At 38.9% G+C, this 58,340-nt stretch overlaps 4 protein-coding genes across 6 annotated transcripts; 3 read left to right on the top strand and 1 right to left on the bottom strand.

Annotated features, from left to right (window-relative positions):
• Positions 1-25,920: 25,920 nt before the first annotated feature.
• On the bottom strand, positions 25,921-26,972 carry LOC143876752 (uncharacterized). The gene is made up of 4 exons (XM_077378449.1): positions 26,708-26,972; positions 26,539-26,614; positions 26,253-26,425; positions 25,921-26,092 (listed from the first exon to the last, which is right to left on the bottom strand). The coding sequence occupies exons 1-4, from the start codon at positions 26,815-26,817 to the stop codon at positions 26,020-26,022; spliced, it is 432 nt and encodes a 143-aa protein (XP_077234564.1). The 5' UTR covers positions 26,818-26,972; the 3' UTR covers positions 25,921-26,019.
• A 3,703-nt stretch (positions 26,973-30,675) lies between these two features.
• LOC143876751 (uncharacterized) lies at positions 30,676-44,367 on the top strand. 2 transcript variants are annotated; one of them, XM_077378447.1, is made up of 2 exons: positions 30,676-31,698; positions 32,873-32,990. In XM_077378447.1, exons 1-2 carry the CDS (start codon positions 30,842-30,844, stop codon positions 32,973-32,975), a joined length of 960 nt encoding a protein of 319 aa, XP_077234562.1. In that variant the 5' UTR covers positions 30,676-30,841; the 3' UTR covers positions 32,976-32,990. The 2 variants fall into 2 exon arrangements, with proteins under 2 accessions (XP_077234562.1, XP_077234563.1); XM_077378448.1 differs by lacking the exon at positions 32,873-32,990 and adding an exon at positions 43,832-44,367 and having other exon boundaries at positions 30,680-31,698.
• Positions 44,368-48,428: 4,061 nt separating this feature from the next.
• On the top strand, positions 48,429-49,433 carry LOC143876750 (gibberellin-regulated protein 5-like). The gene is made up of 3 exons (XM_077378446.1): positions 48,429-48,582; positions 48,688-48,718; positions 48,917-49,433. The coding sequence occupies exons 1-3, from the start codon at positions 48,511-48,513 to the stop codon at positions 49,096-49,098; spliced, it is 285 nt and encodes a 94-aa protein (XP_077234561.1). The 5' UTR covers positions 48,429-48,510; the 3' UTR covers positions 49,099-49,433.
• A 3,403-nt stretch (positions 49,434-52,836) lies between these two features.
• LOC143876748 (serine/threonine-protein kinase CTR1-like) lies at positions 52,837-57,606 on the top strand. Of its 2 annotated transcripts, none has more exons than XM_077378445.1 (5): positions 52,837-53,392; positions 55,097-55,137; positions 55,271-55,339; positions 55,923-56,023; positions 57,153-57,606. In XM_077378445.1, the coding sequence occupies exons 1-5, from the start codon at positions 53,386-53,388 to the stop codon at positions 57,175-57,177; spliced, it is 243 nt and encodes an 80-aa protein (XP_077234560.1). In that variant the 5' UTR covers positions 52,837-53,385; the 3' UTR covers positions 57,178-57,606. The 2 variants fall into 2 exon arrangements, with proteins under 2 accessions (XP_077234560.1, XP_077234559.1); XM_077378444.1 differs by having other exon boundaries at positions 57,148-57,606.
• The last annotated feature ends 734 nt before the right edge of the window (positions 57,607-58,340 follow it).

Here is a 58,340-nt window from a genome sequence, read left to right as displayed (position 1 = left end):
CTTCTAGACTACTAAACCCTAGATCTACCGCCTAGAATTTTAGATTTTCACTCCAAACCTTCGATCAAACCCTAGCACTTTGTCTTCTCCGATCATCCTTGCAGGAACTCCGATCAGAACTCCAGCCGAGAAATTTTCTTTGCTTTCTTCCTTTATAAGCTACAGATCCTTATTGTTACTTCAGATTAGTTCGAAGAAGCCTTGGAATCTTTGTTTTATCCTTTCTAAACTCTAGATCCATCTTAGCTTGTGAAGTAGCTTTCTCATTGAGATGATTTTTGTTAAGATTTGTTTAAAAGAGGTTAAAGCAAAAGGGAGTTGAGGAGAATAAAATTACAGAAAAAAAGGAAGTGATTTTTTTTCGAAGCTCTAAGCAATTGGCAAGAGAAGAAGGATTTAAAAGGAGATCTCAAGTAATTCTTGCAACTTGCAGTGCTAGGTCGAGTACGAAGACAAGGTAAGTCATTTCATTCCTTTTTTTTAGTTTCTTCATTTTGTTCCTCTCATTGCTTACACTCTAGATGTCTCGTTATTTCCTGAAATTTCATATTTTATTTTATTTTTTGTCATTGATTACCTTGAGCTTTTCATGATTTCTTATGTTTATCTTAATTCCTAATGTTGATATCCTCACTCTTATTTTGTTTGATTTCATTTTTCTTCGATTTGTTTTTCTAAAAAAAAAAGAAAGAAAGAAGCTCTGTGTGATGAACTCTGTTATTTATAAACGAGTGTATGATTATTATGTTCACAAAATTTGTACTACTCCACATCATGGAAAAATTTCCTTCGGATTTGATTTTCATAAATGAAAAAGTGTTGATCTGCAATATATATGATGAAAATATTTGAATAATTTATTTTATTGATTGAACACACGTTAGAATTTAGAACATATTTTTTTTTTACTGATAACATCATGAACTGTGCTATGTGTTTGCGATTGTGTGTGAATCTAAGAGTGTGTATGTATGTGACAATGTTTATGTGAATATTCAAAGTAAAGAAGAGTGATTAGTTGAAAAAGTCACTAAAATATAGTTTTGATTAATCTTTACTATTTAATTTCAATTAGTGTAACAGGTTATGTCAGGTTCAGTTTGCCTTTTCTATATATATATATATATATTTTTTTTTTTATAAATTATTTTACAGTAGCCTTGTTTGAAAATTGCATAAAATCATTTTGTTTGATTCATTTCAACAGATTTTGTTTTTTTTTTATTACTTTAGTTTTGACTTCATGGTAGTATAAGAGTATCTTATTAATCCCTTTTAACCATAACAGTTCCAAGCTTCATATAGTAGTGTGTGAATGGAAATTAGTTCATGTATGGGTTGAAAATTTCAGCCCCTGTTTTTCAACGGTCACATTAAACTATCTAATTGTTTTCACTTTAATAAGTTATTTAAATTTCTTCCCATTCTAAAAATTGTAGTAGACCTGAGCTGTTGGCTGCTTTTGATCAGATATATTCAAATGTGTATTTTACATTGTGTTGGTTTATGAAGAATATTACTTGTTCATTTGCTTATTTTAGCTTAATAGAGGCTTTTATTCAGGCTTAATTAGTTACACTAGTTTAACTTGTCTTTTCTTTTGGCCTATATATATTTCACAAGGATTATTTAAATTTTGGCAATTTGTAAAACACTAAAGGATAAAATATGCCATGAAATGATTTTTCATGAAATCTCCTAGCAAATCTCATTTCCATCTTTGTACTGGAATTCTTTTACTATTCGGTATTCATCATAGTGAATTTTTCTTTATCCTTTAAAACTCAAATTGTTTTCTTCTAAGTCGAAGTTTGCGAACAAGTAAAAGTAAAAATATGATAAATGAGAGCCTGTCTTTACATTTGGTAGAGAATTCTAGCAAAATCATGATAATTGCACATTTTGATTGAAAATCCTTGAACTGTCAGGTTTTGATATCATAGAAACTGAATTTGTTTGGATGTCTTTATTTGAGGCATATGATTGCCCATATGGATTTTCATTTGGTTATGAGATGTAATTTAGAAAATGATCTTACATAATTTGTTTCTTTTTCTTATTCTTTCATATATTTTTTGTTGTTTCTAGGAGCTTATTTAGTCTCATCAATTTTTCTTATTTATACTTGTTAAAGATTAACTTGGGTCTTTTAGAAAATTGCCTCTATCATTGCGGGCGATGAAGGCGATAGCCCAAGCCTCTTATTTTGCATAAACTGCTGCCCTTTGATCTTTTTCACTAGCACATAATTGCTGTCCACTGATTAGTTTACTACTTGCTGCCTTATTTTATTTAAATAAATTGTTTAATAGGAAGAAGGAGATCAGATGACTACTCTATTCGATATTATCGACATGAGTACTGTCTGATCTCAAGGCGGGATTAGAAATATTATCATGTGTATATGATATCAGATGATTACTTTGGCATCATCTGATTTCATTGGAGTCCCCGTATTGGGGTTTGTGGTTGGTTTAGAAGTGTTTGATATTGTTTTATTTTACTTTATTAGGCTATCCAGCGGCTGGTCTGGACTAATTAATGATGTTTGCTTTAGATTGTGTATTGTTTTCTTATTGAAAATTCTTCTTTGCTTAGCACTTGATTTATTTTTATAAAAATAGAGTGAAATTTGCAATTATCTGGCAGTTTTTTTCTTCTATCTTTGATAGACTAACACAGTCTTATGGATTGCTGTTAATTCTCTTTAGATATTAGAATCCCCTTTTTTTTGTAGGGCGATGAAGGCACTAGCCTAAGCCCATCCTTAGGGGACTCTCTTAGTCCGAGTAGCCCTTCCCTCGTTTGTTTTTAAGACATGCCCAGTCTTTTGAGGTACCCTTAAATTTTGTCATTTAAAGCCTCAATTTAGGGAGACAGGCTATGTCTCAGACAGAGAAAGTTGTATCCTTTAGAGACAAGCTTTGTCTCATTAGTGAGTCCATCCTTAGGGGACTTGCTCAGTCCAAGTTGCATACCTCTCCTTTGTATATAGGAGACTCGCCTAGTCTCATTCTCTTACTAACCCTCCTCTTTGTGCGTCGTTTGGTTTTGGGAGAACACCCTACTCGGCTTGGCTTCATACCCCTATCCTATATGGGTATCTGGTTGCACATTTGTTGCACCCTAGGGCTAGGTAGCTGTCCGGCCCGGCTGGGTGTTTTACTTAAACCAAATATGCACAAGGTCCTTTTTTCCTTGTTCGCATTTTTTTTTCTCTATCCTACCTATATGTCTAGGAGACTTGCCCAGTCTCATTCTATTAGCATCCTCCTCTTTGTGTATCATTTGGTTTTGGGAGAACATCCTACTCGGCTTGGCTTCATACCCCTATCCTATATGGGTATCTGGTTGCACATTTGTTGCACCCTAAGGCTAGGTAGCTGTCCGGCCCGGCTGGATGTTTTACCTTTGCTAAATATGCACAAGGTCTTTCCTTATTACTTGTTGAGCTTTATCTTAGTTTGATTAGTCCATTAGCATAAGAATCCGTCTTTAATCTAGAGAGTCAATCCTCTTGTTCAGGAATCAAATTCTATCATCATAGGGGTTAGGATTCTATTCTACCTCTTATCAAATCATGTGTTTTTCTATCCACTCTCGCAAGGTATAGGATGCTGTCCAACCCTTGCAGAGTTGTGTTTCTGTTCTTTTCCCCCGCAAAGTATAAGATGCTGTCCAACCTTTGCGGGATATTCGGGAGTCTGTCCTCCCCTTATGATGATAGGATTTGTTCCCTTTGAGTCAAAAATACTTAATAACAATAAAAACATCTAAAAAACCAAAAATCTCAAAAATCTTGAGTCATTAGGAGTAGTTAGGAAATCTATTTCGAACTACGTTGGCTTGATCCTCTTCCACGAGGTACGTAGTGCAGCTTGAGATTCTTATCTCAGGTCCAGCCAAACCTTTGTAAATAAATCATTTACCCATTTTAAGAAAAAATACCAAAAATCTTCAAAACCTTGTTTTCAACAAGATCTTCCTCTAGAGTTAGGAGTTTGTCCTAGATAAAGAGTTTTAGAGTTTTGAGTTTGTCTTTGATGTGTTGTGTGGTTTGTTTGTGTTTGTGTTAGAGTTAGGAGTTTGTCCTAGAGTTATAGGAGCGCCTCCGTCTAGTCAGTTGGCGATTCATATCGCCGACTGATGATTAAGTCTTGGATACGCTAGTGATCCCATTGTTTCCCTTAGGGCGTACAGCCTAGCTACACTTAGATTATATGAATCACCTGCATTAGCTTAGGACTAACCTGCATTTAGTTAGGGCATATAGGGTGTCCTAAAATCTACAATCCATTGGAATTTAAATAATCACACAAGAAGCTTTAAGAACTAGTCCGGTCTTTTAGATCGAGTCTAGGATAGAGGTCTAGATGTCTTAGGCATCATAGCTTAGAATAGGTGCGAAGAACTACGTTGCCTTGATTCTCGTGGAGGCGGGGATACGTAGGCTTCTTTGGATGAACATCAGATCATCTAAAGACTCGGGCCTAGGTATAGATTAGAGTCTTAGGGTTGTATAGTATCGAGTCATTTTTCTATGTTTTGCAGTGTTTTCTTACTTTATTGCGCAGACCTTATACTTTTTGGTGTGTCGTGCATGTGTTTGTTCATCAGAACTTAGACACCCATTAGGCATGTCACTTATAACCTAGCTATGCTTAGGTGACACATGTTTCTTTTATTTTATCTTGTATGCCTTTGATTTCATCTCCGAGACATGCATGATTAGATAGACGTCTTCTCGGAGATATTCATTCCCATGTCATATGATTTTCCCCCAAAGCTCTTCAAAATTATTAAGTAAATGGCATAAGAGACCAGGTGTTTGCACTTGGGCGGATGAGGTGCTCTTTAGACCTTCCGAATTCGTAACCAGGCACGAACCTTATTTTATATCTCTGGTTATCCGTTGCAACAGAGCATAGCATGGGATCCAAGGCCCATTTGCCTTTTTCCTTGGATGGCGACTCTTCTTTGTTTAAGGTACGCCTCGAATCTGGGCTAGTCCCCGAATCGAGAGGTATCTCACCTTTTGTATCGCCACTCATGCTGTGAGGGGCACTTCTTTCGAGAGTTCCTTGGTAGAGCTCTCCATTCACGTGGATGATCCTGAGACTTAGTGTGGGGCCCGTTCCCCGCCTCTCTCTCGGATCGGGGTCCACAGGCTGGCGACTCTGCTGGGGATATTCTCTTTCGAGATATTGCCTAACTCTGTTAAAATGCCATTTGTTACTAATTTTGAAGAATTTTGGGCTAAAATCATTATAAATGGGAATTCAATCGTTTAGAATCCAGGGGCACCAGATGGGTGTTTAAAACAAGGGATTCACACACTACACAACATACATCATTTTTTATTTTTCTTTTATTGATTTTTGTTATTATGGGCTCCACGGGATAGATACAATGCGTGCCAGATGGGATGTCATTACCCTACTAGTACTATTGTATCTATTTCCAAGCTATGCGCCAGAGCTGCAGCCGTAGACACTGGGTGTGCTGGTGTTCTACAGCAGCCGATGAGCGATGAACATACTCTGTATAATGCTGGGTGTGCTGGCATTATACATCAAGGGTATGGTCATAAGCATAGTACCCTGCAGAAATGCCTGGGCCTTACTTTTATTTCATTATATTATGTATATATATTAGCTGCTCCCTTTAGAACCAAAATTAGGGAACCCTTGCTAGGACATTATATATATGTACTCATATAGGACGAACATGTGCGACCAGCATATGTGAGCCTAGGATAGAAGTTAGCCTACCCATGTAGTGTAGAAGGGCAAGTCACGCCGTGATTGCCCGCCGCATTATCTAGTACACTCACAGACACTTTTGAGTCAAGATTTTCTTGGCTCTGCTAGATCAGGTTAGGGCTGGTGCCCCTGGTTAGGGTATGTGTGTATATATGTACGTGCATGTATTATATCTATTTGTAGATTAGGACCTGTATCCTAGATTAGGTTTCCGTATCTATCTCAAATCGTGTATTCCTTCGGACCTGATCGATGACATTGCTTTTACTTGGTCGTCACCTGGGTCGTGATCTATCCTGTGATTTTTTATCATATGATTATTCCAGTATCTTAGGTTTATGTCCAGAAGATTTCTTAATCTATTATCATCAGTTAGAGCTTTCTTGTTCTTTCAGTTGTGGGTTTAGCCGATGACTTTCTTTTATCACCTTTTATGGCCATGATCTAATCCCTGATTCCTCGTTGTCCTGATCGGCCTTTCTGCTAACCTGTTAGACCAGGGTCTGTCTGTCAATAGAATTTTCTGGTCTAACTGTCAGCTACATAGCTTCATTCTTCAGTCTTCCAAAATGGTTAATCGTTTTCCCCGGTCTTTATCCTGATCATGGTCTATGTTTTGTCTCCTGAGTGCATGGTAGTGTTCCTTCGTACATGTACTACTCATTGAGTCGATGTACAGTTTTGCTATCTTCTTGTACATACCCTATTTGTCGAATCAGTCGTTCAGATTAGGTCCTTTTTGCAGTAGATGTTCCAGATCTGATTCATCCTATTTGCAATCTTTTGATGCATTTGATAATGTTTCCTCTACTTTTGTTGGGACTATATCTGTCATTTTGTCTTTAGATTAGGCGAATCTCTCCTATATATTCAGTTTTGTTGGTTGGTTAGATTAGAACCCTCTTTTTCAGTGAGGGATTCCTGGTTTAATCAATAATATGTATATTCTTTCAGAATCACCTAATTAGTGGTTTGTACTTGTCGCTTCCGTGGCCATGATCTTCATTTCCCTCTGATCGTGAGTTCATTCATGTTGTGTACACAGATCCATGTCATGTATGTATATTATACTTCGATTGTGTACCTTTTCTTTTGATGTGTCATAGATCCATGTTGTATATGGATATTACTTATTGGGTTGAATTTTGTTATCTACATGCTCTGTCTTAGATATGGTTGATAGCCTGTTCGCTATCTCTGTGACCATGATCTATCATTATCGATCCTCTTGATCATATAGTTGTCAGTGTTCATCATCAGATTTGAGATCCAGTCTATGACCTACTTCTGTCATTTTGTGGCCGTGGTCTACCTTTCTGATCTATTCGAAAGTCTATGATTATGGATGAACAAAATCAGTGTCACCAGTTGTATCCTTCCCATATGATCGGTCAAATTTATCCCTATCATTTTGTTATTCAGGATCATCTTCACTTTTTCCTGATCTTATCCTATCTGTGATTAGGTATAATCATGTCGAACAAAGTGATGAGGAGCTGGATAAGTGAGTCAATTCAAGCTCTTCCGCGCGAGCGTGCAGAGTGGAGTATGGCCGACAAGTTCATCAGCACGTTTAATCATTTGAGCGCATCCGGTGTGAACTGGCAATTTCTTCAAGCAGCTGCAAAACTTTGGGATCCTATTCTTCATGTTTTTCAATTAGGTCCCTTTGAAATCTGTCCTATATTCGAAGATTGGTGCGCCCTGTTAGAACTCCCACCTGAGGGACTCTGGATCCAACCTTCGAGTATAGCGTCTCCTCGTTCCCTTTTTTGTAAGCTTTTCGAGAACAAAACTGTTGATGCTATACCCTATTTCAAGGAAACGTACGTGCAATTCGATGACCTCATTGAGCGTTTTTCTAAAAGCATTGACCCTACCGATTCCCGTTTTCAAAATTGTCGGCGCAATGCTTTAATCTTTGGTGTCCTTGCACGTCACGTTATTCGTGAAGACTCCAGTATTGCCCCAGTGACTTTACTGAGTGTAGTCGACCAAATTAGCGAAGGAAGGAATCCTGTCCCAATCATGCTAGCGGAAACCTTCTCTGGGCTGGATCTTATTGCTCGGCAAGAGGTTAAAGATAACTTCCATGGGTGTGTCAAACTGCTTTATCTGTGGCTTTGTGAAAAACTCACCATCCTTCGGCCGCGGAGCTCCCTTCAGTACACCCTCAAAGATCACCTTTCGTGGCAACCAATGGCCAATAAACCCAAATCCATTGATGAGTGGCATAATTGGTTGCAGCACGTGGAGAAGGATCAATTCCACTGGGTGAGTCATTCATGTTTATACGTTATCACTAGTACTTACCCACACCCATTTGTGTATCTTATGGGTTTGGAGAAGTCAACCTTTTATGCACCCACTCGTTTACTTTACCAGATCACGGGAAATCCATGTCCTCCCGGATTTGTAAATCCTCCTCCTTGCGAAAAGCTTACTCCCGATCTCATAAAGTCTATTGTAGCTGCTTGGGGAAACAAGGTTACATATAAAAGATTTGCTTTATCATCTAAGGTCCATCGGAAAGAGTTACCAGAAGAGCCCGTGAGCAAGAAAGCTCGGATTGAGGAACCTTGAAAATCTATATCATGTTTTGTTTTTGTTTTATTTCTGCATTTCACATCATTGTCAGTCTGCTTATCCAGCTGTGATCAGAGAACAATAGTTTTTATCCTTTGTAATCACAATTTGAATTTTGTTAATGAAAGTGTGTTTTTGTTTCTTTTGTCATTGTTTGATCAAAATAGTTTATCTCGATTATCAAAATTTTAATCTAGTGCTTATATTTCCATAACAGGATTCTTGATTGAGCAGCCATTGCTCCTAAAAAAATCCTCGTTTCAAAATCAACCTGGTCCCGTCAGTCCGCTGATTCCAGGCTGAGTCGTTTTTCTTCCTCACCAATTTCTTTTACCTCCCCTGCATTACCTTTCTCCAATATCCAGGAAATCCCTTCGCCTGTCCAATTTCCTATTGCACCGATGGCTGACTCTGGAAACGCTATAGCTGAGATGAGTGAGATGATGAAGGCTATGCTTCAACAGATGAATAATATGAATGAAGAGATAGCCCGTCTGAAAAATGACAGAGAGTCTACTTCCAGAGAGCATGTAGCTCAGCACCCATCAGTTATACCTCCTCCCCCTCCTGCAATGGCCGGGCCTGCTGTCTTGAACGTCGAAGACGATCTTGATAATGAGCAGTATGAAGAAGAAAATCGTCATCCTAATCTGAATAGAGCCAATGAGGACAGAGCGATGGCGGACAGAATGGATAGGCTGGCCCAAGAGATGGAAAACATAAAATTTCAAGGCCCGAAAAAGTTGAACATGGCCGATTTTATGTTGTATCCGGGAGTCACATTGCCTCCTAGATTCAAAGTTCCGGACATGGATAAATACGATGGGACCGGGTGTCCTCGAAGCCATCTAATGTCAGTTCTTCCGCTTTTACAACAGCATGGTCTATCTCCGGAGCAAGTTGCTCTATTATTTCCTAGATCCCTTGTTGGAACAGCTAAGAAGTGGTTCCTGAGTTTGAAAACAGAGGAGATCCGAACTCTGGAGAGTATTGCAAACAGGTTCGTCGAACAATTCTCTATGGAAGAGGGGATCGATGTAACTAAGAGAGATTTGAAGGCTTTGAAACAGGGCCATAATGAAACTTTTACTTCCTTCATCCGTAGATGGAGAAGGAAAGCTGCCCAGATGACTCATCGGTTGTCAGATGAGGATCAGATCAAGATTGTGGTGAAAAATCTATCACCACAATATTACCACCATATGGCTATCCAATATTTCCTTGATTTTAACCATCTTATTAAGACTGGGACTCAGATAGAAGATGCATTGGCTAAAGGCCTGAGATCTAGAGTACCATCTGATGGCAGAGAAGGGAAGCGACCTGTGATGGCGCCGAAAGAGGTCCATAATGTCAATTATGTCAGGCCGCCCCCACCCAGAGTAGTTACTGAAGTAAGAAGGCCGACAATGGAGCAGAAGCCTCTTCGTCATTTCGATCCCCTTCCGTATTCTTTGTCCGTAGCTTTGAAGAAGCTATTGAAGGACAAGAAGATCAAGTTGCCTGACATTAAACCTCCTCCCAACCCGTTGCCAAGAACCTGGAGAGAAGATCAATTCTGTGATTACCACCGTAACACTGGCCATATCACTGACAGGTGTTTAGCTTTGAAACACCAAATTCAGAACATGATCGATAGGAAGGAACTGTCAATCCAGTTACCAAATGTAACTAGAAACCCCCTTCCTACGCATGCAATGCCGCCTCCATCCTCGGTCAATGTCATTTGCGCCGAGGAGTCTATCATTGATCCGGCTTCCTTCATATGTGCTGTGGAATCCGAAGAACCCTATGTCTGGAAATTTGAAGAAGAAGATCAGTGGGCAGAATCCGAAAGGCCGTATGTTTTATCCTGGAGCGACCCTGATATGGCTGGGCCATCAAACCAGTCATATGTTTTCCAGTGTGAGGATGAAGAGAAAGAATCCGAATCTCTGTACGTCTTAAGGGTGAGTGATGATGAGGAAGAAGAGATACAAACCCCATACATCCTTAAGATAGATGATGAAGATCTGTTACTCTTAAACGATCAATGTGATGAGCTCCGCCACGTCACACGGGGTGGACGAGTCTTTAAGCCAGCTGAACTCAGAGTTGATAATCCCGCTGAAGTTGCAAGAGGGGTTGACAATCAGAAACAGAAACAGAGGCTTGAGGAAGAAGAAGACAATTTGTTGAATCAGCTCAAGAAGACACAAGCTAATGTTTCAATTTGGGGTTTACTGATGGCATCGCCAAAGCACAGACAAGTTGTACTTCGTGAGTTGAATTCGTCTCAAGTATCAGTTGAGATTACTCCAGACGAGTTGGTCGGTCTAGTAGCCATGACCAAAGCTTCAAAAGCTTTGTCTTTCTCAGACGAGGATTTGCCGTCAGAAGGGAAGGACCATACTCGTCCTCTCAAAATTACCCTGCTTTGCAACCAGAAGAAAGTCTCCGAAGTACTGGTAGACAATGGGTCAGCTTTGAACGTGTGTCCTTTGAGCACTGCCACTACTCTGGGTTTTGGGCCTGAAGACTTCATTCCGTCTGAGCAAGGCATACTGGCATATGATGGGACTCGAAGAGATGTTATTGGAACATTGGCTACTGAGATTGTCATTGGAGGAGAAACTTTTGATATTGAATTTCAGGTGTTAGATATCAAGACTTCTTTTTGTCTGTTGCTTGGCCGACCTTGGTTGCATAAGGTTGGAGTTATCCCTTCCACACTTCATCAAAAATTGAAATTCATTCGAAACAATCGGGTGATCACAGTCAAGGGAGATCCCGAGCCAGAAGTCGGACAAATATCTCAAGAGCTTGTTACTGAAAACACAAGAGATATCAGTCTGACAGGATTTTCAGTGGAGGTTTCGGCTATCACCATGAAAGAGGCTATGAGTGAAGAAATTATGTTTCTCTCTAGCACCAATACTCGGGTAGTCAAAATGATGCGCCGATTTGGATATCTCCCAGGGGCAGGTTTGGGGAAGAATATGCAGGGTCCGACTGAGCGGCCTGAGTTGAAAGCGGTTGACGGATTATTTGGGTTGGGATACAAGCCAACTCGCAAGGAGATGCAAGAAATGAGAGCTTACATGTTCAAATGGGCTGAGTGTCGCCGCAAGGGTTTGGAATTTCCAATGGGACCCTTCAGTATGATCATGAATGGCAGATTCCGGAAAGAAGGAGCTGATTGCCCTTATTACGGTTTTTCAGAGCCGTGGTATGATGAGAGCGGGCTAAAGCTGCCTGGTCTTGAGATCTTCTTCGCAGATGAGCTGCCAGCAGAATTTTACAGTAAGCAGATTGTAGAGGCAGTAGTGACAGAGGAACCAGACTCAGACTGGGTTGAAAACTTCGAACCGGAACTCTTGAATTCTTTGTTTCAGACCGAGGCACCAGTCATTGCTATGATTGGAAGAGATGCACCTTTTCTGAACCCAGAGGACTATATCACCCCAGCCGAGGGACCTCTGAATAACTGGACCTCACAGGTTATACCCCAAGTAATCCCTCAGTACATTCCAGTCCCTTCAAAAGAGTCAGTTATTTCAAAGTATGTGTCAGTTTCTGAGTCCATCCCAGAGTCTGTCATTTCTAACTTTTCTTTTGATGCAGGTACTGTAGAAGTCGGGTCTACCTCTGGAATGGGTGACGAGTCTGTCCTTGGTGGTGTCGAGTCCGAGTCTGAGGGCGTATTCATTGATTCTTTGGCTGTACATGTTTCTCATCACGTCGATACTGATGTCGGCTTATTTTTTCATTCTGTTTCAAAATCTGTAACGCCTGATGTGGGCAAGTCATCTGATGTAATCATTCATTCTGATGAAATAAAAGATTCTTTTGCTTACATTCCTGTACTTGTCTCTTCTACTGATCCTGCTTCTAAACCTGATCAAGTAACTAATAATGATAATCAAGACTCCCCCTCTAATGAGGTAGCCGACGAAACTCCCCTTGAAATCAAGCATATGATTCAACAAGAGGAGAGTCGCCGCGCTAAACCACTTGAAGAGGAAATTGAAACCGTAAATATAGGTGATGAAACCTTAATTCGGGAAATACGAATTGGCAAAATTTTATCTCCTGAGGAGCGTGAAGAATTAATCACCTTGCTAAAAGAGTTTAAGGAGGTTTTTGCTTGGTCTTACGACGACATGCCGGGATTGAGCGAGGATATTGTCCAACACAAATTACCTCTAATCCCTGGCATCAAGCCTAAGAAGCAAAAACTCCGGAAACTTAAAACAGAATGGGAGTTGAAAGTTCATGACGAGGTTAAGAAACTACTCGAAGTGAAATTCATTGAAGTAGTCGAGTACCCTGAATGGCTTGCAAATATTGTACCTGTGCCCAAGAAAGATGGAAAAGTCAGGATGTGTGTCGATTTCAGAGATCTGAACAAGGCAAGTCCAAAAGATGATTTTCCGCTTCCGAATATTGATCTCCTGGTTGACAATACCGCTGGACATGCACTCTTATCCTTTATGGATGGATTCTCAGGGTATAACCAGATCAAAATGGCGCCTGAGGACATGATGAAGACGGCATTTATTACTCAGTGGGGGACATATTGCTACAGAGTGATGCCATTTGGTCTCAAGAATGCTGGTGCCACCTATCAGAGGGCCGCGACTACTCTTCTTCATGACATGATTCATAAGGAGGTCGAGGTCTATGTAGATGACATGATTGTCAAAGGCAGGACTCGGCCAGAGCATACAGTCGCTTTGAGAAAGTTCTTTGAGCGAATCCGAAAGTTTCAGCTTCGCTTGAACCCTAATAAATGTGTATTTGGGGTCACGTCAGGGAAGTTGCTTGGATTCATGGTCAGTGAAAGAGGAATCGAAGTAGACCCTCAGAAGATCAAGGCTATCCAAGAAATGCAACCACCAAAGACAGAAAAGCAGATTCGTGGATTCCTTGGCAAAGTGCAATACTTGAGGAGATTCATATCTCATTTAACTATGACATGTGAACCCATCTTCAAGTTATTGAAAAAGAATTCCTCCAAGAAATGGAATGAAGAATGTCAGGAAGCGTTTGAAAAGGTCAAGCAGTGCTTGTCTTTGCCTCCTGTCTTATCCCCGGTCATTCCTGGTCAACCGTTGTTGATGTATTTGTCCATCACAGATACAGCAATGGGTTGTATGCTTGCTCAGCAGGAGGCAGGGTCTAAGAAAGAAAAACCCATCTACTACATCAGTAAGAAAATGTTGGAATATGAAATCAAGTACACTGTCTTGGAAAAGACGTGTTTAGCATTGGTCTGGGCGACTCAAAGGCTTAGACATTATCTTCTGTCGAACAAGATATTTTTGCTCTCACGGATGGATCCGTTAAAGTATTTGTTCGAAAAACCCGCTCTTACTGGAAGAACGGCTAGATGGTTGCTATTATTGTCTGAGTTTGACATCACTTATGTCACTCAGAAATCAATTAAGGGGCGGGTCATCGCTGAGCAGCTAGCTGATGCTCCTATTGAAGAGAATGCTTTTCTGAAGGCTGATTTTCCTGATGAGGAGATCATGGACATTGAAGAGGAGACTCCGAGTTCCAAGTGGCTTATGTATTTTGACGGAGCTGTCAATAATCACGGTCAAGGAATAGGGGCAGTTTTGGTATCTCCAAAGAAGGAGTACATTCCATTATCCATCAAGTTGCAATTTGAGTGCACCAATAACATGGCTGAATATGAAGCATGCATCGCAGGACTTGAGGCAGCATTAGCTTTGCGAATTCAAGACATCGATGTATTTGGAGATTCAATCCTGATCATTTGTCAAATAAATGGGGATTGGAAGACAAAGGAGGCGAGGTTGATCTCATATCATACTTATCTCGAATCTCTGGTCAAAAAGTTCAGGAATGTCACCTTCACTCATCTGTCGAGGACGAGAAATCACTTTGCTGATGCTCTGGCTACTCTGGCATCAATGTTGGACATTTCTGCTACAATGGAGGTTCAACCTTTAGCTGTAAGGTTGCAATGGGCTCCAGCACATGTGAATGCCATTGAAATATCTGCCAGGTGTCCAGATGGAAAACCATGGTATACAGATATCAGAAATTTCATTTCAGGCAAGGGGCATCCGCCTGAAGCTTCCAGCAAAGAGAGAAAAACTCTTCAGAAGTTCGCTGCTAACTTCATCATTTGTGGTGAAGAGTTGTACAGAAGGTCATTTGACGGTATTCAGCTTCTGTGTGTTGATGAAGATCAGGCTGCAGAGCTCATAGAGCAAATACATGAAGGTGTTTGTGGTCCTCACATGAATGGTAAGATGCTGTCAAGGAAAATCCTTAGACTTGGCTTCTATTGGCCCTCAATGGAAACAGATTGTTTCGCATTCGTGAAGAAATGTCATAAATGCCAAGTCTATGCGAATCTTATTCATGTGCCTCCGTCAGAGCTGCATTCTATGACCTCGCCATGGCCATTCTCAGTATGGGGAATTGATATCATTGGCAAAGTCTATCCCAAATCGTCAAGTGGACACGAGTACATCTTGGTGGCCATTGATTATTTCACTAAATGGATAGAAGCTGCTTCATTTGCTTCCATAACTTCCAATACAGTTGCGAAGTTCATTCGTACGAATATCATTTGCAGATATGGAGTACCTAATGAGCTGATTTCTGATAATGGATCTCACTTCAAGAAAGAGGTAGTCCACCTGTGCGAAGAGTACAAAATCAAGCATCATAAGTCATCTCCTTACAGACCGCAGACCAACGGGGCTGTAGAGGCAGCTAATAAGAACATCAAGGTCATAATCAGTAAGATGACCGAGACTTATAAGGACTGGTCGAACAAACTTCCTTTTGCTTTATGGGCTTACAGGACATCGATCAGATCCTCTACAGGTGTAACTCCATATTCTCTAGTGTATGGAATGGAAGCAGTCCTCCCTGTTGAAGTGAGAATCCCGTCTCTAAGAGCTATGATGGAAGCGAATTTGTCAGAGTCTGAATGGGCAAGAGCTAGACATCAGGAATTACAGATGATTGATGAAAAGAGGTTGAGAGCCTTGTATCACATCCAAGGGTATCAGAGAAGAATTGAAAGAGCCTTTAACAAGAAAGTCAAGGTCCGAGACCTGAAACCAGGAGATCTCGTCTTGAAGTCTTACAGGGCACCGGTGTTTGATCCCAGAGGGAAGTTCAGACCAAATTGGTCTGGTCCTTATATTGTTGATGAAGTCCTGCCTGGAAAAGCCGTAAGACTCCTTAATGAAAATGGAGAAAAATTAACAGAACCTACAAACCTGGACCAACTAAAGAAGTATTATGCTTAAATACACCAGGAGGTCGTCTTTGATCGATCAGAGCTTAAAAGCCAACAACCTCAAAGTCAAAAATCATTTGCAAACACTTTGAGCCTAAAAATAAAAACATTCTTTCTTTGATAAACTTAAACCAGGGGCATCTTTTATGACTTGTGTCATAAAAGATATTGAACCTGAACTACGTCATGACCTGATCCCTCTTTACAGGGTACGTAGGTAGCCTGATCAATTCGGGTTCGGTCAAATCCTTCAAGACTTTCAAATCTTCCAAAAAGAAAGAAACAAAACAAACAATTTTTGAAACCCAAATGGGCGAACTACGCGGACCTGATTCTCATTTCTTTGGGGATACGTAGGCAGTCTGGAGGGCCAGATTCGGTCAAATACATGAAAACTTACCAAATGTTAACCTGTTTGAACCCAAGCCTACCTAAAAGTCCTTCTGGTGTACTTAGGCCCAGGTTTGTAGAGAAACAGAAAGAAAATAAAAAAAAATAATGGAGTCTTAGACCCGCTAGACTGAAAACCCGCAAGGGCGGTCTAGGCAAAAGTTAGGGTCATTTGCCCGCTAAGCTGAAAACCTGAAAGGGCGGCTTAGGCAAAAATTAAGGCATGCGGTCCGCCAAATCGAAAACCTGAAAAAGCGATTTGGTCATGGCAGTGACTTCATAAAGGACAGAACCTCTGAAAGCCAGCAAGACTTTCATTTCTTCGGCAGCATACTCCAAAGTCTGAGTCAACACCGGCAGAAATTCTTCTGACACTCTCAAGGCTGAGGGAGTTAAGACTAAACAATCCAAGGGAATAATAACCATGATGGAAATATCGGAAAAAGGAATGAAACACCTTTAAATACGGTTTTCAAAAGATTTTAAGAGTGGTAGACTGTACCATTTTAAAAATACTTATCAGACTAAGAAGCAGTTTCTCTTAGAGTTTAAGTCATTGTGCCCGTCGAAGTCCTCATTTGCTGGTTGTCCAAGTCTTTTTCTATGTTGAGTCAAGGTCAAATTCCAGAGTCCTGTGTGGTTAATATTCCTCCCAAGGCTGGGGTGATAAAAAAAAATGAAAAATGATGAATTTGTATCCCCTCAAGGGTGATGCGCAGCAGAGTGAAGTTCAGAAGATGATTGATTCTCAAGTCCATATGGCAGGCTTTCAAGCCCATATGAAATGGCGGAGATCGTCAGAATTGAAAGGCAATTGTCGGACAGATGCAGCCTGTTGTAAGCCTGGAAGCTTTGTAACCTCAAGTATTCAATGAAATGAAATTTTTTAACCATTTCCTGTGTTTTGCTCTCTTACGAATCTGTTATGGAAGTATTTCATACTAGGGGCATCTTTTATGACTTACGTCATAAAAGATATCAAGCGTGATGATAACTAGGATAGCTATTCTCAGCAAATGAAAACCAGAGAAGCTTGAGTACAATCTTTGAGCCGGTCTCTTCAATCAAATTGTTTTCTTTTAAAGTCAAGTTTTCAGAAAATTTTATCCCTAGCGGAGTCTAGAATTTGCTCTTGCAATCGTCAAATCCTCAGCAAAATGTTTTTCACTCATTCTAAAAGGGTCAATACCTGAAATTTTCTTCAAGTTCCTTGAGTTTTATCTTCGGCAAAGATCATGCATTTTCAATCATTCTTGGCAAAGAATGACTTATTCACCTTTTGAAATCGATCAAAGTTGGTCATTTCTTCAATTGTTTCAATGAATTTTTCTTTCATTTAAAAAATATATGTCCGCCAATGGCTCCGCGATTTGGAGTTTGGGTCTTTTCTTTCACCATTTGAAAGATTTTAAAAGCTGTTTTCGCCAATGGCTCCGCGATTTGGAGTTTAGTCTTTTCTTTCACCATTTGAAAGATTTTAAAAGCTGTTTTTGCCAATGGCTCCGCGATTTGGAGTTTGGTAATTTCTTTCACCATTTGAAAGATTTTAAAAGTTGTTTTCGCCAATGGCTCCGCGATTTGGAGTTTGGTCTTTTCTTTCACCATTTGAAAAATTTTAAAAAAAAAGCTGTTTTGCCAATGGCTCCGCGATTTGGAGTTTGGTCATTTCTTTCATCATTTGAAAGATTTTAAAAGTTGTTTTCGCCAATGGCTCCGCATTTGGAGTTTGGTCATTTCTTTCACCATTTGAAAGATTTTAAAAGATGTTTTGCCAATGGCTCCGCGATTTGGAGTTTGGTCATTTCTTTCATCATTTGAAAGATTTTAAAAGTTGTTTTCGCCAATGGCTCCGCGATTTGGAGTTTGGTCATTTCTTTCACCATTTGAAAGATTTTAAAAGATGTTTTTGCCAATGGCTCCGCGATTTGGAGTTTGGTCATTTCTCTCATCATTTGCAAGATTTTATTTCAAGGTATTCAAGTCCATTTTCACATGGCATTCCAAGTCCATTTTCACATGGCATTCCAAGTCCGTTTTCACACGGCATTCATGGCATTCAAGTCCATTTTCACATGGCATTCAAAGTCCGTTTCCACGCGGCATTCAAGTCCGTTTCTACACGGCATCCAGATTCATTTTCTCTTCAAATTTCAAGATCATTCATAATCAAATCTGTCATTTAATGTTTTGCAAGAGAGGCTATCTCGTCAATATGTACCGAGTTAAGAGTTGGAGAGAGGCTATCTCACCAGCGTTTGTAGAGTCAGAGTCTGGTGAAAGGCTATTTCACCATGTATCTTGTGAATAACATTTTCAAAAATCAAAAATCAAAAATTTTAAACTCTTTAATCTTGGGCCAGTCAAAATGTGCTGTCAGTTCAGCTTTGACATTCGCGCGACAAGCACGCTCTGCCAAAGAGGGGCATCTGTAGACACCCCATTTTGACCGTACCCTAAGCTTCTTGTGTTTGAACAAAACCCCATCAAATCAAGCAGCTAGGATCCCAGATTTCACCCCGAGCTAGCTTAAGGTTCCGCTAAGGCCCCTGCAAAATTTCATTGAATTCCGAGTGCGTTTGCCCTGCGAACAAGCCGAGAAAAGACCGTTGTGTAAATCAGAAAAGGGGGCGAATTTATCCGAAATGGGGGCGAATTTATTTTGGAAAATGCAATTTAGGCCGAAAGAGACGCGCAATTTCGCGCGCCTATCAAAGTCCGCGCGCTTCATCAAGTAGTAGTGCCATTATCAGCAGATATATTTTTCTATATATACAAAAAAATCAGAATTACGAAAAAAAAAAAATTTCGCAGACGAGAGAGAGAGAAACAGATCTGAGATTTTAAAACCCCTTTTCATGCGTATTCTTCTTCTCCGGTGGTATTTTTCCGGTCAATTGTCTACAAAATTCCGATCATATTCTTCAGTCCTTTTCTTCTCCTCCGATTTCTCTGTTTTTTTTTTTAGATTTTGAATCCCTCGTCCCTTCCGATTGTTTACTTGAGATCCGGCAGTACTCCGGCCGGCTTCTAGTCATTTTCCGGTTATAGAAAAGATCTCTGAAACAGAGAGAGAGAGATCGAGAGATTTTCGTGCTTCCGATCATTTTCTCCGGTCCAATCCTGGCCAAACCCCATTTCCGGCAAAATCTCATCGGAATCCGGCAAATCTGCATCATCTCCATCATCCTTCCTACTAGATCGTAGATCACAGATCACAGATCTTTGAGATCATCTCCGTTCAAACCCTAAATTCATCATCAACCTTTGAAAAACCTAGATCTAAGGCCCTAAGCCACCGATCTGTATATTCTTTTCACTCTTCTAGACTACTAAACCCTAGATCTACCGCCTAGAATTTTAGATTTTCACTCCAAACCTTCGATCAAACCCTAGCACTTTGTCTTCTCCGATCATCCTTGCAGGAACTCCGATCAGAACTCCAGCCGAGAAATTTTCTTTGCTTTCTTCCTTTATAAGCTACAGATCCTTATTGTTACTTCAGATTAGTTCGAAGAAGCCTTGGAATCTTTGTTTTATCCTTTCTAAACTCTAGATCCATCTTAGCTTGTGAAGTAGCTTTCTCATTGAGATGATTTTTGTTAAGATTTGTTTAAAAGAGGTTAAAGCAAAAGGGAGTTGAGGAGAATAAAATTACAGAAAAAAAGGAAGTGATTTTTTTTCGAAGCTCTAAGCAATTGGCAAGAGAAGAAGGATTTAAAAGGAGATCTCAAGTAATTCTTGCAACTTGCAGTGCTAGGTCGAGTACGAAGACAAGGTAAGTCATTTCATTCCTTTTTTTTAGTTTCTTCATTTTGTTCCTCTCATTGCTTACACTCTAGATGTCTCGTTATTTCCTGAAATTTCATATTTTATTTTATTTTTTGTCATTGATTACCTTGAGCTTTTCATGATTTCTTATGTTTATCTTAATTCCTAATGTTGATATCCTCACTCTTATTTTGTTTGATTTCATTTTTCTTCGATTTGTTTTTCTAAAAAAAAAAGAAAGAAAGAAGCTCTGTGTGATGAACTCTGTTATTTATAAACGAGTGTATGATTATTATGTTCACAAAATTTGTACTACTCCACATCATGGAAAAATTTCCTTCGGATTTGATTTTCATAAATGAAAAAGTGTTGATCTGCAATATATATGATGAAAATATTTGAATAATTTATTTTATTGATTGAACACACGTTAGAATTTAGAACATATTTTTTTTTTACTGATAACATCATGAACTGTGCTATGTGTTTGCGATTGTGTGTGAATCTAAGAGTGTGTATGTATGTGACAATGTTTATGTGAATATTCAAAGTAAAGAAGAGTGATTAGTTGAAAAAGTCACTAAAATATAGTTTTGATTAATCTTTACTATTTAATTTCAATTAGTGTAACAGGTTATGTCAGGTTCAGTTTGCCTTTTCTATATATATATATATATATTTTTTTTTTTATAAATTATTTTACAGTAGCCTTGTTTGAAAATTGCATAAAATCATTTTGTTTGATTCATTTCAACAGATTTTGTTTTTTTTTTATTACTTTAGTTTTGACTTCATGGTAGTATAAGAGTATCTTATTAATCCCTTTTAACCATAACAGTTCCAAGCTTCATATAGTAGTGTGTGAATGGAAATTAGTTCATGTATGGGTTGAAAATTTCAGCCCCTGTTTTTCAACGGTCACATTAAACTATCTAATTGTTTTCACTTTAATAAGTTATTTAAATTTCTTCCCATTCTAAAAATTGTAGTAGACCTGAGCTGTTGGCTGCTTTTGATCAGATATATTCAAATGTGTATTTTACATTGTGTTGGTTTATGAAGAATATTACTTGTTCATTTGCTTATTTTAGCTTAATAGAGGCTTTTATTCAGGCTTAATTAGTTACACTAGTTTAACTTGTCTTTTCTTTTGGCCTATATATATTTCACAAGGATTATTTAAATTTTGGCAATTTGTAAAACACTAAAGGATAAAATATGCCATGAAATGATTTTTCATGAAATCTCCTAGCAAATCTCATTTCCATCTTTGTACTGGAATTCTTTTACTATTCGGTATTCATCATAGTGAATTTTTCTTTATCCTTTAAAACTCAAATTGTTTTCTTCTAAGTCGAAGTTTGCGAACAAGTAAAAGTAAAAATATGATAAATGAGAGCCTGTCTTTACATTTGGTAGAGAATTCTAGCAAAATCATGATAATTGCACATTTTGATTGAAAATCCTTGAACTGTCAGGTTTTGATATCATAGAAACTGAATTTGTTTGGATGTCTTTATTTGAGGCATATGATTGCCCATATGGATTTTCATTTGGTTATGAGATGTAATTTAGAAAATGATCTTACATAATTTGTTTCTTTTTCTTATTCTTTCATATATTTTTTGTTGTTTCTAGGAGCTTATTTAGTCTCATCAATTTTTCTTATTTATACTTGTTAAAGATTAACTTGGGTCTTTTAGAAAATTGCCTCTATCATTGCGGGCGATGAAGGCGATAGCCCAAGCCTCTTATTTTGCATAAACTGCTGCCCTTTGATCTTTTTCACTAGCATATAGCTGCTGTCCATTAATGGTTCATTACTTGCTACCTCTTATGAATTGCTGCCCATTTGGTTGTTTCACTAGCACATAATTGCTGTCCACTGATTAGTTTACTACTTGCTGCCTTATTTTATTTAAATAAATTGTTTAATAGGAAGAAGGAGATCAGATGACTACTCTATTCGATATTATCGACATGAGTACTGTCTGATCTCAAGGCGGGATTAGAAATATTATCATGTGTATATGATATCAGATGATTACTTTGGCATCATCTGATTTCATTGGAGTCCCCGTATTGGGGTTTGTGGTTGGTTTAGAAGTGTTTGATATTGTTTTATTTTACTTTATTAGGCTATCCAGCGGCTGGTCTGGACTAATTAATGATGTTTGCTTTAGATTGTGTATTGTTTTCTTATTGAAAATTCTTCTTTGCTTAGCACTTGATTTATTTTTATAAAAATAGAGTGAAATTTGCAATTATCTGGCAGTTTTTTTCTTCTATCTTTGATAGACTAACACAGTCTTATGGATTGCTGTTAATTCTCTTTAGATATTAGAATCCCTTTTTTTTTGTAGGGCGATGAAGGCACTAGCCTAAGCCCATCCTTAGGGGACTCTCTTAGTCCGAGTAGCCCTTCCCTCGTTTGTTTTTAAGACATGCCCAGTCTTTTGAGATACCCTTAAATTTTGTCATTTAAAGCCTCAATTTAGGGAGACAGGCTATGTCTCAGACAGAGAAAGTTGTATCCTTTAGAGACAAGCTTTGTCTCATTAGTGAGTCCATCCTTAGGGGACTTGCTCAGTCCAAGTTGCATACCTCTCCTTTGTATATAGGAGACTCGCCTAGTCTCATTCTCTTACTAACCCTCCTCTTTGTGCGTCGTTTGGTTTTGGGAGAACACCCTACTCGGCTTGGCTTCATACCCCTATCCTATATGGGTATCTGGTTGCACATTTGTTGCACCCTAGGGCTAGGTAGCTGTCCGGCCCGGCTGGGTGTTTTACTTAAACCAAATATGCACAAGGTCCTTTTTTCCTTGTTCGCATTTTTTTTTCTCTATCCTACCTATATGTCTAGGAGACTTGCCCAGTCTCATTCTATTAGCATCCTCCTCTTTGTGTATCATTTGGTTTTGGGAGAACATCCTACTCGGCTTGGCTTCATACCCCTATCCTATATGGGTATCTGGTTGCACATTTGTTGCACCCTAAGGCTAGGTAGCTGTCCGGCCCGGCTGGATGTTTTACCTTTGCTAAATATGCACAAGGTCTTTCCTTATTACTTGTTGAGCTTTATCTTAGTTTGATTAGTCCATTAGCATAAGAATCCGTCTTTAATCTAGAGAGTCAATCCTCTTGTTCAGGAATCAAATTCTATCATCATAGGGGTTAGGATTCTATTCTACCTCTTATCAAATCATGTGTTTTTCTATCCACTCTCGCAAGGTATAGGATGCTGTCCAACCCTTGCAGAGTTGTGTTTCTGTTCTTTTCCCCCGCAAAGTATAAGATGCTGTCCAACCTTTGCGGGATATTCGGGAGTCTGTCCTCCCCTTATGATGATAGGATTTGTTCCCTTTGAGTCAAAAATACTTAATAACAATAAAAACATCTAAAAAACCAAAAATCTCAAAAATCTTGAGTCATTAGGAGTAGTTAGGAAATCTATTTCGAACTACGTTGGCTTGATCCTCTTCCACGAGGTACGTAGTGCAGCTTGAGATTCTTATCTCAGGTCCAGCCAAACCTTTGTAAATAAATCATTTACCCATTTTAAGAAAAAATACCAAAAATCTTCAAAACCTTGTTTTCAACAAGATCTTCCTCTAGAGTTAGGAGTTTGTCCTAGATAAAGAGTTTTAGAGTTTTGAGTTTGTCTTTGATGTGTTGTGTGGTTTGTTTGTGTTTGTGTTAGAGTTAGGAGTTTGTCCTAGAGTTATAGGAGCGCCTCCGTCTAGTCAGTTGGCGATTCATATCGCCGACTGATGATTAAGTCTTGGATACGCTAGTGATCCCATTGTTTCCCTTAGGGCGTACAGCCTAGCTACACTTAGATTATATGAATCACCTGCATTAGCTTAGGACTAACCTGCATTTAGTTAGGGCATATAGGGTGTCCTAAAATCTACAATCCATTGGAATTTAAATAATCACACAAGAAGCTTTAAGAACTAGTCCGGTCTTTTAGATCGAGTCTAGGATAGAGGTCTAGATGTCTTAGGCATCATAGCTTAGAATAGGTGCGAAGAACTACGTTGCCTTGATTCTCGTGGAGGCGGGGATACGTAGGCTTCTTTGGATGAACATCAGATCATCTAAAGACTCGGGCCTAGGTATAGATTAGAGTCTTAGGGTTGTATAGTATCGAGTCATTTTTCTATGTTTTGCAGTGTTTTCTTACTTTATTGCGCAGACCTTATACTTTTTGGTGTGTCGTGCATGTGTTTGTTCATCAGAACTTAGACACCCATTAGGCATGTCACTTATAACCTAGCTATGCTTAGGTGACACATGTTTCTTTTATTTTATCTTGTATGCCTTTGATTTCATCTCCGAGACATGCATGATTAGATAGACGTCTTCTCGGAGATATTCATTCCCATGTCATATGATTTTCCCCCAAAGCTCTTCAAAATTATTAAGTAAATGGCATAAGAGACCAGGTGTTTGCACTTGGGCGGATGAGGTGCTCTTTAGACCTTCCGAATTCGTAACCAGGCACGAACCTTATTTTATATCTCTGGTTATCCGTTGCAACAGAGCATAGCATGGGATCCAAGGCCCATTTGCCTTTTTCCTTGGATGGCGACTCTTCTTTGTTTAAGGTACGCCTCGAATCTGGGCTAGTCCCCGAATCGAGAGGTATCTCACCTTTTGTATCGCCACTCATGCTGTGAGGGGCACTTCTTTCGAGAGTTCCTTGGTAGAGCTCTCCATTCACGTGGATGATCCTGAGACTTAGTGTGGGGCCCGTTCCCCGCCTCTCTCTCGGATCGGGGTCCACAATGACCAATTATGAATTATAAGAGAATTGAAGATACTGAGATGCCGCTCGTCCCTCTTATTCCGATATGGGAAATGACGTATTAGCGCCCTTTTCTTCCCTGGCCACATCCTTGTCGTGTAATAAGTTAGTAACTAGTAGCTCAACTCAACTAAGCCTTTGTCCCAAACTAGTTGGGGTAGGCTAATGAATCCTTTAGAAAAATTTTAAGAAGAAGGTGAAAGGATCTACCCAGTTCAAATCGACTAAGTCTAATCCTGACACTAGTTGAGTTCGTCTAGATGGATCATTTTCTTCCATTCTATCATATCCAAGGTCATATTCCCTGTTATGTTCCTAGCCCTCAAGTCTTTCCTCACTGTTTCTAGCCAAGTTGCTTTCGGTCTGCCCCTACCTCTTTTTACTCTATCAACTTGGCACAAGTCACTTCTTTTCACTGCAGTAAGTTAGTAATTAGTAGACTGGTCATTATTCATAAAGACACTAGATGTGGGTTGGCCAAGGAAAAAACAAGGGCGGACATATCACTTCGTTTCTAATAGTAGCACCTTTTTATTCTATGCTAATTTTGTTGGATAATGCATAACTACAAACGTTTACACTGGAGTGGTAGATATAGTCTAGAAGAAAGATTATAGACGTGGTCGTTTAAACTTTAAAAGGCACAGTCTTACATATATGAGAAAATACAATTCTTGGTATTTTCTCATTTGCTCTTTTAATTCCTAAAAATAAGCTCCTAATATTGATAAGATCCTCGTAAAATGATATTGGCACCATCAAGGTTTTAAATTTCGGTCTCGGTACCAATTTCGAACCCCACTGAAATCCGAAATTTGGTATTTCAGTTCGAAATTTCAGACCGAAATTCCGAAATTAATTTAGTAACAATTTTTTTTAAAAAAAAAAACATTAAATCGAAATTTCGGATCAAAATTTTGGAATTTCGGTCAAAATTTTGGTAAAGGGCGAAATTCGGCCCCCACCGAAATCCGAAAGTTCGGCCGAAATTTAAAACCATGAGCACCATAGTTGTTCACACAACCCGCATGAATTAGTCTGCTTCTATTTATTGAAACAGTGGGAGTGGGACTTCCAATCACAAATCAAAAGTTCTCGTTAACACTATTAAACTCAGGAGGAATGCTAAACTAAGGGGCCCCTTGTAAAAACCACATGAAAGGGCGCCCCCATTGGTGGAATGTCACCAAAGTGCATTTAATGTGCTTTGGCTTTTACATGTTATACATGCACTTTGGTCTACTTCCACCAATTATGTAACAAAAAATTCACCACACCTGCTTCTAAAAAATGGATCGATGCTTGAAGAACTATAAAAAAAAAAGGTACGCATGATTGAACGTCTTTTATTTAAGGTAATGAAAATATGAAATAGCAAATCCAAAATCTGAATACACATTTCCCAGTCAAACAAAGAAACAGATCCTTTCTTCAAGTGAGAACATGGATGCCGAAGGAAATCGTTAACGCCAGATGCCCCAACAAAGCCAAAAGATTCCATTCCCTGGAAAGCAAAACACATACAAAACCTCATAAGGAGAGAAGAACATCACAAAGAAACAAAAAGAGATGAATCCAATTAGAAAACCAAGTCTAATTTCAACCTGAATCGAGAGAAATAAATCAATAAATAAACGAAGGGATGAGTTCACTTAGACTCTTACCCGATCTGCAACCTATTATCGGGGTTGCCTGTGGAGTATCCCGTGAAATAGAAAAATCGAGTCACGACATAAAAGAGCCCAAATCCCACAGAAATCCAAGGGTGCTGGACACCTCCCAACAACAGAAGCACGAAGAAAATAGGCATCATCTCTAGCGAGTTCTGATGCCCTCTCTGCAAAAAACCCAAGAACAGAAAATCCCCATCTCGAATCAAATCATTGCACAAAAAAAAAGACACATAAAGAGAGCAGAAGAGATATATATTGAGTTTTATCAAGGCGGAACCTGGACGCAGTTGAAGACTTTGGCCTCTGGGTGTTCAGATTCTATGGCGTAGAGGGTCGGATAAGGGACGTTATACCTGAAATTCAATTCCAAATGAAGCAAAAAAATAATTAGTGTTGGTCATTCATAAGGAGAAAAATAAAAGGAAGAATGGGAATAGGATATTTACTTTTTCCTGGCGAGGTAGACTTGGATGAGCATCCAGGTGTTGAGAATAACATACAAGACGAGTACCAACACCACCGCTCCGAATTCTCTGTGCAATTCTACGTTTGCCATTCTCTTCTCTTCTCTTCTCTTCGTAGATCTGATTGGATGGTTGTTTCTGTAGTCTTTCTGTAATAAAGGTTTCGTGTTCCTTCTCCTTCTTTTTATAATAATGGTTTTAACGTCTTTCTTTTGGGAGATGATGTGCGTACATTCTTCTCTCCACCCTTTTTTTTTTGTTAATGACACCCCTTCTATATGTTTAATAAATTCCATCGTGAATCGTGATAGCTAATGTGAAAGGGAAGGGAAATAAATTATATCGCTTCCCATGTGAAAAGTGAAAACCCTGACAAGATGAAATAAGAAAAAGCAACGATTCCAAAGATTTTCGCTGCCTTTGAATCCAATACGTTTGTAACGTTGTTTTATGGAGACTTTTTCTTTAGGGGCTTATATCCGCAGTCACTTGCTTTGATAATGGCACGACTCACTTTGTTTTGTTTGAAAGCTCGCCGAGTTTGACCTAAATTCCCTTCAGTCTTACCGGTAGACATAAAGTAACGAATGGAAACTTCTCTAGGGTCGTCGGTCTGCGTGTAAAAACTGGTCTTTTTTTCCTTTTTTTTGGGGAAAAATACACTTAGACCCCCTTGTGGTTTCTGACACATTCAACTAAACCCCTAATGTTTAAAAAGTTGCAAGTAGACCCCCTATGGTTTCAATTTGTCTAAGGTGGGCTCCTTCTTTTGAAACACTATCAATGCTAATGAACTCCATACACCCCTCCAAACTCCATACCCGAATCCAAACACTACCAAAAACACAGTGGGCCCACATTATTTGGATGATCCAAAGCATTCATTTGATGGGTCCTGACATAGATAGGGTGTGCCAAAAAAATCAGCTCCATAAGATCATTCTAACCCTTCAATCTGTTGACGAACCGTCAACTGATGGGGTCTACCTTACACAAATTGAAACCACTGGGGGTCTACTTGTAACTTTTTAAACATTAGGGGTTAAGTTGAATGTGTCATAAACCACAGGAGGTCTAAGTGTATTTTTCCCTTTTTTAATTCCTCAACAGCGAAATGTGATTCATTTTGTTGTCAATGGAGAGGCAATGGAGAGGCATGGGTTCGATCCAAGCTACCTAACAAATGAAAAAGAAAGAAAGAAAGAAAACTAGGGTATTTTGTTATTAAAAGGGCGTTATCAAAACATGGTAGTGCAAATATTAGTAGCCAAAATATAATGACTGAAATTTTTCGGAAAAAAACAATATAGCCCGGTGATATCTATTGTGAAATGATAAATTCGCCCCTTTTCTTTACATGGACAGCCAGCTCCAGTGTATGTGGTAGTCAGGCCTGTTGAATCCTTCCCTACATCTGCCCCTTTGCAATCATAGATACACTAGAGCTGGGTGTCCTCGGTTAAAAAAAATAAAAATGGACGCATATATTGCTTCCCTTAAAAATTTCAAACAATGAAGTATTATAAAACAATATTGGTGAAGACAGTGCCCCGGTAGGTACATATCAGTGTCATGCATGGAGGAACATTGAGGCTGTGTTTGGATTGTTGAAATAAGGATCTGCATCGTAATCTGATTCCCATTATAATTCCCTTGGAAATGGAATACAAAAATAAATTTAACCTTTGGGGGTGGGAAACAGATTGAAACAAATTTCATCAATATTTCCCATTTCATTCCGTCCTAATACTATTTCCCTCACAATTTTGTTCATTTTTTGAACTAAATGCTGGAATGGGCAGAATCAGAATAGCATTCCAATTCCAATGCCTAATTCCAACAATCCAAACGCGCGGGGTTCCATTGGCTACCCTTCAAACATGTACAGGAAATGAAAAAACGTGCCCAAACCAAATGAATTTAGAGAGTGTAGAGAAGCAACTAAATAGATGCAAATCTCAATTTAATAGTGGCTGTGTCTCATTGTGTTGCAACGAGAACACCTACTCTATGACTCCTCTTGGATAGATAGTTAAGGCCTCGTTTAGCACAACCAAGATAGGAGCTTATTTTGAAGTAAGGTTATTGTTTAAGTTAATATTATTTTCAAGTCAAACCTAACAACCAACTTTTAGGCCTCGCAAGAGGATATGTATGCACAATCAAGGACATTGATCTTATAGAGCATCATGATGGATACCCACATGATCTTGGTCCCCTCCGCATCATGCATCCCATTTATAAACTAGTGCTTATAAAACAACTATTGAGCTTTTCTTGTCGAAACCCAAACAAAGCTTGATGGGAAAACGGGCTAGATAGAATCATTTGATCAAGGCAGGGTTGTGAAACTACCAATTACTCCAAAAGCTTGAGAGGGAGCTGCACCTCACGGAAGCCAAGAGTACGAATGGTTTTCGTTTGACCCTTTAACTGGTGGCCAAGCCCACCTGCAGAGCGTAGTCCTCCCTAGGGCCTAACATGAAGCAGATCTAGTTCGAGAAAGGTGTTTTTAATCTTTTACACTTTAACACCCCACCTCACATATGGCTCCTCTTTATTGGGTTGGCCTACACGTGGTACATGCGGCCTCTCTTTTTGATTTGGCCATTGCATGCGGAATTTTGCTATCGGAGAGGCCTGAACTCAGGACTTTTGCTCTGATACCTTGTGAAACTACTAGTTATTCCAAAAGCTTAAGCTGTTGGAGAAAGGCGTTTTTAATCTTTTATACTTTAACATGAATGAATTTTGCTTTTCCATTAGATCAATGACCATATCACTTTGGTCTGGCACACATGTTCTCATCAACATCCACCGATCATTTTAAGAATTTGTATGCAAATGATGATTAATCATAACCTTTTTTATGGGTAAATTAATTATTGAATAATGATTAATAATAACCTTATAAACAAACTATTATTCCTGGTCAATAATGATTAATAACCTTATACACAAACTACTATTCCTGGTCCATGCAATGCATGGGTATAAAATGGTGTGCTCCCCCCCATGAAAACATGAGGTGCAAAATGGTGGCCTCACCCTGTGCATGTGTTTGGCTAGACGTGGTGGGGCCCTATACCATAAAAATGAGGCGTAAAATGGGGTGTCCTACCCTTTGCATAGGTGGAGATGGTGGTTCACCCCATCAAACTCTCTGAGGTGTAAAGTGGTGGACTCCACACCCATCAAAACGTGTGACATGTGGCCCCACGACATCCACACCTTATGCACGAGTTTGGGTAGAGAGGGTGGGACCCGCCACCACATATGAGGGGTCAAATGGGGGTCCCCACCCATGCTATGCACAAGATGTAAGAAATATGATGGAAAATAAAGGGAAATGATATCCCCCGCCCCCTAACGTTATTCCTGAAGTTTTGAAGGCGGAGAAAAATGCTAAAGCGGGTGAATTTATCATCAAGCAGAGAACCATTCTCATTTTATCCGTCTCGGGGGCGGGGGGATATATCATCTCCCAAAATAAATCCAACTACTTATAGGAATACATTTTTCCGTTAAAATTGAAAAAAATGATTTTGGGAAATAAATTCAATGGTGTCAGACAATAAAACACCTAAAATCTGCACAAATAAATTACCTAGATCAAATTATATGATGCCCGACCATGAAAATCACAAGGGCTAGCCCTTGATTTTTCATCTGGTTAAAACACTAAAAAAAAGGAGGTGTTTTGACCAAATGAAAAATCAAGGCCCAGGTGATCCAGCCCTTGTTGCTTTGACGGTCGGGCATCATATAATTTCTCTAGAATTAAACCCTAGCCGGGAGCCCACATGCTTGTTTGGCCTTCCCCCACGAACTAGACCCAATTACAGGACACACAGATTCTAGTCATTCACCCCACGACAATCTCTATCTCGTACAAAGTATCTAACCAGGACACGTCCTCTCCCCTGTATCACAGTCTAATTAACCACGAGGGCTTTCACGGAAGATCCGTGATTGATTCCACCCACCGTTTAAAAAAACCTAAACCCGAACCCACCCCTGTTCCTCTCTCCCTCTCTGCGTTCGGATCCCACCTCTAAACCACAGATACCTTGAGGTTCGTCCCTTCGACCCAACCCCCCCCGGCCCTCTTTCACTATGTCCAACCCCAACGCAATCCCCCTCAAAACCGCCGCTCGCAAACTCCCCATCAAACGCAAAACCCCTGAAACCCCTCACAATCTCATCCCCAAAATCGAAGATCCTGCCGACGTGGACGAAGATCTCCCCGTTGATTACGACGACGAAGAAGATCAAGATCTCGCCGAGGATGATCTCAAACCCCCTCCCTTCAAATATCACCGGATCTGGACTGAATCCGACGAGATCCGATTCCTCCAAGGCCTCTTAGATTCCTCTGCCGATGGCCTTGTATTCCCTCGCGATCTCATTCACTTTTACGAACGATTTTCCCAGTCCATGTCTCAACCCTATACCAAATCTCAGCTCTCCGAGAAGCTCCGCCGCCTTCGTAAGAAATTTAGGGTTTTAGCCGCTCGTCTCTCCCGCGGCCTTGACTCTGCCCTCCTCACCCCTCACGATCGCGCTCTCTTTCATCTTTCCAAGCAGTTATGGCACCCTTCCTTTGCCGCCTCTTCGCCTTTCACCCCTCACACCAAGAAAAAACCATCTAGGGTTAGGGTTTCTCCGCCTCCTCCTTCACCATCTCCTCCTCCTCCTCCACCTGCTCTTGATCGAGATCAGGATTTGAATAATCTTGGTTCTGATCTTGGCCGGGAAGAATCATTGCCGAGGAGTGGTGTGATTGGGCGTGATGCGGCCAGGGCGGTCATGGACGTGTTTGATGACTCTCTAAAAGAGGTTCGGACGGTTCTGATCCGCCGTGGCCTGCTTTACCCCGATCATAAGGCATCTGGTACTGGACAGGTGGATCTGACAAAGAGGTGGAGAGAGCAGCGAGTTGCTGAATTGGATGTATTGGCTCGTCGTTTGAGGTTGGTTCTTGAGCATGCTATTCACCAATAAGTGTCTCTTGTAGAAAGGATTCGAACTCAGTTTTTTTTTTTTTTTTTTTTTTAATTTCATTTGCTTATAGCATTTTTATTTTATTTTATTTCATTTTATTTTTGTTCTTAGGCTTTGTAAATTTCCTAATAGACAGGTTGTTTCAATTTTCTTTCATCGTTATATGCATAGTGTACATCTGTTTCTGGATTTAGTTTCTACAAACATTGGTGATATTGCTGATGGTATTGTGTTGGCTACTGAATGCATATAACCATGTACATCATGGAATTCATTCCTTTGGAGTCCATTAAAAAAATTAGCAATTGCTGATGACATATATGAGGGGCACTGGTAGAAAATGAGAAGGTGCTTAGACTCTATTATGAATGGTTCTTTTCAATACAATTAGTATTGGTATTTGTATATATTGTTGGAAAACAGTGAAGAGTTGCCTGGTGACACTTTAGGGTCGTTAACGAGGAACACTGGTCATTACTCATCATGGTGGACGTGGAGGGTCTTTAAGTTTTCTGGTTTAATAATATTTCATGTTTCATTCCAATTCATTCTGTTAGACTCACTCACCAATGTCATAGTCATATTATGTAACTAGGAGTAAAATGTCATCCAGTGCAATACATATTGTCTGAAATGTAATGTTTTTCCAGATAAATGATATGAAAAAATCATGTATGTTGCTGTATGTGTTTTGCACAACGTGTTGTTCAAGGCAAATGGATATTGGTTTGTATTGGACGACAAATGCTTTTAGTTTAGTCACGCGAGTGTGACCGACCTGATATAAATGTGAGAGCTCTGATGTCTGGAAAGCAGAACCCTTTGCCTTTTCCACTTTTGCAGTTCGTTGCTTGTTTGGGGTTAATAAAGGAAAATTTTCTATCCTGACCTTGATTAACCAAGAAATGTTAGGTTGGTGCCTCTTTTGGTGCCAAAGTAATATTCAGAGTGACTTGGATTGTTTGGTCGCGTTGTCGCTGAGATGTTGGTGCATCTTGGTTGAGAAAGTATTTTGAGGTGCTGGACAAAGGGAAATCTATTGTGATATGCTATCGTATATGTTATTGCCGACTATTAATGGTTTTTTGTTAATGCCTTGTTTCTTTTGCTCTCTTCCTTGGATACAAATTGAGACATTTTCAGTGTTCTTGCTCTGATGGGAGGATGTAGGAAGGAAGCACGCAATTGGGGCAAAATTTATGATGTAAACCGATCGGAGCAAAGAAAAGGAGACAAGTGCTGCTAAAATCAGGAGTTGGCTACATCAGGGGTGAAAAAAAAGCCTACTATTTAGAAAACTGTGGGCTGCTAAAGATGAAGAAACGGTGGAAAAAAAGGTTTTCTTTCTTTCTTTTTTTTTTTTTTTTGGGGAGGGGGAGTGGTGTGGAAAGATGAGTTGGAGCTTGAAGTAGTAGGAAGTCTACTTCTAAGGGTGATGATGAAGTACTTGGGTAAAGATAAAGGAAACTGAACTTCCGGCAAGAACTGATTATTGATGCAAGTGGGTTCGGAGAAGCCTTGCTGTGATACCAACTAACGCGGTGGATGAAACGGAGACCATAACCGAAGCGTACGATCTGAAAATATGCCCTAAAACCCACTAGGGAAGAAGAAAAATCCTAGAATCCTTTAGAAAAAGAGAGAGGGAAGAAGAGATATAGAGAGATAAAGAGAGAAGGAGACTTTGATAATATTCCTATGACTTGTGGACACGGACACGAGTGTTGGACACGGCGAACTCCCAAAATTTAGATACGGGGACACGGCTAAAATTGAAAGTATATATAATCTTTATTTGTTGATATAAATTTGTGTGCCGAGTTACGATGTGGATATGAGGTGTCTGACATGGCAACCCCTAAAAATCTAGAAATAGTGGCACGCCCATACAGATATGTACTTTTAAAGTTACATACACTTCTAGCAGACATTTAGAAGTGTCGAAAGAGTGTCGACATGTGTGGACACGAGTGTCCTGTCGGACACGACACGTGTGTCAAGAATAAATTCAAAGTGTCAGCCATATCATAGTAATATTCCAATAATCATCTCTTTCACATACAAGCTCTCATATTTATTGAAGAAAAAGAAACTTATTTTTTGAAAGATGACAAAATATATTGATAGATCATACGAGAATTACATAAGAGAGGGAACCAGGAGTCCTCCATGAAATTACGTCGTATGAGGGCCTAGGAGATAACTCCAGGGCCCTAACAGAAAGATCCAGCTTTCCCCCCTTTTATTTTCCCCTCTAATTCACCATGCAAAACAAAAACTAAAGTTTAAGTTCTGCTATCTTCCTAGAAGATAATCTTAAAGAAACCCTGTTAAAACTACTAAAACCTTTGCGATCTTCGATGAAGATCTTGAAAGCCCTTCCTTAAAATAAAACTTCCTCTTGTGCGATCTCCTTCAATGATCTTGAAAAACCTGTAGAGATTGAACCGAAAACCTTCAAAACATTGCATCCACAACACCTAATTAATATCCCCTTCATCAGAGACTTTTCTTCTCCTTATTTATTCAAAACACCCAAGCTTCAAAAAGAGATTGGATCCCCAAGCCTAACTATATCTACACTGACTCAAAACACTCCCTTTTCTATAAACACTTTCTAAGTTCCTTCAATAGAAAGTCCACCACGGTTTCCAATTCCTTCTCCTTGGAAAAGAAAACAATGGCAAACTCAGAGACAAGAACTTCCTCCATCTGGTCCGATTTAACAGCAATAAGTTCTTCTAGCTTTCTAATACCCAAAAGACGGTTTGCCTCCCAACTGAGTCGACGGTCCATTTTCTCATCCTCCAAACAGGTCTTAAAGAACGGAAGTTTGTAAACCGGCTAACAAATTTCCTTAGGATTGCGAGTGCCTGTCAATGGAAAAAGCTCCTCAACATTTTGCATATAATCTTCCTTGAATTTGCGACATTGTCTTTTGATAATGCATTTGGCAATCTCTCTAAGAGTGGGTGATTCAGTTGAGGCTTTGGTTTCATCATACCTCCAGAGTTTAATCATTTTCAGATTCTCAATCCACAATGAGCAATCAATAGTATCCATCCTTCATCTTTTGAAGTGCGAACTTCCAGGGTGGTGGATAGGCTTGACTCCATTTTTCAAACCTTGCTGGTGTGATTCCTCTACTCTTACTTTGAAACCCCAAAAGACTACTTTGTATACGGTACCGCCCATAACTGCCAATAAATGGGCCCCACAATTTATGCATGACGTGTGAAACAAATAATACTACCCTAGGTTTCTTCCTAACAGAGGTAGACGAGAGGGTCTCATTATCGAGGAAACTGTCGCCTTCCATTTAATGTTGGCAGTGACAAAACCAGCTGTCGCTATGCACTTAGTTCAATCCAAGAAGAATGCTTCCCCATACAAAATCAAAATACTGCTAATTCCATATGATTTTCGTCCTGAAGGAGCGCCATTTTTCAAATTACACCTATTACCCTAGGGCTGAATTAAAGGAGGAGAGTTTAGAATTCTCCTCCAGGCTTGTTGGCCAAATATTTGTTGCAAGAGTTTACACCTCTTGAATGCTCCACGAGTTGTAATTGGGGCCAGATTATGCCTAAAAATACCACTCATAAGGGTGCCAAGCACCTTATCTGCTTTTGTGTTTGAGATTGAATTTACAGAACTTAGATGAGCCGAGATTCGAGACCATAATTTCTTCTGCCATATTGACCCTTCTGCGCACCAGACTCACCTGTTGGAAGCGAAACGGGTTCCTTTGGTATAGTGTCCACTTTCATTCGGGAAGTAACTTTCTGCAGAGATTTTGAAAATGACGGGTGAACATCACCCGGAAGACAACCTTTTTCTAATGGAATAACCTTGGAAGACCCGTTCCAATTTCCAAATAGGTTGAGGAATTTGAAATTTTAATACTGCCTGTGCAAATCACATGGGGATGACACATCAGAGCGGGCCGGATGGATTGCGGAAGGTCCACCAGCACTATGTTGGCCGAGATCCCCGCCGCTGATTGAATTCTGGGCCAGGGTTCGCCTCCACTGACCTGATGGAGCGACCCCAAAATCATTAAGAACGGCCGGCGTTCGGTTAAAGATTCCCAGGCGAAGCTCCAAGGGGTGATCCGCCAAGGAAGAGAAGACCTTGGCCGGAGATTCCTTAGGATTATAGATAGGCTTTTGTATTCTTCATCAATTTGGAGGCAAAGGAGCTTGGATTTCTATTCCTATTTTGAAACAGATATTATGTATCCAGATATGAACAAAAGGTTTGATTAGGTGCCAGTTAGAAGTGAGAATATGTGCCAATTCAAAGGTCATACATTGACCATGGCTTCCTTCCATTCTTACTTCCAGGACGTTTCCAGAAAAACTGCCCAATGCCTCTACTGTCGAGGTTGCCCATACGTGAAGGGGGATCCTGATGAAGTTGACCCAAACTGCCCTTTCCTCTTGTCTATGTTCCGGGTTCCACGCTAGTAGAGAATGGAGAAAGGTGCCGTGTGCCTTTCCTTTCAAATTCAAAATCCTTGACGCCATATCCTCACTTTCAAACATAAAGAGAACCTCATTAGGTCCAAGAATGCCCGGCTTAGCTAGGGACGGAATTTTCTGTAGGTTTTTAGCCCGATTCCATATATCAACAAGGTTCCAATTTTTTCATTTTATCCTTCCAACTAGGCAGGATTTTAAAAGATGTCTGCGAGCTTCCACCTCCTTCCCTGGTATAGTTAAAGTTGGGATTCCTTCCTCCAACCCAGTGATATGTCTCCAGAATCAGGCCAAACCCCCTCAATCCCCTCATCTGATGATTTGGGGATATGATCTTCTGACGATAAGGACTGCCTTGATATACTTTTTTTTCGCCCATACTTGCAACATCGAAAGTTCCTCCGCCATCTGAAATTATAGTATCCACATTTGGTGCAAAACCAGTCGCCCCTTATGGTCTCCAAAATCAGTCTCCCCCGAGAGTGGTTATTGGTCTCCCTCATCTGATTTTTTAGAAAAAAATGAAGAAAGAAACTAAATCCTACTAAATCAACAAAATCTCTTTCTGACTTAAGAGACCAACAAAACAAGAAACTAACGCTATAAAAGTAAAACTTCCTACCGACTTAAGAAGAAAAAAACAAGATACTAATCATAGTGAAAAAAAGAAAGTTGTTACTAATCCTAGTATCCTAAGGGAATTGGAAATGCACTACTAATGTTCTACATCACTTCTTGAACTAGTAATACTGTCAAAGTAAGGCGCATTCTTGTCTTCCTCCTCGAGTCATTTGGCTCAATTCCTCTGTTTCTACTTCAGCTCTTCCTGTTGAATGATGAGGTAATATTCTTCTCTAAGGATGACCTTCTCACGAGCTTCTAATGGAGAGAGCGGTCTCTCTTCTCCAAAGCTCTCAAATTGTCAAGGTTGCTTAAGATACATGCTTTCCTCTGACTCACCTCTCCGAAAACCTCCTTGGCCCAAATTTTCAGTATGGAATTGACAAATGTTAGTTTTTGACCTAAACGTACATCAACCAGTCCAAGCTTTTCGCTAATACCAAAGAAGGCTCCCTTAACTAGGCAAGCTCGAATCGGAACGGGAAAGCCATGAGCCCAGGGTCCAGGAGGAGAGGCCTATGATATGAAATCGGTCTAGGATTCTTCCCAGCACTTTCTCTAAAAAAATCTGACAACGTTAATCTCCCACCTCATGCACCATGGGACATCCCATCTAACCATGAACAGAGATGGAGTAGCGCGGGATTTCATGGAAAAGAGGGAAAGCAATGTTGTATGGAAACCCCTTTTTAGAGGGAATCTCTTCAACTGGGAAATCTCGTTTATGGTCCGACTGTTGGAAACACTCGAAGAAGGGTATGTAAATCAAGATGGGGAAGACAGGAGGGTTTGGATCTGGAACTCATCGGGGGACTTTACTTTACAATCTTTCTATTACCATCTTGTTGGTTGCCCTGTCTGCAAAAATTGCCAAAGTATGGACAATCCAAGCCCCCTCCAAGAGTAGGTGTTTTTGGATGGGCGGTTTGCCTTGGGAGGATCCAGACGGTGGACTTCTTGAGAAGAAGGAAGATGATCATTGTCAATCATTGTGCCCTATGTGTGGAGGCTGGAGAATCTGTGAGCCATCTCTTACTCCATTGTAGAGTGGCGAGGGAGGTGTGGGGAAAGTTATTTAGTCGGTTTGGAATCAATTGGGTTTTTTCCTGAATCAATCATAGAGCTTTTGCAGTGTTGATCTCTGCTTCAGTTGTCGAGAGAGTGACCATAAGTTGCTTCTTTGAGGGCCATGAGAATATCTTACAACCAAGATGAAAACAATATTGTAGTGTACTTTTGTTATTGTCAACATCTCTTGCCCAAGCACTATCTGAATATCCAATAAGTTCAAGCTTACTTTTAGGTGAAGTGTATTCCATGATCCTCCGTTCCTTTGATGTACCGAAGAATCCTTTTACATGAATTGAAGTGAGTGGAGGTAGGCTCCTCCATGTACATGTTGATGAAACTTACTCCATATATGATGTCATGTGTAGTTGTAGTGATATTCATAAAGCTTCGTGGTGTCTGTTTGAACCCATATAAAGCCTCTGTTTCAATTTATAGATTTTTTCTTCGTGGTACTTCTTTATGTAATCCTTAGATTGTTCAACATAAACTTCTTGAAGAAAATCATTTAATAATGCAAATTTTACATTGCCATTGATTAGTTGTTGCTAAGGCTAATATCATGTGAAAAGTTTCAAGTTGAACAACTAGCGCAAAAACTTTAATGTAGTCAATTTTGTACCTTTGCTTCTATCCTCTGCAACTAACCTTGCTTTATGTTTTTCTCCATTACCATCTAATCCAAGCCTTGTCTCAAATACCCACTTGTCTTGAATTCCTTTGTGCCCTGTTGTAAGAAAATTGAGCTTCCATGTGTTATTATTTTCAACTGCTTTAATTTCTTCATCCATGGCCTTTTGTCATTTCCTTTCCTTCATTGCATCAATCTCATTGAGTTACAATTGCAAGCGTACCAAAGTCAGCTTCATCATCATCACTTTCATCGTCATTTCCTACTATTTAATCTCCCAACAGGACAAATGATCTTCAAACACTTTAGGATTTCTTCAAAGGTATTCATTTCTTCAACTAGAGTTGTGCTAGGACTTCCATCTTATTCCTTTTTTTTCAAGTAGTTTGCTTTGATTTCTTCCATCTTTGCTCCCTTAATCCCATGCATGATCTTCCTCTAATCTAACATTTCTATTGCTTATTGCTTCCTTAGTGATGGGGTTGTTGAGTTTATACCCATTTTTTTCATTTCTCATGACCTGTGGGAGAGGATGAATCTTCAACCAGAGTTGTGCTAGGGCTTCCATCTTTGTTCTCTTAATCCCGTGCACGATCTTCCTCTAGTATAACATTTCTACTGCTTATTGCTTCGTTAGTGATGGGATTGTAGAGTTTATACCCATTTGACCTCGTGCTATATCCCATAAAGATGGCCTCCTCTTAATCAACCTTTATTTACTTTTCTTTTGGGACATATTCATAAGTAATGCACCCAGATACTCTAAAAATGACAAACCTCTGGCTTGACATTTGTGCGGATCACATCAACATTGCTCCATGTTTCTTGAGGTGTCTTGTTCCCCACTCTTTTCACAGGAGACCTGTTCAATAAATAAACAATTGCCTCTGCCTGAATGGCTTTTGGCAAAGACTTGGCCTTCAGCATATTTCTTGCAAGACCCATAATTGTTCTTCACTTTCTCTCTATTACTTCTTCATTTCACCGAGTATGACTAGTAGTGTATTGACATCTCCACCATTATATTCTACAAGCTATTTTGATGCATTCTCCGCGATTATATGTCCCTGAGAAAATTTGTTTGATATCCACTTTTCTTTTCTAGAAGATCTTTAAAACGTAGTAAGACTTCAAAGGTTTCAAACTTCTCTTTTAGGAAATACACCAAAGGTTTTTCTACTGAAGTCATCAATAAAGGTCAGATTGCACATGTTTGCTTGTGATGGTGTCTCCATTGGCCCACATAAATATGAATGCACAAGCTCCAAAGCATTTGAGCCTAACCATGACTTTCTAACCTAAGGACTTCTATGTTGCTTTCCAACTATGCAACCTTCATGTAACTTATTAGTTGATAAATAGTTGGCTTTTCGTTAACCATTCCTTTATTTATTTTTTGAATGGTATCCATTAACCATTCCCTTTGATGACAGCAACTTTAAATCACTAAAACTTGGATGTTGAAATCGTAAATGCCACAACCAAGATTCATCATTCATAATTGAACTATAAGAGGGCAATAAATCAGATTTGACTTGTAGAGGCGGCATTCAGTTTGTAGTCATTGTTACCTTTGTAATCGTCCTTTTATTCTCATCTTGTAGAATGCACGTTCCATCTTTGACATGGACATCATCACCCTTAATTGTTACCTTCGTAATCAATCTTTTGTTATCATCTCGTAGAATGTATGTTTCTTCGTTAACGTGCATATCATGACCCTTTTTTCTGAGAGTTGTTCAAAGCTTTGGTGATTTATCGTTAGCCAAACATGATACACATTGGTGATATAGCTATTATTTCCATCTTTTGTTTGTATCAAAATCTTACCATTTCTTTTTAACTGGAATACTTGTTCCATTTCCAAACTTCACTTCAGGGTTGATGAATTTGGCAGAGTTGAAAAGATATCTTATTAGTCTGTCATATTATATTTGCATCCAGTATCTTAAGTACCATGTACTATTTTTCACATTTTCTTCAGAATTACAAACTAATAACAAAGCACTTGATTCATTATTCTTTTCTTCATTGTTGCAATTAACATGATTTTTTCATCATATTTCGTTTTCCTATATTCATTAGCATATTGACTATATTTATTGCAATAATTTCATTAAGCATTAGATTTTCATACTTCAAATATTCTGTGCTCTTCCTCTTCCTCTTTCTCTTGGTGTCCAAGATTGATTTGTGAGCCTCGACCTTTTGGAATAACGCTCGTCTTTGAAATGATGGCTCTGAATATGGTTTGGCCTTTTGATCCTTTTGAGCATCTTGGTTAAGCTTGAATTCATGTGCTTGTAGCGTTCACTCAACAAATAAAATAGACAGATCTTGGGAAATGATTCCCCCCCCCCCCCCCCCCCCCCCCAACCCCGTAAGGTTATCCGTTAAGTTTTAAAAGCAAATAAAAATGTTAAAGGGGATGAATTTATCTTCTAGCAGTGAACCATTCTTAGGAAAACCGTTCCGAGGGGATATCATCTCCCGAGATCTTTTGATCTATCTATTGTAACAACAATATGATAAAAAAGGATGTCATAGGAAAACTATGCACTCCTTTTCTCTACAACTGCATGCTTGCAAATTCAACAATGGACTTGTAGTGTGAAAATGACATTCCTTATTTGTAAACCCAATTACCTTAGTGGATATTCTTGTCTCCTTCAAGAACTTCGCTCTAATACCAACTTGATACAATGGAAGACCCAATAAAACTTGAGAACACAGTGAAATTGCTGCTGCAATAGTTCAAAGAGAGCACATTCTAGAAGAGAACAATTACCAAAGGGGGACAGAAAAATGACGTGATTATCAGCTGGACCCATGCTTTTTTGAAATTATCAACGAGGGACAAAAGAGGTCTTGTCAATAAGAGCTGGACAAAAATGCCCTTTGGCATTTACAACACGTTTTCTCCTTGTTTTTTTTCCTTCTTCCCTCTTCTTTTGCTCTTCCTTTTCACCTTTTTGATTTTTTTACCCCACTAGTCATCTTCCTCCTTGTTCAGCCACCATTGTTGCTGGCAAGTTTTGAAAACTTGAAAGTTGAATTTTTACTATCTATCTTTTTGTATCTCAAAAACTTGAAAGTTGAGTTTTTTTACCATACTAGTCATCTTTCTCTGTTTCTGATTTATCTTGTGTAGGGTTAAAGGGATTTGTATTTTAGGGTGTGTTTTAGAGATAATGCATGGATGGCCTCATTCACTTTTTTGAAGACAAGTGGTTGTATAAGAAAATTTTGATGCCATTAGAAGAGTTGCTATCAGCAGTGGATTTTGTAGCAGAAGGGTTTTAATAACTCTCTGGAAGGGGGTTGGCAACTCTCAAAAGTACGGTTACCAATATCCGAATGGGCTTATCAAGTCCCTGAAAATTGGCTGAGGATACTGGAGTTTTGGAAGGAGGTCTTCAAGTCTCTAGGATTGAGGTTATCTGGTACAAAAAATGGGGTTACCAATTTCCGAATGGGCTTATGAAGTCCCAGAAAATTGGCCGAGGGTACTCGAGTTTTGGAAGGGGGTTTTCAAGCCTCTGGTATTGGGGTTATCTAGTATAAAAAAAATGGAGTTACCAATTTCCGAATGGGCTTATCACGTCCCAGAAAATTGGCAAAGGATACTGAAGTTTTGGAAGGGGGTTTTCATGCCTCTGGTATTGGAGTTATCTAGTATAAAAAATGGGGCTACCAATTTCCGAACGGGCTTATCAAGTCCTTGAAAATTGGCCAAGGGTACTGGAGTTTTGGAAGGGGGTTTTCAAGTCTCTGGGATTATGAGTAAATATAGTATAAAAAATGGGGTTCCCAATTTCCGAACAGGCTTATCAAGTCCATGAAAATTGGCCGAGGGTACTAGAGTTTTGGAAGGGGGTTTTCAAGTCTCTGGGGTTGGAGTTATCTAGTATAAAAATGGGGTTACCAATTCCCGAATGGGTTTATCAAGTCCTTAAAAATTGGCCGAGGGTACTGGAGTTTTGGAAGGGGATTTTCAAGCCTCTGGGATTGGGCTATTTAGTATCAAAATGGGGTTACCAATTTCCGAATGGGCTTATCAAGTCCCTTATGAACACGTTTTTGTGTCCTGTTTTTTGCATTCTTTCATTTTTACTCTTTTTTTTTCTTTCTGCCCTACAATTCATCTTCCTCATCCGCCATTGAAAGGGAGAAGGAGAAATGCAAAACCCTAAAATAAATGAAAAATAAAATCTAGATACAGAGAGATAGTTGGGAATGAACTCACGTTAAAGTTTTCGAGACTTACTAGCGATAATGGTGGCTGAACAATGAGGAAGATGACTGATAGGGTAAAAAAACAAAGTTGAAAATGGAAAAATAAAAATAAAAATAAAAAAAGGGAAAAAAGAGAGAAGAGGGAAAAGTAAAAAAATAAAACGTGTTGCTTAACAAAAGGGCATTTTCGTCCAGCTTTTATTGACAAGACCTTTTTTATCCCTGATTAATTTTTTCAGAAAAGCATGGGTCCTGTTGATAGTTACGTCATATCTCTGTCTCTCATTGGTAATTTATCCTTCTAGAAGTGATATAGAACTGTTGATAGTTACGTCATATCTCTGTCTCTAATTGGTAATTCATCCTTCTAGAAGTGATGTAGAACTTCAAACTCGACTCTTGAGAAAATGGAAGTACATGCATGTATATAGGCTCTAGAATGTTTCTAAAACATAAGAAATTTTTAGAGCTTTTGGTTACCATACTAAAACAGAATAATAAATTTAGAAGATTCCGCTATTAGGATGCACTAAGACTATTCCAGACTATGGATCAATACTTATAGGCTGTTCTTCATAATAATGTCTCTAATTTTACATATTTTCAATTATGCTCCTGAACAGTAGTCTTGTAAACATGCCCTTATAAATCAGCTATAGACTATATAATAAGCTATTGCCGTCGATTTTTAGCATGCTTTGGAATTCTCTGGTGGAGAGAGAGTTTTGGTCATATTTGACCGGTTGTGGGTTACCGCTTCAAAGCGGGATCAAAGGGCCGGGATAGGTATAGAGGGGGAATATCATTTATGATATTATTTCTAATTTTTTTCAATGAATCATGCTCCTTGCACACCCCTTCCTCTTGTTCAAAGTGAAATCACCCCCAATATTTGATATCCACCTCATCATTTTCCTTCCATCGGAACAATTGTCAATGTCATTTTTGTTCTACAATTGCTATTTGCTATCAAAAGCCGCTAGTTGTCGCTTCACTTTATCTTCTCTTCATTTTCATTCTTTTTATCTTTGAACTTCTATTTCAATCTTTGATTTTCTATTTCAGTTGAGGGCCTTTTTTCGAGGTGCGTGCCTGAAATAGTCACTCTACTCAGTTGAGGGGCCTTAATTCCTTGAGGTTCGTGCCTGAGAGAGTCAATTTCCATGAGTATTGGTACTTGCCGACCTATGATGTCTCGCCCATCGAGGCCCATTCTCGCCCATCGAGGCATCCTTTTGGCTATCGAGGCATTGGTCCATTGTGACCCATTTCCAGAAGGTTCGGTATTCAAAACCGGCCTAAAGACTCGCTCATTCCGGCTTGAGTCCAATTCAGTTCTTTGAGGCTTTGTGCGCCTCATCTTTCATGCGACACATTCTTCAACAACAGGCGGTAATTCATCTTCAGCAATATCAACAACAGGCGAACGTCAATCGTAACAGTGTGCATAAAAAAAATTTACATTTCTTTTTGGAGATATCTATTGTAATCCATATATGTTTGAGAGGGCATATTAGAGAATAAAATCAAATCGTAGAATGATTGGGGTGGATTTTAGATTGATTGGGTTGGATTTTAGATTGATTTGATTAGGTGGTAGATTAAGGAAGAAGGCTAGATTAAGTAACAAGATTAGATTAGGATTATCTCCTCAAATCATGTTGTATCTCTTTCTATGTTTATCTTCTTAAGTGTTCTCTATATAAACACTCATTGGGCTTGATTGTAATGCATCCAAGAATAATAGAAAATCTTCTCTTCAAAATTTAACACACATAAGCAAGAAAGTAATACGTAGGAGTGTCAACGGACCCAGATTGTCCGATGGACCATCCGAATCCAAACTTAGATGAACAGGATATGGACACATCATCAGGGTTCATGGACACATTTTGGAACCCTATCCTAAGATCCAAATTATTGCCATTCGGATCCAGACAACCAATAAAAGCCCGGGGGAAAGTCCAAAATCTGATTTTATATTACTATTTTACGAAAATGCCCTCTAATTTTTTATAAGTTTCTACCTGATAAGTAAAGACGAGAGTATGTTCCACTTGAGAAGGAAAGAGAGTTTGAATCAAGGCTAGTGCCGTAGGCTGAACTCTCTTTAGAGCTGCAGACATGGGCGTCTCCCCTTCATTATATGGATAGCCATATGTTAAGCGATCGGGTAAATCTGGCCGCATTGCATCAATATCGATCAAATAATCTATTGGGTGTACATTCAGAGATGGATAAAATTGCTCCTTACTCTCTCTATGTAGTTGATTAGTCAACAAGCAAGAAAAAAAGCTTGCTATTCTTTGTTTGGATGGAAGCAAATGAGATTGAAATTTCCTATCCGAAATTAGGTTATGCAAGTATTAATTTTAGGGGTATTCTAGTAAATATAATCTATATGCATTTTTTTGAACGATTCCTATTTTTAGTAATTTTTCATTCGTCTCTCCCAGTCTTCCCTATTTTTGGTTTTTTTTTTTTCATTCATCTCTCAAGTCTCGAGTCACCGTCTTCTCTATCTTCTCTAACCATTTACCCTAAGTCCCTAGCCCACTGCGTTGCCGTCGTTCCGGCTCACCCTTGTAGCTACCTTTCACGTTTGCAATCGTCCTCTTTTGTGAATTTTAACTCTGAAAAATGTAAGATTGACCCTACTAGGACACTTCGATGGAAGATCGGATTTGAAATGGATCATGACCAAGATGTAGGAATTAGGATCCGAAGAACATTCCAAATCCGGTACGACTGACGAGAAATTTGAATGGATCTTGACTAAGACATTGGTGTATCCGATCTGAAGTGGATCCGTTTACACCTCTAGTCATCCATAATGACTTAATCATATCGAATACCTAGTGACACGTGTTGGTTCATGCTGATATAACATCCTATGCATAAAATACGGATACTTGGCCGTGCAATTCAATATTGTTGCCTACCAAATATCATTCTGTAGATTAATAAAATGAAATACAACTCATAACATCTTTCCATTCTTTTGTTGTTCTGATAATTTTAGTCGAAGTTTGAGAATTTTAGTTAAATTTCATAAATATCAATTGAAATTTTGAAAATTTCGACCGAAATAGAGATCTTGAAGGAATCCATTGAAATTTTGTGTCGGTGGGGATGGAAACGAAAACCTTATCAGATGTTTTGGGAAATTTAAAACCATGATGCAAGGTGGGACAACCTCTCTTATTCGACGGTAGAAGTGACCAAAAATCAGATGTGGTGTACATGGGATCATGGATGTGACTATACTAGAAAAAATGGGAGTGGAAAAGGGTAGATGCTTTCTTATGAGGCAATTAAGTTGCTTTGCTTTCCCATCAATAGTGAGAAAGATGAATTCCAAATTTGTTTGTTATGTAACAGAAAAAAGTGGTACAATAACCAACCTCCCGCCCCCGCGAACGGTTTCTGTGAGAATGGTTCACGTTTTTTTTCGCCTTTAAAACTTTAACGAATAAGGATGAATTCCAAATCCTGTACTTTGCTTTATTTGCAAAAAGAGTCTTCTAGTTCGACAATTTGTAAATAGAGTCAATCACGTATAATAGAATTTTCCAAACCAGCTCGTGGGCTCATGGCATCAATATGTAACCAAAATGCCCATGGCAAATTTTTTTGACTTTCAAAAGACCAAAATGTCTATACGTGAAAATATGAAAATTACTTTTGTGAAAGGCCAAAATACCCGTGCTGTTCAGTGATACGTTATGATCAAGGTTTAAAATTTCGGTTTCGGTAACCGTTTCGGACCCCACAAAAAACCGAAATTTCGGTCCGAAATTTGGTAATTTGGTTCCAAATTCCGGACTTAAATTTTGAAATTTGGAACCGAAATTTCGGACCGAAATCCGATAAATGGCGAAAAATTGAATTTTGGAAATTTTTGGTTTCGGTCCCCACCGGTATCCGAAATTTTAGATTTCGGTCGAAATTTTAAACCATGGTTATGATAAGGTTGGTTCCACCAACTCAAGTCCAACCCATGCATTGGGTGGGTTCCTCCATTTTGCCTCATGTTTTGATGTGATAGGTCCCATGATCTCCACCTCAGCCGATGTGTATGGTGAGGCCCACAATTTTACATGTAATGTTTTGATCGGTTGTATTGATAAGGAAGCTAGTGTATAAAGAATGATAGTACCTCACCCTTGATTCAAAACATGTCATGGGTATTTTGGTCCGTTTACAAAGTAGTTTATCTCTTATCGTGTACAAGAAGGATATTTGGTCACAGATTGATGGCATGACCTGTTTGCAAAATTCACTTAAATGTATGACTGTATGCAAATTGTCAAATTAGAAGACTTGTTTTGCAATTCACAATTTTTTTTTTATATTTTTAGCTTTTTTCACACGAGAACTCAAGTTTTAGTCAAGTTTATAAATTTCGGTTTCCTTAATCATGGAAATGGAAATGTTTTGGCTCCGATTGGAAATTTCGGTGTAAATCTTGTAAAATCATGGAAGCATATGCCAATGAAAGTTCTTCGGTGAAAATACCAAGCTACTTCATTTGAAAACGGTGAAAATATTTAGCCACAAATTGGCCCACAAATTGCATAGTCAAATCCAACTAACTTTCCTTAATTGGAGGAGTTACACTACACGCTAAGATGATCCGGGACCACTTGGTCTGGTTATTATGATTGGATCCACTGAGGATGTCCTACCTACGATCTATTTGGATTCTTCACTAATTAATCTTACACATGTTACTCTCCTACTTTTCAAAAATCATACTAAAGGGCTTACAAATAGATGGTCCAAAGAAAATATAGGCAAGGTTTCACATTCCACAAACAGAGAAAATGTTTTGGGTCGACCAAGGAACCCGAATTCAACCCGAGATTTTTAGCTTAAGAATTTTTAAAAATGTCGGGTTCACTCGGGTCGGGCTACCCAAGCCCTCAACCCGAACCCGACCCAAACTCAACCTAGGTTGAGAAAACCCAACCTGAACCCGACTTTTTCCCTGGTTGAACCTGTCGGGTTCGGGTTGAGCCCGCCCAAGTTGCACCCCTAATTCCTAAGAATGCGATATATCAGAACGCTTTTATGTTTTTGAATGAACACTTATAAGAGTGTCAATGGACCTAGACAATCTGTTGTCTCCAAGGATTCGAACGTCAAACGATAGGATTTGGGCATAGCATCTGGATCCAAACATGTCCATTGGATCGCTATCTAAAGTCCGAATCTGAATGGAGGTGTGCCAATGTACAAAAAAATCCTTTAAATTCTGTCTATTCACGAAGGTTAGAGACCCTACTCGATTCACTTTCAAGATGCCTTGATGGTGAAATGGTAGACACGCGATGGTTAAAGCGCCCAACTCATAATTGGCAAATTCGATTTTATTATCCTCTCTCTCTCTCTCTCTCTCTCTCTCTCTCTCTCTCTCTGTTAGTAGCATCTGCCACATGCGCATGTTAAATTGGAACAAATAAAAAGTGATGACAGCATATGCAGGGCACCGTCAAGAACCGAAGAACGTCACCATCGCAATGCCTTCAATTAAGAAATAATACAGGCCGCTTTTCTCGCATCCCGATTGTTTCATCAATCAATAAACTGTTGTACCGATTTTTCCGCCACAAACACCGCTTTCTTTCTGTATTTGACGGATCTCGTTCCTTTTCTTCTCTATAAAATATAAGCCTCCATTACTCTTTTCTCTTCATCCCCATTTCCCACTTACCCCTTACCTTCTCTTTTCCGAAGGCAACATGGCAAGATCTCATTCTTCCTACTTGCTCCCTCTGTTGCTTCTTATACTTTTGACTTCCTCACTAGTTGAGGTGAGTCTTGCTCCTTTTAGTACCAAATTTCTCAGTTCTTACTCTTCTTTTTTTTTTATTATTATGACCACTTATTCTTCTTAATCTCTTTCCTTTTATATGCAGAGTTATGGTCCTGCAAAGCTCCGTTCTACAGGTAATTTTGTGGCTTAATTGGTGTAGACCCAGTTGGGTCTCTTTGTGCCTTGTTTATTTTCCTTGACAAAACTAAAAAATGTAAGATGGTTCATTCTGAGATCTAGCTAGAAGAATAAGCTAAAATGGTGCAAGTTTTAATATTTTTTTTTGGGTAATGGTGGTGATTTGAGGAAGCTAAAACAAGTTGTGTATGCAGATTGCGGAGGGAGGTGTTCTTATCGGTGCTCGGCAACGTCGCATAAGAAGCCATGCATGTTCTTCTGCCTCAAGTGCTGCTCCAAATGCTTGTGTGTTCCTCCGGGTACGTATGGCAACAAGCAGGCGTGCCCCTGTTACAACAATTGGAAGACCAAGGAAGGAGGACCCAAGTGTCCTTGAAGATGCACTGGCTCTAGATTTCTATATTAATTGACGTGAAGTTAGTGTTGTTGTCTGTTACTCTGTATTACATTTGTGGCTTCCTTATAAAAGAAGGGAGGCAAACTTGGTTTGTTTGGTGGGTTGGTAATGGTTCTTTGGGGAAGAGGAAGGACCCAAGCATGTCTTGAAAATTTCTCATTTTCACATTTTTAGGGCTTTGATCTTGGGATATATATATTTGAGGGAAATATTGTGGAAATAGAACACATCTATACTATGTTGCCTAGGAGATTGATATTTGCACTCTCATGTTTTGATAATGAAACTCCATACTTTATTAAACACTTTTTTAATTGGCTGTCAATAGCATTTTAGAATTACTAACAATGTAGTTCCAATGAGATTTACCGACCATCGATCCCGCAATTTCAAATCAAGTTTCCCAGCTACTTTGATGTGTACGTTCAGTAGAAGTAGACTCTATGTTTAATATTTTAAGGCAAATGATATCAGCACGACCATATTTTGTTATTTGCACGGTTCTAGCTTGTCTTTTCTTTTTTTACTTGGCTCGTGAGAGCTTTTTCTGGGAACTGTAATAGCCTTTTTGCCAGCTCTTTAAATGCTAAAAGACAAGTTAGGAGCGTGCAAATAACCAAACATGGTTGTGCTGATATCATTTCCCTATTTTAATACCCATTAATTTGGTCTTAAGCTCCTCACTGGAACCGGCATGTGATCCTAGGAACTCTCTCAGTGAGATAGCTGATCATGACCCATCTATTCTCGAAACAATGAATATATAGGAACAAAAGAAAAGACTTAGGGCATCTTTGGATGCCCTTGAGATTTTCTACACATTTTCCTATTTGCATATAATGCTCTCTTTGCAAATAAGATTTGACTTGAAATGATATTATTTGAAAATAAGGTCTGATTTGGAAATCACCAATGAAATTTCGTTACCAATCAATTTTGGGTCCCACATGGGACACTAGAATTAGATCAAGATTGTTTATATAGTGTGACACAATAAGACGACGTATATTGTCCTAGTTCATCCCTAACAAATATCTATCCGCAACTTCAATGCCTTCTTCTCATCAAGGGTCTATGATTATCATATCACCAGGGGACCAATTGCAATGGACAGGATTCATATGCCTCACTACATCAACAGTCATCTTTCCCTGAAAAAAAAGTGTCTATTTTTTTTTTTCAAAATAATTAGTGATTAACCAAGTGGGGTCCAGTGGACCAATTAATTAGAAAATAATAAAGGGAAAGTGATATTGTATTTTTAATGGGTAAGGTGGGGTTAGGCAGGACCCCCACCAGATATATTAAAGAGAAGAAAAAGGTTCAACGAAGAACCCGAAAAAACAGCCCCACACTCGATCAAGAGGGGGAACAAGCTCAGTAAAAGAAGAGCACAAACACAAATACACAGAGCAAACAAGCAGAAATAATAGCAAAACAAAGCAACACCAGCAAAAGAACCCAAGGGAAATTGATAATTTTTGACAGAAGAGTAGGCTGTCCCAAATAATAAAATGGGTAAATGTATCATTACTTAGGGAGAGAGAGAGAGAGAGAGAGATTTGATTCGGGGTTTAAAACTTCTTTCTGGGATGTAATTGGGATTTATTTGCTAGCTAAGACTTGTATGGCTTTCAATTGGACGATGTTGGAATGATCGGGGAGTGTAGACATATCAAAACACGCCTTTGAGGACTGGATTGGGTCTTCCCCAAAGGGTTTTAGGCGATCTCAGTAAGGAATATCTATCTATCAATATAAAATATATATATATATATAGCGAGAGTCCTCCTCTACCAACTTACGTGGATTTTTTTTCTTGCGGTTTTTCATAAGGTTTCTGAACATGCATCGCTCTGAGCTTCAACTGTTATGATATTAGATCTAGATTATGCTTTTCCTTTTACATTTTCTAGTATATGTTTGAGAACAGTTTGGTTCTTTAGTGTCGCCTAATTAACTTTCTACTAACGTGTCTCATTATATTAGTGTTCATCATCGAGTATCAAAGTAATTCGGATTGTCTCTTCTCTAGAATTTTGTGAATTTGAGTTATTTGCGTTCTTATACAAGCATTATTTTCATGATTTTAAATGATCAGTTTTTATTTTTGTCAGTTTTATTGAGAAGTTTCTAGAATTTAGGGTTTTATTTGTGGAAGTTAAAAACGAAGGAAAAGACATGGACAGCAAAGCTTTTTAAGATGAACATTTTTCAAGAAATATCTCTTATCAGGGTTTTAAGTTATTTAGAAATCTTTAGAACTATTGGAGAAGCTTTATATATTGTAAAGCCTTAATGCCATCGAATACCTGATGAGTTTATGAATGAATTTGCTTGCAACCTTTGCGAAAACAAGGGCGTGATGTCTGTTCTTCGAGATGTGATGCCTTGATCCCTTCTGTGTGATGCACTAGAAACCCCTTGGTGTGATGCCCTGGATTTAGTTAGTGTGATCCTATCTATCTTTTTAGTATCTTGATAAAAGTTCATCGTTTTCCTGTAGTTCTGCATCATTTTTGGTATCAAAATTCCAACAATCAATTTTTTCCCCTTTTGGTCCTGCATCACACCTCCTCATTGTACTTGGGTCCAACAGAAAATGAAACTAAGAAGCGAGTCGTAACAAGTACCTCACATCTTTTCATGAACCATTGTATCTTGTATGGTTGATGATGCTTTTCTTCTTTCACTTCTTATTTGTCCACCATCTCTCTTGAAACAATGCACTACAAGAAAAAGGGTTATTACCGACGTTCAGTTACCGGCGTTCTTAGAAAACGTCGCTAATATTGTATATACACCAAATGATATTCCCACGCCACTAAGTTGTGCCGTCCAAAAAAATATACACCGACGTTCACTGAGTGTCACTAAAGTAGATATATTACCGACGTTTTGTATTGAAACGTCGTTAATTAATTTTTGCATCTTGGAATTCAGCGACGTTGGGGAGAACATCCCTGGATATAATATTCACCGGCATTTTATATCAAACGTCGGTGGTTCTTTAATACAAAACTCTTGATATTTTAACTCTATTAGGACACAAAACTAGGGCTGCAACTCGAGCCGGGTTTTACCCGACCAGACCCGAAAATAGCCTGGGTTGGGTCCAGGTTTCATGGGTTTCGGGTCGAGCCGGGTTGAGCATTCAAAAGCCCGTATGAATCTCGGGTCGAGCCGGGTTTGAAGGGGCCCGACCCGACCCGACCCGAGTTACATAAGTTATAGTATGTACATTTTTTTCTATTGTTAGTTAAAAGTTAAAAGTGAAAACCCACGCACCCACTGTTATTGTATGTGAGTGTAATTTCTGCATCTATGAATTGAGTTGATTCAAGTGTTTCATTCAGCATTGTTTGATTGTAATTACAACATTGTTTGATTCAGTATTGTTTTTGTAATTACAACATTGTTTGATTCAAGTGTAATGCCAGTGTAATTACATCATTGTTTGATTCAAGTGTAATGTGAGTGTAATTTCTGCTTCTATGAGTTGAGTTGCCTTGCCAAATAAGAATTGTCCTTAAAAGATTGCGTCAACATGAAAAAACCCGACCCGACCTGAACAGACCCGAGATTTATCATGGGTAGGGCCGGGTTTGGGAATCGTGGGTTTTCTGGAAAAAAAACCAACCCGAGATATTTCTCGGGTAGGGTTGGGTTCTCCAAAACCCAACCCGCCCGACCCGAGTTGCAGCCCTACACAAAACACATTCCATCGATATTTTTTTCTCTCCCGTGCACAAAAACCCTCTCCGGCCTCAACCCGCGGCCATCACCTCCACCATCTCGACCGTCCAGTCACCCATCAAAACCCTAATTCCACTTTATCCTCCAAGCTGCCATCCTTGCAAACCCATTTTCCTATCACCATTATCATTGTTATTCATCTTCTCCTTTAGATCCAGCCACTCTCCGGCAACCCCGTCAAATCCGGCGAGATCTTCACTACTCCGGAAACATCACCACCCCCACTCTTTGATCGGAGAGCCTCAAGCTGTGGGGAAGGATCGGAGTAGGATTTTGGGAGAAAGTGTTGAATTCTAGGGTTGTGAATTTGGGGGAAGCTGAACAGGTTCTTGTATGTGAAGATAAGGATTTGGAGCTGGAGGCTTTTCCCTGTAAATAGAATTCTAATTAGAATCCTAAAATCCGGATTCTAAAATCATTGTATGCAAGTGGCCATTAGATACAGGCCCCTTTCGTTGGCTCTGGAGGCTTTTCCCTGTAATCTGCAAGAACATCTCAATCGATACATGGATGGAAGGTTATTCTCTTACACTATTCTTTCTTTTATTTAATTTAAGTTTTCGCTTGAATTTTGAGATGTGTGTTCCTGAATTTTTTATCCTGATAAGCATTTGAATTAGTTCAGCCAGAATTAGTTGAAACAATCTTTTATTTGTCTCTGATTTTTAATTGCATTTCTGAATTTTTTAACTTGAAGCTTTTTTATAAACCTAATTCCACACTTCAAATCATCCTAAATCCCCTGCATTTCCACAAATAGAGCCCTAAATCGGCACACCAATACATACATTTTTGTATGTATGTATATGAACACCAATACATACAAAATACCACTGAGTTTCACTTCCGTTGAAGTGCTAAGAAATTTATTTAAAGTGTCCAGTCTGAAGAATTAATTTCATTTCATAAAGTCAAATGTTCAGACTGTGAAATATTTTACATGGGACTCTTATCTGTTTCTTTTGTTCTAGACCCCTTGGCTAGCCTATTATTGAATTCTGTTGAATTCAATTTCAAATTTTGAAGCACTTTCAGGCTTTGCTAGTGATGGAGCATGGGGTTTCCTTTAATGTTTCCATCCAATGAAGCCAAAGTGTGTCCTAATTTATGCTGTTGCAAATGACTGGAACTATTATATATTTTCCCGTCCTTGTGTCCTGTTCTACTTGGGAATTTGGTCCATTCTGTGTCTCTTTTGACTTTGTTTGAATGTAGTGAAAAAAGGATTCTAGGCCCCTACGATATTGGAGAGGCAATAGGTCCTTTCCTTCCTCTTTTGCAATCATTGCACAAGCATGCTAGGAAACAATGTGGAAAACTGGGGTGGAGATGGGGGGTGCAAAGATGGTCTTGTATCACCTCTCATGTGCTTCCCTCCAACACAATCTGTCTTTCCTGCATTGAATGTCAGTTTCGACCATTCTCCTTATCAATGACTGGTTTACATTTCTAAATTCTCGTGAAGAATGACTAGACTCACGTTGTGGAATGCCTAATCCCCCTGATATTTTTTTTCTCCAAAACCGCTGAATCTGAATCCATCTTGGCATCCCGAAACCAAAATCGTTAGTGTACTAATGGTATACCATACCAATATGTGTTACATAATTATGCTTATTTGAATTGCATGTGAAATGTGGTGTATGCATTATGTGTAAATATTTATATGAATTATATATGAAATGTGGTATGCACTGAATTATTAGACATTCGCAAAATTGCATGTCATAAACATTCGCAACAATACAGTCTGTCATTACGCTGGCAGGCTTAGAAATTAGGAGCTGATAAATTTGCAAACCGTGGATTTATACTTACGGATTGCATGTCCTCACCTATTCTCTTCTACTTTGACTGTCTGTTTCTTTATAGTGATAGTATTAGTGATAAAAAGAAGAAAGCAATCGATTCTATAATGTTAGGCATACTGCCTCCTTTTAAATAATTGATGAAAACAATTTCATGATGTACATCTTGATTTCCGTCAGTACTGTAGTGTCATAATTAAAACGGATTTATGCCTTTCAAATTGAAGAGGGCTTATGATAGTCCATGTGTTGTACCCAAGGTCCTGTTTTATTTGCTGGAAACTGAGACCAGTGAGTGGTAATAGCTCCGTCCTTTAGTCTCATTAATGAAAAGTTTTTGGTATAATTTTTCTCTGACTTGACAGTGTTCAATTTTTAAGGAATCATGATTTATATGGAATATCTTTTGACAGGTTCTTGCGGAACTGTATATCATGGTCTATGGTGCGGATCGGTATGTTTTAATTTCCTTTTTACTTTGATCTGTTGAACAGGACAAACAAATAAATGAATCTAGAATACGTGCAAGCTTATTGGTAAGGAACTTTGAAACTTTTTATGTCCCTAAATTTCCAATTTTCTTGCAGGATGTCGCTATTAAAGTATTCTCCAAACAAGAATATCCAGATGAGGTCATACTTTCCTTTAGGCAAGAGGTGCTTTTCCAAGTTATGCTTAGAATTACTATCCAACAATCCAAACAGAACAATTGTGCTCTGTACATATGGTTGGGTATTATACATAACTAAATTATTTTCAAACGAGAAAAATTTCCTCTTTTCAGGAGCTTCCAATCTCTTTTATGCCAACCTAAAGGGATTCAAAACTGAAAGGCAAACTAAACCCTAAAACATTCTGGTCCTGAACCAGTAAAATCATGTCAAGAAGTGATCGTTGTCTACTGTTGCTATATTTCTCGGCAGACTAGAGTTTAGATTGTTGTCCATCATCAAAACAAGTTGACTGGTGACATAGTTTGAGGAAGAAGAGACCAAAAAGGCTGTGTCCACCAAGGACAAGGACAAGGCTTCAGGTCCAGATGGCTTTACGATAGCTTTCTAATACAAGTAAACTATTGGCAAGCCACTATAAATAGAGAACTTGGTTGGGAATTGAACAATCACACAAACTATTGGCAAGGAATTTTCTTTTTAACTGCTCGATGAATTCTCCTAATTTTAAGAGTAGTCATTTAATGTATATTGCATTTTATTGACTCAAATTATTTTTATTGTGAAGGTATCACTTATGAAGAGGCTACGACATCCAAATATACTACTTTTTATGGGTGCAGTAACTTCTCCTCAGTGTCTTCGCATTGTTACAGAGTTCCTTCCACGGTTCGTTCTTCATTATTCTTTCTAGATACTTCAAATTGAATGATATATGAATCATGTCTCCTGTTATGTACCGATATTATGTAAACCATACATGTGAGACTTCTTGAATGAAAATATTGTTTTCTCTATATTTTATAAATTTTTGTGACTGATATGCTCATGCATGTCTGTTATTTCATGAAAGTGGACAAACATGTCCCATTGGTCTTATGTCAGTTGTTTCGTTTATTTTACGGTGCCTGTCTCACCATTTCGGTCGCTTTATTCTTTTTTTCTTTTCTTTTTTTGTGGAAAATTTTTTCCCATACAAATATCCATAACAGTAATAAATTTTGAGAGCAGTCAGGGTTAAACAATCTTTCTGCACAGCTTCCATCAAGAAAACCACATAATTTTCTGCCCTGGTTCTCGCAGTTTCCGTTCTCTTAAATCTTCCATCTAGCCCATTTTTGACACTTCTTGGACTTCTTATTTTTAAAGAGATGGATGAGTTCTCTTCTGTGGATTTGTAGAATCTAAAGATCAGGTTGAAAAGTGAGCTATGTCACCTGAGCTTGCTCTTTTGCAAAATTCTGCTATCCTCTTATCTATAGATCTGCATAGGACCTACATTCTTAAAATTAAAGCGATAATTGTGGCAAAGGCTAAGCATAAATACATTACAGATCATCCCTGACTGGTAGAACAAAACTGAAGCATTGATATACAAAACGTGTACTTGAGTCATTTTATCAGAATTGACCTCAAATTTTGTATTAAAATGAAGGTCTAGAGAGTTAGAGGTGGTTTGCAGATGTTCATATTCTGCCCAATGAAACTCCTAACTAATGCAATATCTTCTGAAAATGTTGTGTTCTTTCTGATCGATTCGTTTGTCACGATTCATGTGAAGAAATAGCCATCTCATTCTTGACAAGTGAACTTCTCGTGAGTGCAAAGCAGTATCTCTCCATTATGTGCAAATTACAGAGGTTGAGTTGATGTTCTTTCATACACAATAGATTTGTTTCTCAAGCTTTAATTCTAGGCTCTTGATGTGCTTTATTTTTTTCATGAAGTGTCATGCATTTCAGATTAATTTTTAATACACACTACTCATATTTCTTATTTTAACATTCATGTAGGGCAGTACTCTTGACATCAAAAGTACCTAGCTAATCAAAATCTGAGGTCTTTTTATTTCTGGACTTCTTAAACGGTGCGTGAAATCGATGTGCTTAATTTATACGGTTCTGAAAGCGAAGCCCATAAAGTTTGAGCCCAGACTTCCTAAATGGAAAGAAGCAGCAGTCATCGACCTTGCAATTGGAACTGAGGACAAGATTGCATTGAGTTGTGGGGTAGTTGCAGCCACATCTTATGCATGTAGTTTTCTCCTTTAATGTTTACATGCCTACTGGCCGGAGAAGATTAAAGCTTTACGTTGTAAAATAAAAATGTTTTAGCTTGTTTACACAGGTCAATATATTGTCATTGCTTGTAACTTTAGTTTTTTATATAACAACAATTTGTAAACATGGTTTATTTGAATGCGATTGTAGTGTGAGGTTGTATAATAAGATTGTATCCCATATTACTTCTCAGTTTGAATGCCCGTAGCTAAAGATTGTATCCGATATTACAGGTTAAATCCCAATATGATGGGCTCATTCAGAATAAGTGGATTTCCTTTTCTTTCTTTTTTTAAATATATCTATATTTACCGACGGTCAGGACTGTCGGTGATTCTAACATCAAACTATGGCCACACATTTTCAGCGACGGTACAAAACGTCGGTGTATTCACCGACGCTCACAAAACGTCGGTAAATTAGCTATCACTGATGGTCCGCGTCGGTGTAGATACCGACGCTCACAAAACGTCGGTAAATACCGTATCAAAGGCCATGCATATCTTTTAATGACAGTCATGACCGTTGGTGTAATATTACATACACCGACGCTTTAGTTAAAACGTCGGTGATAAGCTTAACACCAACATTTTTTATTTATTTTTAACGATGTTCATAAACGCCGGTATAAATGGATACACCGACGCTTTGAAATAAACGTCGGTAAATACCTTTAGGCACGGTAGTATCAGTGACGTTCACTAAAAGTGTCGGTGTAAGTTACACCGACATGCAGTGGCATATACACCGACGGTCATGGCCGTCGGTGAATGTCACTTTTCTTCATTTATCTTGATATTACATAGCTTTCCTCTTGAGCTATACCTTATTCGGATGATACTCGATCACTACCATGCTTTTTAATTGATGATTTGGAGGTGATTACAATGTCTTTTGAATCAACACACACTCTCCACTTTTATCTT

The sequence above is a fragment of the Tasmannia lanceolata genome, unplaced genomic scaffold, assembly GCF_043159265.1.
Source record: "Tasmannia lanceolata isolate RefF3 unplaced genomic scaffold, GAP_Taslan_0.1 ptg000005l, whole genome shotgun sequence".
NCBI classification, from domain to species: Eukaryota; Viridiplantae; Streptophyta; class Magnoliopsida; order Canellales; family Winteraceae; genus Tasmannia; species Tasmannia lanceolata.
The sequence above is the reverse complement of the archived record's forward strand: the minus strand, read 5'-3'. Positions and strand labels throughout refer to the sequence as shown.

Excerpts from the sequence above, each read along its gene's own strand:
- LOC143876752 (XM_077378449.1), bottom strand. The coding sequence starts at position 26,817 with ATGGCAAACGTAGAATTGCACAGAGAATTCGGAGCGGTGGTGTTGGTA. Across the intron at positions 26,615-26,707 it reads GTCTACCTCGCCAGGAAAAA|GTATAACGTCCCTTATCCGA; the intron begins GTAAATATCCTA and ends ATTGAATTTCAG. Across the intron at positions 26,093-26,252 it reads GATAATAGGTTGCAGATCGG|GGAATGGAATCTTTTGGCTT; the intron begins GTAAGAGTCTAA and ends TTTGCTTTCCAG.
- LOC143876751 (XM_077378447.1), top strand. The coding sequence starts at position 30,842 with ATGTCCAACCCCAACGCAATCCCCCTCAAAACCGCCGCTCGCAAACTC. Across the intron at positions 31,699-32,872 it reads GTATTGGCTCGTCGTTTGAG|TGTTCTTGCTCTGATGGGAG; the intron begins GTTGGTTCTTGA and ends AGACATTTTCAG.
- LOC143876750 (XM_077378446.1), top strand. The coding sequence starts at position 48,511 with ATGGCAAGATCTCATTCTTCCTACTTGCTCCCTCTGTTGCTTCTTATA. Across the intron at positions 48,583-48,687 it reads TGACTTCCTCACTAGTTGAG|AGTTATGGTCCTGCAAAGCT; the intron begins GTGAGTCTTGCT and ends TTTTATATGCAG. Across the intron at positions 48,719-48,916 it reads TGCAAAGCTCCGTTCTACAG|ATTGCGGAGGGAGGTGTTCT; the intron begins GTAATTTTGTGG and ends TTGTGTATGCAG.
- LOC143876748 (XM_077378444.1), top strand. Across the intron at positions 55,340-55,922 it reads TACTTTCCTTTAGGCAAGAG|GTATCACTTATGAAGAGGCT; the intron begins GTGCTTTTCCAA and ends TTTATTGTGAAG. Across the intron at positions 56,024-57,147 it reads GTTACAGAGTTCCTTCCACG|GGCAGTACTCTTGACATCAA; the intron begins GTTCGTTCTTCA and ends ACATTCATGTAG.